Raw genomic sequence first — 71,467 nt, 5'->3', positions numbered from 1 at the left:
GATCTGTGAGTGGGGAAGGTGCCAGGCCCTGGACAGGTGGTGTTCTGAGAGGGGAAGGTGCAGGATCCAAAGAAGCAATGGATAGAGAGGAAGGTGTGCAGAAGGTGATAGGTGTCTGGGAATGAAGCGGAAGGAGCAAGGGACTAGGTTGGCCTGAGACCCACAGTAAGGGGAAAGACTCTGGACTGGGGAGAGCCAGGGGATTTGGGGCCAGAGAGAGGAGAAGGCAGTGATGAACAGGTGTCCCCATGAGTGACAGCGAAGCCATGAAGTCAGCTGGGATCCAGAAGGGAGAGCCAGGGCCCTGGTGAGTGGACAAGGAGGTCATCCAAGCCTTCCCCTGTATTCCTGACCCTGGTATTCTGTTCCCTTCCCTCTTTCTCCTGGACACCTTCTGAACTGGTCCCTTGCTTCTTCCTCTCTTATGGAAGTCCACCAACTGGGCTCTCTATCCTTCACCTCTGATCAACCCCCTAAAACCACGTGCCTTCACCTCTCTCTTGGGCACCAGACTACAGGGTCTCATGCCACTTCACCTCTCTCCCAGTACTCCATTGTCCATGCACATTCCACTCTCTCATGGACCCCAAATGGCTCTATGCCCAGTTCTCTCTCCTGACCACCACTATCCTTGTGCCTTCCCTTGTTTCTTGGACCCACCCCAACCAGGGCCTGTGCTCCTTCCTTACTCTCCAGGACCCCTGCCTTCAAAACGTCTTCCACTCTCTCCTAGACAACTTTGTACACCAGCAGTAAGGCACTGGGTTTTCTAACGCAATGTGGGTCCTGCTCCTTGAGGTCCAGAACAGAGGGGAAGGCGCCAGGACAGTGCAAGTCAGGGTCTAGGGGAAGGCACAAGGTGGCAGCTTGGCTGGATTCCTGGAGCCAAAGAAAGGCCCAGGATCCAGGTTGGCAGGAGACTGGGAGAGAGGGGAAGGCATGGGGGTCCTTGTGGAGGGGAAGGCAGCTGTCCTCTAGGTTCCAGGAGAGAGGGGAGAAACGCAGTTGGCGAGGGTCCTTAAGAGAGGGCAAGGCCCCCATCAGTGGGGGTTGGTGAGACAGCAGAGGGTGCACAGTATTCTGCTCCCTTTCATCTTTCTCCTGGGCTCTGACTGGTCACTGACAGCTGCCAAATGCGTGCCTGCCCTCTCTTCCTGCCCCTGGCAGACTGTGCACTTTCCTGTCTCTCACGGAGCCCTCTGATGGGGCCATGCACTCTCATAAGGACCTTAGCCAAGTGCGTGCCTCCCCTCCATCCTGGACACCAGAGGACAGGTGCCTGGACCCCAGAACAGGTGCCTTCCCCTCCACAAGGATCTGCGCCTTCCCTTCTCTCCCAGTTTCCCTCCAACCTGGCTCATGGGCATTCCTTTCTTCCTGGACTCCCACTTATCTGGTACCTTCTCCCTTGGACTCCCCACATCCCCATTTCCACTGTTCACAGAGGGGCAGGCCCTGGGATTGCTGATCTACTGAGAGAGAGGAAAGCTGGTGGATGGCTGGGATAGGGATAGAGGGGAAGGTGCAGATTGTGGGGGTGGGGTGTGGTCTGCAGAGGGGGACACACAGTAGGTTGTCCAGGAGAGAGAGGGAAAGCTATAGATCTATCTTTTTTGGGAGAGATGAAGTAGGCACTATGTTGGCTGTGGAAGCGGGTTTAAATGTGAGAGGGGAAGGCGCCACAGCCTTGGTAGGTGGTGTTCTCAGAGGGGAAGGTGCAGGATCCAAAGAGGCATAGAAGAAAGGGAAAGCAGTGCAGAAAGTGATAGGTGTCTAGGAGCGAAGGGGAATGAGCAAGGGAAAAGATTGGCCTGAGGCCCACAGAGAGGGGAAAGAGCTCTGGACTGTGGGAGGGGCAGGGGATGTAGGGGCAGAGAGAGAGGAAGGTTGTGATGAGCAGGTATCCCTGTGAGTAAGAAAAGCCATGAAATCAGCTGGGGTCCAGAGGGGAGAGTGGGGGCCCTGGCAATTGGCCAACCAGATCATGCAAGCCTTCCCCTCAATCCCTGAATCTGTTATTCTGCTCCCTTTCCTCTTTCTCCTGGACACCCTCTGAGCTGGGCACTTGCTTTTTCCCCTCTCATGGAACCCCACCAACTTATCCCTCAATACTTCACCTCTGATTGACCCCCTAAAGTCAAGTGCCTTCTCCTCTCTCTTGGGCACTAGACTACAGTGTCTCATGCCATTTCACCTCTCTCCCATACTCCAGCTCCCATGAGCATTCCCCCCTATCAGGGACCCCCGCTGACTCTGTACCCATTTCTCCCTGCAGACCACCACTGTACATGTGCCTTCCCTTCTCTCTAGGACCCACTGCAACCTAAGCCTGTGCTCCTTCCCTACTCTCCAGGTCCCCTGCCCTCAATGCACCTCCCCTATCTCCTGCACCACTCTGTAGACCAGCAGGAAGGGTACAGGGGTTTCTAATGGAATGTGGGTCATGCTTACTTGGGTTCCAGAAGAGAGGTATAGGCATCTGGACAGTGGAAGTCAGCGGGGAGGGGAAGGCACATGGTGCCAGCTTGGTGGGAGTCCCGGATGCAATTAAAGGCCCATGACCCAGGTTGGCGGGAGACTGGTAGAGAGGGGAGGCGTGGAGGTCCTTGTAAAGGGGAGGGAACCTGTCCACTAGTGTCCAGGAGATAGGGAAGCATGTAGTTGGTGAGGGTCATTAAGTGGGTAAGGCCTCTGTCAGTCGGAGTCCGCTTTATATGGGAAGGTGCCCAATGTGCCAGGGATAGGAAGAGAGGGCAGGCACGCAGTTGGCAGCTGTCAGTGAGCAGACAAAGTAAGCAGGAGAAAGTGAAAGAGAGCAGAATACCAGGGTCAGGGATAGAGGGGAAAGCTTGCATGACCTGGTTGGCCACTGGCCAGGGCCCTTATGCCTTCTCTTCTTGACCTCAGCCAACTTCCTGGCTTCCCCTCTCACTAAGCAGGAAACCTGCACATCACAGCCTTCCCCTCTCTCCTGCAATCCCCATTCCCTCAATTTGCCTTCCCCTCTGTCCTGTACAACTTTGTAGACCAGCACTAAGGGTGCTGGGTTTTCTAATGGGATGTGGTCCTGCTCCCCTGAGGTCCAGAAGAGAGGGGAAGGCGCTTGGGCAGTGGAAGTGAGGGGCAAGGTGAAGATGCCAGCTTGGTAGAGTCCTGGAACCAAGGAAATGCCCATGATCCAGGTTGGCAGGAGACTGGGAAAGAGGGGAAAGCACGGGGGTCATTTTAGAGGGGAAGGAACCTGTCCTCTAGGGTCCAGGAGTGAGGGGAGCCAAGTAGTTAACAAGGGTTTTTAAGAGAGGGAAGGCTCCCATCAGCAGGTTTGCACCAGAGAGAAGAGGGTGCACAGTATTCTGCTCCCTTTCATCTTTCTATTGGATTCTGACTGCCCACTGACAGCTGCCAACTGCGTGCCTGCCCTCTCTTCCTGACCCTGGCAGACTGTGCACCTTCCCATCTCTCACGGACCCCCTCTGATGGGTCCTTGCCCATCAGACCCTAGCCAACTGCGTGCATCCCATCTCTTCTGGACCCTAGAAAAGGTGCCTTCCACTCCACAAGGACTTTGTCCCTTCCCTCTCTCCCAGTCTCCCTCCAACATGGGTCGTGGGCATTCCCTTTTTTCCAGGACTCCAACTTACCTGTCACCTTCTGCCTTTACCTCCTCCCCCCCCCCCCGCCCACCAGATATGCACTGCTCAGAGAGGGCAAAGCCCTGTAATTGCTGATCTACTGAGAGAGAGGAAAGCTGGTGGATGGCTCAGATAGGGAGAGAGGGGAAAGCACAGACTGTGGGGGTGGATTGGTGTCTGCAGAGAGGAACACACAGTAGGTGGTCCAGGAGAGAGGGAAGGCTATACACCTTCCTTTTCTGGCAGAGATGGAAGGAGGTACTATGTTGGCTGTGGAGGTGTGTGTGTGTGATGGGGGGGGGGAACTGTGAGAGGGTTAGGTACCCTGGCCTTGGTATTTGCTGTTCTGAGAGGGGAAGGTTCAGGTTCCAAAGAGGCATAGAATAGAGAGGAAGGTGTGCAGAAGGTGATAGGTGTCTGGGAGCAAAGGGGAAGGAACAAGAGACTAGGTAGGTCTGAGGCCCACAGAGAAGGGAAAGAGCACTGCAGTGTGGGAGGGCCTGGGATGTGGGGGCAGAGAGAGGGGAAGGCTGTGATTAGCACTTTTCTCTGTGAGTGAGAGGAAAGCCATGAAATCAGCTGGGGTCCAGAAGGGAGAGCCAGGGCCCTAATGAATGGCCAAGGAGGTCATGTAAGCCTTCCTCTATATCCCTGACCCTGGTATTCTGCTCCCTTTCCTCTTTCTCCTGGACACCCTCTGAACTGTTCCCTTCCTTCGTCCCCTGTCATGGAAGGGGACCACCAACTGGTCTCTCAATCCTTCACCTCTGATCAACCCCCTAAAACCGCGTGCCTTCCCCTCTCTCTTGGGCACCAGACTACAGGGTCTCATGCCACTTCCCCTCTCTCCCAGTACTCCAGTGTCCATGAGCATTCCACTCTATCACAACCCCCACTGTGTGCCCAGTTCTCTATCCTGACCCCCACTGTCCATGTGACTTCCCTTGTCTCTTGGACCCACCCCAACCAGGTCCCATGTTCCTTCCTTACTCTCCAGGACCCATGCCATCAATGCGCCTTCCCCTCTCTTCTGGACAATTTTGTACACCAGCAGTAAGGTACTGGGTTTTCTAATGGAATGTGGGTTTTCCACCCCTGAGGTCCAGAAGAGAGGGGAAGGCACCTGGACAGAGCAAGTCAGGGGCTAAGGGAAGGCACAAGGTGCCAGCTTGGAGGGAGTCCTGGAGCCAAGGAAAGGCTCATGACCCAGGTTGGCAGGAGACTGGGAGAGAGGGGAAGGTGCAGGGTCCTTGTGGAAGGGAAGGCACCTGTCCACTAGGGTCCACGAGGAGGGGAGGCAGGCAGTTTGCGTGGGTCTTTAAGGCCCCTGTTAGCTGAAGTCCTTATAGAGGGGAAGGTGCACAGTCTGCTGGGTCAGGAAGAGAGGGCAGTCACGCAGAAGGCAGTGGTTAGTGAGCAGTCAGAGTCCAGGAGAAAGATGAAAGGGGGCAGAATATGAGGGATAGAGGGGAAAGCTTGAATGACCTGGTTGACCATTGCTCAGGGCCCTCACGCCTTCTCCTCTGGACCTCAGTCTACTTCTTGGCTTCCCCTCCCACTAGCCAGGATACCTTCCCATCACGGCTTCCCCTCTCTCCTGCAACCCCCATTTCCTCCCCAGTTCCCACGTTCCAATCACTGCTCTTTACCCTTTCTGTGATACTGTAGCCAATCCAGTCCCTTCCACCTTCCACCTCCCTCCCAGACCCTATCACCTTCTGCACACCTTCCCCACTGTTGTAGGCCTCTTTGGTTCCTCCACCTTCCTCTCTCTCCCAGAACACAAACTACCAAGGCCCTGGACCTTCCCCTCTCACAGGTCCGTGCCTCAACCCCAGCCAACTTAGTGCCTCCCTCCATCTCTCCCAGACCAAGGAAGAACTATAGCTTCCCTCTCTCCTGGACCACCTACTGTGTGCCTTCCCCACTCTCCAGACCCCATTCCACATGCCTGTGGTTCTCTCAGTACATCAGCAATCCAGGGCCTAACCCAGTCACTGCCCACCACCTACTGAGTGCCTGAACTCTTTCTCTGACCCAGGCAGATGGTGCACCTTCCCATCTCACCTGGACTCCTGTTGCTGGTGGACTTGCCCTTTCTTAAGGACCCTCTCCAAATTAGTACCTCTCATTCTTCCTGGACCCTAGGGGACAGGTGATTTCCCCTCCACAAGGAACCCCGTGCCTTCCTCTCTCTCCCAATCTCCTGCTAACCTGGGTCGTGGGCATTCCCTTTTTTCAAGAACTCCCACTTACCTGGCACCTTCTACACTCCCCTTCCTCCCTAGCCTCCACTGTTCAGAGAGGGGAAGGTGCTGGTATTGCTGATGTACAGACACAAGGGAAAGCTGTTAGAATGCTGGGATAGGGAGAGACTGGAAAGTGCTGAGTGTGGGGTTGAAGTCGGTCTGGAGAGAGGAGGAGGCACACAGTGGGTAGTCCAGGAAAGAGGGAAGGCTATACTTCTTCCTTTTCTGGGAGAGATGGAAAGAGGCACTATGTTGGCTGTCAATGGGCGGGGGGGGGGAGGGGAGAAATCTCTGAGTGGGGAAGACACTAGGCCCTTTGTAGTTGGTATTTTGAGGGGGGAAGATTCAGGATCCAAAGAGGCCTAGAATAGAGGGAAGGTGTACAGAAGGTGATAGGTGTCTGGGAATGAAGGGAATGGGGTAAGGGACTAGGTTGGCATGAGGCCCACAGAGAGGGGAAAGAGCACTGGAGTCTGGGAGGGCCAGGGAGTATGGGAACAGACAGAGGGGAAGGAAGTGATGAGCAGGTGTCCCTGTGAGTGAGAGAAAAGCCATGAAGTCAGCTGAGGTCAAGAAGGGAGAGCCAGGGCCCTGATGAGTGGACAAGGAGGTCATGTAAGCCTTCCTCTATATCCCTGACCCTCGTATTCTGTTCCCTTTTCTGTTTCTCCTGGACACCCTCTGAACTGGTCCCTTCCTTCTTCCCCTCTCATGGAAGCCCATCAACTGGTCTCTCAATCCTTCACCTCTGATCAACCCCCTAAAACCGCGTGCCCCCCCTCTCTCTTGGGCACCAGACTACAGGGTCTCATGCCACTTCACCTCTCTCCCAGTACTCCAACATCCATGCGCATTCCACTCTATCAAGGACCACTGCTGACTGTGTGTCCAGTTCTCTATCCTGACCACCACTGTCCATGTGCCTTCCCTTCCCTTGTCTCTTGGACCCCCCCAACCAGGACCTGTGCTCCTTCCTTACACTCCAGGACCCCTGCCTTCAATGCATTCCAGCAGTAAGGATACAGGGTTTTCTAGTGGAATGTGGGTCCTTCTCACCTGGGTTCCAGAAGAGAGGGAAGGCCTTGAGATTGCTGATGTGTTGAGAGAAGGGAAAGCTGATGGATTGCTGGGATAGAGAGAGAGGGGAAGGCACTGAATGTGGGGTGGGCTGTGGTGTGGAGAGAGGGGAAGGTACACAGTAGGTGGTCCAGGTGAGAGGGAAGGCTATATGTCTTTCTTTTCTGGGAGAGGTAGAAGGAGGCACTATGTAGGCTGTGGAAGGAGGGGGGGAATCTGTGAGAGGGGTAGACACCAGGGCCTTGGTATGTGGTATTCTAAGAGGGGAAGTTGCATGATCTAAAGAGGCATTAATAGAGAGGAAGATGTGCAGAAGGTGATAGATGTCTGTGAGCAAAGAGGAAGGAGCAAGGGAATAGGTTGGCCTGAGGCCCACAGACAGGGGAAAATCTCTGGACTGATTGAGGGCCAGGGGTGTTGGGGGCAGAGAGAGGGGAAGGCTGTGGTGAGCAGGTGTCCCTGTGAGTGAGAGGAAAGCCATGACATCAGTTGTGGTCCAGAGGGGAGAGCTGGGGCTCTGGCGAGTGGCCAACCAGGTCATGTAAGCCTTCCCCATCTATCCCTGACCCTGGTATTCTGCTCCCTTTCCTTTCTCCTAGACTCCCTTTGAACTGGGTACTTGCTTCTTCCCCTCTCATGAAACCCCACCATCAAATCTCTCAATCCCTCATGTCTGAATGACCCCACTCAAACCAAGTGCCTTCCCCTCATCTTGGGTACCAGACTCTAGTGTCTCATGCAACTTCACCTCTCTCTCAGTACTCAGCATCCATGATCATTCTCCTCTGTCAGGGACCCCCACTGACTCTGGGCCCAGTTCTCCCTCCAGACCACCACTGTCCATGTGCCTTCCCTTCGCTCTTGGACCCACCTCTACCAAACCCTGTGCTCCTTCCCTACTCTGCAGGTCCCCTGCCTTCAATGCATCTTCCCCTCTCTCCTGGACCACTTTTTAGACCAGCAGTAAGGATACAGGGTTTTCTAATGGAATGTGGGTCCTGCTCACCTGGGCTTCAGAAGAGAGGGGTAGGCACTTGGCCAGTGGAAGTCAGTGGTGAGGGGAAGGCACAAGGTGCCAGCTTGACGAGAGTCCTAAATCCAAGTAAAGGTCTATGACTCAGGTTTGCGGAAGACTGGGAGAGAAAGTAAGGTGCAGGTGAACTTGAAGAGGGGAAGGACCTGTCCACTACGGTCCAGTAGAGAGGGGAGGCATGCAATTAGTGAGGGTCCTTAAGAGAATGTAAGGGCCCTGTTAGTTGCAGTCTGTGAGAGACGGGATGATGCACAATTTGCTAGGGTCAGGAAGAGAGGGCCAGTACATAGTTGGCAGCTATCAGTGAGCAGTCAAAGTCCAGGAGAAAGATGAAAGGGAGCCGAATACCAGCCAGGGATCGAGGGCATAGTTTCCATGACCTGGTTGGCCATTTGCCAGGGCCCTCATGCCTTCTCTTCTTCAGGGCAGCCAACTTATTGGATTCCCCTCTCACTAGTTAGGATCCCCGCCCATTACAGACTTCCCCTCTCCTGCAACCCCCATCCCCTCATCCCCTTCCCACCATCCCACAGTCCCCGCTTTTCCCCTCTCTGTGATCCTCCAGGCAATCTAGTCTCTTCCAGGTTCCACCTCCCTCCTAGACCCCCATCACCTTCTGCACACCTTCCCCTCTGTTCTAGGCCTCCCTGGTTCCTGCAGCTTCACATCTTTCCCAGAACACATCCCACCATGGCCCTGGTCCTTGCTCTCTCACAGACTGCCCCCTTCCTTAGCCATCTGAGTTCCTCCTTCTCTCTCTCCGAGACCAAGGGGCAACTATTGGCTTCCTTATCTCCTAGAATACCTACTATATGTCCGCCCCACTCTCCAGTCCCCATTGCACCCCCACAAGTCTCGCCTTCCTCTCTCCCCATATTCAAGCCATCCACAGGCTTTCCCCTCTCTCATACATCGCATTCCAGGAGCCTTCCCCTCTCACGGACCTCCCCTACTAGTGCCTGCCCTCTCTCCCTGACCCTGGCATGCTGTGCACGTCCCTTCTCCCTCAGACCCTCGTGCGGGGCCTTTGTCCTCTCGTAAGGACCCTCGCCGACTGCGTGCCTCTCATGCTTCCTGGACCTCAGTAGAAATGTGCCTTCCCTTCCACAAGGAGCCCCGTGCCTTCCCCTCTCTCCCAGTCTCCCCCCAACCTTGGTCCTGGGCATTCCCTTTATTCCAGGACTCCCACTTACCTGGCACCTTCTACCTTCGCCTCCCCACCCCTTACTTCCACTGTTCATAGATGGGAAGGCCCTGGGATTGCTGATGTACTGAGAGAGGGGAAGCTGGTGGATGGCTGGGATAGAGAGAGAGGGGAAGGCGCTGATTGTGGGGGGAAGAGTCGGGTCTGGGGAGAGGGGAAGGCACACAATATGTGGTCTGGGAGAGAGCGAAGGCTCTATATTGGCCTTTTCTGGACGAGATGGAAGGAGGAACAAAGTTGGCTTTGGAAGTGGGGGGAGATCTGTGAGAGGTGAGGGTGCCAGGTCCTTGGTATTTGGTGTTCTGAGAGGGGAACATGCAGGATTCAAAGAGGCATAGAACAGAGGGGAAGGTGTGCAGAAGGTGATAGGGGTGTGGGAGCAAAATGGAAGGAGCAAGGGACTAGGTTGTCCTGAGGCCCACAGAGAGGGAAACGAGCTGGACTGCAGGAGGGCCAGGGAATGTGGTGGCAGAGAGAGGGGAAGGCTGTGATGAGCAGGTATCCCCCTGAGTGAGAAGGAAAGCCATGAAGTCAGTTGGGATACAGACAAAAGGCGGGGGGGAGGGGGCTTTCCAGTGGACATGCAAGCCTTCCCCTCTAATCTTGACCCTAGTATTCTGCTCTCTTTCCTCTTTCTACTGGACACCCTATGAACTGGTTCCTTGCTTCTTCCTCTCTCATGCAAGCCCACCAACTGGTCTCTCAATCCTTCCCGCCGGATCAACCCCCTAAAACCACGTGCCTTCCCCTCTCTCTTGGGCTCAAGAATACAGGGTGTCATGCCACTTCACCTCTCTCTCAGTACTCCAGTGTCCACAAACATTCCCCACTATCAGTGACCCCCGCTGACTCTGTGCCCAGTTCTCTCTGCTGACCACCACTGTCCTTGTGCCTTCCCTTCATTCTTGGCCCCACCTCAATCAAGGCCTGTGCTTCTTCCCTACTGTACAGAAACCCTGCCTTCAATGCCCCTTCCCCTCTCTCCTGGACCACTTTGTAGACCAGCAGTAAGGGTACAGGGTTTTCTAATGGCATGTGGGTCCTGGTGCCTGGATTCCAGAAGAGAGGGGAAGGTGCCTGGAGGGTGTAAGTCGTGGGGGAGGGGAAGGCACAAGGTGCCAGGATGGAGGGAGCCTGGGAGCTAAGGATAGACCCATGACCCAAGTTGGCGGGAGCCTGGGAGACAAGGGAAGGAGCAGGGGTCCTTGTGGAGGGGAAGGCACCTATCCACTAGGGTCCAGATGAGAGGGGAGGCACGCAGTTGGTGAGGGTCCTTAATACAGGGCAAAGCCCCTGTCAGTGTGGGTCCTCAAGAGAAGGGAAGGTGCACAGTAGCCAGGGTCTAGAAGAGAGGGCAGGCACACAGTTGGCTGTGGTTAGTGAGCTGCTGAGGTCCAGGAGAAAGTGGAAAGGGAGCAGAATACCAGGGTGAGGAATAGAGGGCCTTCCCTCCTCATAGAACCCAGCCCCTTCCCCAGCCAACTTAGCTCCTCCTTCCATCTCTCCCAGACCAAGGAAGAAGTATAGCCTTCCCTTTCTCCTGGACCACCTACCGTGTGCCTTCCCCACTCCTCAGACCCCATTCCACATGCCTTTGGTTCTCTCAGTACATCAGCAATCCAGGGCCTAACCCAGTCACTGCCCACCACCTACTGAGTGCCTGCCCTCTCTCCCTGATGCTGGCAGACTGTGCACCTTTGCATCTCTCTTGGACTCCTGCTGCTCGTGGACTTGCCCTCTCTTAAGGACCCTCGCAAACTAAGTGCCTCTCACTCTTCCTGGACCCCAGTGGACAGGGTCTTTCCCCTCCACAAGGAACTCCGCGCCTTCCCCACTCTCCCAGTCTGCTGCCAACCTGGATCATGGGCATTCCCTTTTATGCAAGACTCCCACTAACTGGCACCTTCTCCGTTCCCCTTCCACCCTGGCATCCACTGTCCAGAGAGGGGAAGGCCCTGGGATTGCTGTTGTACAGACATAGGGGAAAGCTGAAGGAAGGCTGGGATAGGGAGAGACTGGAAACTCCTGATTGTGGGTTGGAGTGTTGTCTGGAGAGAGGGGAAGGCACACAGCGTGTGGCCTAGGAGAGATGGAGGTTATACATCTTCTTTTTCTCGGAGAGATGGAAGGAGGCACAATGTTGGCTGTGGAAGGGGCAAGAGCATCTGTGAGTGGAGAAGGTGCCAGGCCCTTGGTAGGTGGTGTTCTGAGAGGGGAAGGTGCAGGATCCAAAGAGGCATAGAACAGGGGGGAAGGTGTGCAGAAGGTGACAGCTGTCAGGTAGCGAAGGGGAAGGAGCAAGGGAATAGGTTGTCCTGAGGACCACAAAAAGGAGAAAGACTCTGGACTGAGGGAGGGCCAGGGGATTTGGGGACAGAGAGAAGAGAAGGCTGTGATGAGCAGGTATTTCTGTGAGTGAGAGGGAATGTATGAAGTCAGCTGAGATCCAGAGGAGAAGCTGGGGTCCTGGGAAGGCTAACCTGGTCATGTAATCCTTCCCCATCTATCCCTGACCCTGGTATTCTTCTTCCTTTCCAATTCTCCTGGACACACTCTGAACTGGGCCCTTCCTTCTTCCCCTGTCATAGAACGCCACCATCTGGTTTCTCAATCCTTCACCACTGAATGACCCCCTCAAACCAAGTGCCTTCCCTGTCTCTTGGGCACCAGACTACAGTGTCTCATGCAAAGTCACCTTCTCCCAGAACTCCAACGTCCAAGATCATTCCCCTTGATCAGGGATCCTGCTGACTCTGTGCCCTGTTCTCACTCCAGACCACCACTATCTATGAGCCTTCCCTTCGCTCTTGGACCCACCTGTACCAAAGCCTGTGCTCATCTCTACTCTCCAGGGCCCCTGCCTTCAATGCACCTGCCCCTCTCTCCTGGACTACTTTGTAGACCAGCAGTAAAGACACAGGGTTTCTAATGCAATGTGGGTCCTGCTCCCCTGGAGTCAAGAAGAGAGGAGAGGCACCTGGACAGTGGAAGTCAGGGGGGAGGGGAAGGCACAAGGTGCCAGCTTAGCAGGAGGCCTGTATCCAAGTAAAGGCCCATGACCCAGGTTGGCAGGAGACAGGAAGTGAGGGGAAGGCACTGGGGTCTATGTAGAGGGGAATGCACCTGTCTACTACGGTCCAGGAGAGAGGGGAGGCATGCAGTTTGTGAGGGTCATTAAGAGAGGGTAAGGCCCCTGTCAGTCGGGGTCTGTGAGAGATGGGAAGGTGCCCAGTCTGCCAGGGATAGGAAGAGAGGGCAGGCACGCAGTTGGCAGCTGTCAGTGAGCAGACAAGGTCCAGGAGAATGATGAAAAAGAGCAGAATACCAGTGTGAGGGATAGAGGGGATAGTTTGCATGATCTGGTTGGCCATTTGCCTGTGCTCTCCATCCTTCTCTTCTTGATTCCAGCCAAGTTCCTGGCTTCCCCTCACTAACCAGGATACCCACCCATCACAGCCTTCCACTCTCTCCTGCAACCTCCATTCCCTCACCCCAACACACTACCCACAGTTCCCACATTTTCCCCGTTCTGTGCTCCTCCAGCCAATCTAGTCTCTTCCATGTTTCACCTTGCTCCTAGACCCCTAAACCTTCTGCACACCTTCCCCTCTGTTCTAAGCCCCCTTGGTTCCTGCATCTTCAACTCTTTCCCAGAACACAACCCACCAAGGCCCTGGGCTTTTCCCTCTCCATGATCCCCACCCCTTTCCCAGGCAACTGAGCCTCCTTCCATCTCTCCCAGACCAAGGAAGAACTATAGCCTTCCCTCTGTCCTGGACCACCTGCTGTGTGCCTTTTCCATTCTCCAGACCCCATTCCACCCCCACTATCCTCGCCTTCCCATTATCCATTACTCAGCCATCCACATGCCTTCCAATCTCTCAGTACATCAGTAATCCAGGAGACTTCCCCTCTCACTGACCACCACCTACTGAGTGCCTGCCCACACTCCCTGACCCTGGAACACTGTGCATTTTCACATCTCTCATGGGCCCCTGCTGCTGGTGGCCTTGTCCTCTCTTGAGGACCCTCACCTACTGAGTGCCTCCCATCTTTCCTGGACACTGATGGACAGGTGCCTTCACCTCCACAGGGAACCCATGCCTTTCTCTATCTCCTAGTCTGCTGCCAACCTGGGTCGTGGGCATTTCCTTTATTCCAGGACTGCCACTTACCTGGCACCTTCTCCCTTCTCCTCCCCCACCCTCTTTTTCCACTGTCCAGAAAGGGAAGGCCTTGGTATTGCTGATGTACGAAGAGAAGTGACTCTGGTGGATGGCTGGGATAGGGAGAGAGGGGAAGGCTCTGTTGTGGGGGTTGAGTGGGATCTGGAGAGAGGGGAAGGCACACATTAGGTGGTCCAGGAGAGGGGGGAGGCTATGGATGTGCCTTTTCTGGGAGAGGATGAAGGAGGCACTATGTGGGCTGTGGAGAGGGGGAATCTGTGAGTGGAGAAGGTGCCAGGGCCTTGGTAGAGAGTATTCTGAGAGGGGAAGGTGCAGGATTCAAAGAGGCATAGAACAGAGGGGAAGATGTGCAGAAGGTGATTGGGTCTGGGACCAAAGGGTAAGGAGCAAGTGATTAGGTTCACTCAAGGCCCACAGAGATGTGAAATAGAGCTGGACTTTGGGAGGGCCAGGGGATGTGGGGGCAGAGAGAGGGGAAGGCTGTGATGAGCAGGTATCCCTGTGAGTGAGAGGGAAGCCATGACGTCAGCTGGGGTCCAGAGGGGAGTGCCAAGGCCCTGATGAGTGGCCAACCAGGTCATGCAAGCCTCTCCTCTATCACTGACCCTGGTGTTCTGCTCCCTTTCCTCTTTCTCAGGACACCCTCTGAACTGGCCCCTTGCTTCTTCCTCTCTCATGAAATCCCACTAATTGGTCTCTCAATCCTTCACCTCTGATTGAACCCCTCAATCCATGTGCTTACCCTCTCTCTGGCACCATATTACAGGATCTCAAGCTACTTCACCTCTCTCCTGTACTCCAGTGTCCATGTGCATTCCTCTCTATCAGGGACCTCCACTGACTGTGTGCCCAATTCTCTATCCTGACCACCACTGTCCTGTGCCTTCCCTTCTCCCTTGGCTGCACCCCAAGCAAGGCTCGAGCTCCTTCCCTACTCTCCAGGACCCCTGCCTTCAATGCGGCTTCCCCTCTTTCCTGGACCACTTTGTAAACCAGCAGTAAGGGTACAGGGCTTTCTAATGGAATGTGTGTCCTGCTCCCCTGAGGTCCAGAAGAGAGGGGAAGGCACCTGGACAGTGGAAGTCAGGGGAAAGGGAAGGTACAAGGTGCCAGATTGGCAAGAGTCCTAGAGCCAAAGAAAGGGCCATGAGCCAGGTCAGCTGGAGACCTGGAGAGAGAGGAAGGCCCGGGGGTTCTTGTGGAGGGAAAGGCACCTGTCCTCTAGGGTCCAGGATAGAGGGGAGGCACACATTGGCGAGGGTCCTTAAGAGAGGGCAAGGCCCCCATCAGCAGGGGTCGGCGAGAGAGCAGAGGGTGCACAATATTCTGCTCCCTCCCATCTTTCTCCTGGCCTCTAACTGCTCACTGACAGTTGCCCACTGCTGCCTGCCCTCTCTTCCTGTCCCTGGCAGACTGTGCACTTCCCCATCTCTTGCGGACCCCTCTGATGGTGTCATGCCCTCTCATAAGGACCCTAGCCAACTGTGTGCCTCTCCTGTCTCCTGGACCCTAGAACAGGTGCCTTCTCCTCCACAAGGATCCCGTGCCTTCCCTTCTCTCCCAGTCTCCCTCCAACCTGGCTCGTGGACATTTCCTTTCTTTCAGGACTCCCACTTACCTGGCACCTTCTGCCTTTACCTCCCCCCACCCCCATTTCCACTGTTCACAGAGGGGAAGGCCCTGGGATTCCTGATGTACAGGGAGAAAGGAAAGCTGGTGGATGGCTGGGATAGGGAGAGAGGGGAAGGCGCAGATTGTGTGGTGGAGTGGGGTCTGCAGAGAGGGACACACAGTAGGTTGTCCAGGAGAGAGGGGGAAAGCTATAGATCTATCTTTTTTGGGAGAGATGGAAGGAGGCACTATGTTACCTGTGGAAGCGGGGGTTAACTGTGAGAGGGGAAGGCTCCAGGGCCTTTGTAGGTGGTGGTCTCACAGGGGAAGGTGAAGGATCCAAACAGGCATGGAAGAAAGGGAAAGTTGTGCAGAAGGTGATAGGTGTTTGGGAGCGAAGGGGAATGAGCAAGGGAAAAGATTGGCCTGAGGCCCACAGAGAGGGGAAAGACTTCTGGACTGTGGGAGGGGCAGGGGATGTGGGGGCAGAGAGAGAGGAAGGCTGTGATGAGCAGGTATCCCTGTGAGTAAGGAAAGCCATGAAATCAGCTGGGGTCCAGTGGGGAGAGTGGGGCCCCTGGCAATTGGCCAACCAGATCATGCAAGCATTCCCCTCTCTCCCTGACCCTGGTATTCTGCTCCCTTTCCTCTTTCTCCTGGACACCCTCTGACTGGGCCCTTGCTTCTTCCCCTTGCATGGAACCCCACCAACTCTTCTCTCAATCCTTCACCTCTGACTGACCCCCTCAAGTCAAGTACCTTCTCTTCTCTCTTGGGCACTAGACTACAGTGTCTCATGCCATTTCACCTCTCTCCCAGTACTCCCACTTCCATGAGCATTCCCCTCTATCAGGGACCCCGCTGACTCTGTGCCCATTTCTCCCTCCAGACCACCACTGTCCATGCACCTTCCCTTCTCTCTAGGACCCACCGCAACCTAAGCCTGTGCTCCTTCCCTACTCTCAGGGCCCCTGCCTTCAATGCACCTCCCCTCTCTCCTGGACCACTTTGTAGACCAGCAGTAAGGGTACAGGGTTTCCTAATGGAATGTGGGTCATGCTCACTTGGGTTCCAGAAGAGAGGTATAGGCATCTGGACAGTGGAAGTCAGCGGGGAGGGGAAGGCACATGGTGCCTGCTTGGTGGGAGTCCTGGATGCAAGTAAAGGCCCATGACCCAGGTTGGCTGGAGCCTGGGAGAGAGGGGAGGCGTGGAGGTCCTTGTAAAGGGGAAGGCACCTGTCCACTAGCTTCCGGGAGATAGCGGAAGCATCTACTTAGCAAGGGTCCTTAAGAGAGGGTAAGGCCCCTGTCAGTCGGGGCCCACGAGAGATGGGAAGGTGTACCTTCTGCCAGGGACAGGAAGAGAGGGCAGGCACGCAGTTGGCACCTGTCAGTGAGCAGTGAAAGTCCAGGAGAAAGATGAAAGGGAGCTGAATACCAGGGTCAGGGATAGAGGGATAGTTTGCATGACCTGGTTGGCCATTGGCCAGGGCCCTCATGCCTTCTCTTCTTGACCCCAGCCAACTTCCTGGCTTCCCCTCTCACTAAGCAGGATACGTGCACATCACAGCCTTCCCCTCTCTCCTGCAAACTCATTTCCTCCCCAGCTCCCACATCCCAATCCCTGCTCTTTACCCTTCTGTGATACTGTAGCCAATCTAGTCCCTTCCACCTTCCACCACGCTCCCAGTCCCCCATCACATTCTGCACACCTTCACCTCTGTTGTAGGCCTCTTTGGTTCCTGCACCCACTAACCTGGGTCGTGGGCATTCCCTTTTTTCAACAACTCCCACTTACTGGCACCTTCTGCATTCCCCTTCCTCCCTGGCCTCCACTGGCAGGGAGGTGAAGATCCTGGGATTGCTGATGTACAGACATAGGGGAAAGCTGTTGGAATGCTGGGATAGGGAGAGACTGGAAAGTGATGATTGTGGGTTGGAGTGGGGTCTGGAGAGAGGGGGAGGCACACAGTGGGTGGTCCAGGAGAGAGGGAAGGCTGTACATCTTCCTTTTCTGGGAGAGATGGAAAGAGGCACTATGTTGCCTGTGGAAGGGCCGGGGTGGGGGAGAATCTCTGAGTGGGGAAGACACCAGGCCCTTTGTAGGTGGTGTTCTGAGAGGGGAAGATGCAGGATCCAAAGAGGCATAGGATAGAGAGGAAGGTGTACAGAAGGTGAAAGGTGTCTGGGAGCGAAGGGGAAGGAGCAAGGGACTAGGTTGGCATGAGGCCCACAGAGAGGGGAAAGAGCACTGGAGTGTGGGAGGGCCACTTAGCATGGGAGCAGAGAGAGGGGAAGGCAGTGATGAGCAGGTGTCCCTGTGAGTGAGAGGAAAGCCATGACGTCAGCTGGGGTCCAGAAGGGAGAGCCAGGGCCCTGATGAGTGGACAAGGAGGTCATGTAAGCCTTCCTCTATATCCCTGACCCTGGTATTCTGTTCCCTTTCCTCTTTCTCCCAGACACACTCTGAACTGGTGCTTTCCTTCCTTCCCCTCTCATGGAAGCCCACCAACTGGTCTCTTAATCCTTCACCTCTGATCAACCCCCTAAAACCACATGCTCTCCTCTCTCTTTGACACCAGACTACAGGGTCTCATGCCACTTCACCTCTCTCCCAGTATTCCAGCATCCATGCGCATTCCACTCTATCAAGGTCCACTGCTGACTGCATGTCCAGTTCTCTATCCTGACCACCACTGCCCATGTGCCTTCCCTTCCTTTGTCTCTTGGACCCCCCACAACCAGGACCTGTGCTCCTACCTTACTCTCCAGGACCTCTGCCTTCAATGCACCTTCCACTCACTCCTGGACAACTTTGTACACCAGCAGTAAGGTAGCTGGTTTTCTAATGGTATGTGGGTCCTGTTCCCCTGGGGTCCAGAAGAGAGGGTAAAGCGGCTGGACAGTGTAAGTCAGGGGCAAGAGGAAGGCACAAGGTGGCAGCTTGGAAGGAGTCCTGGAGCCAAAGAAAGGCAACTGACCCAGGTTGGCAGTAGACAGGGAGAGAAGGGAAGTGGCGGGGGTCTTTGTGGAGGGGAAGGCACCTGTCCTCTAGGATCCAGGATAGAGGGGAGGCACGCAGTTGGCAAGGTTCCTTAAGAGAGGAAAAGGCCCCTGACAGTGGGGGTCCTGGAGACAGCTAGGGTGCACAGTATTCTGCCCCTTTTCATCTTTCTCCTTGACTCTGACTGCTCACTGACAGTTGCCAACTGCATGCCTCCCCTGTCTTCCTGACCTTGGCAGACTGTGCACCTTCCCAGCTTTCGTGGACCCCCGCTGATGGGGACCTTGCCTTCTCACAAGGCCCCTAGCCAACTGTGTGCCTCTCCTGTTTCCTGGATGCTGGTACACAGGTGCTTTCCCCTCTCTCCCAGTCTCCCTCCAACCTGAGTCTTGGGATTCCCTTTTTCCCAGAACTCCCACTTACCTGGCACCTTCTGCCTTCGCCTCCCTGCTCCATTTCCACTGTTCAGAGAGTGGAAGGCTCTGGGATTGCTGATGCACTGAGAGAGGGGAAGCTGGTGGATGGCTGGGATAAGGAGAGATGGGAAAGCGCTGATTGTGGGGGTGGAGTGGGGTCTGGAGAGTGGGGAAGACACACAGTAGGTGGTCCAGGAGAGAGGGAAGGCTATATATCTTCCTTTACTGGGGGAGATGGAAAGAGGCACTATGTTGGCTGTGGAAGGGGGGGAATCTTTGAGAGTGGTAGGCGCCAGAGGCTTGGTAGGTGGTGTTCTGAGATGAGAGGATCCAGGATCCAAAGAGGCATAGATTAGAGAGGAAGGCGTGCAGAAGGTGATAGGTGTCTGGGAGCAAAGGGGAAGGAGCAAGGTCATAGTTTGGCCTGAGGCCCACAGAGAGGGGAAAGACTCTGGGCTGAGGGTGGGCCAGGGGATGTGGGGGCAGAGACAGGGGAAGGCTGTGATGAACAGGTATCCATGTGAGTGAGAGAGAAGCCATGAAGTCAGCTGTGGTCCATAGGGGAGAGCTGGGGTTCCTGGTGAGTGGCCCACCAGGTCATTCAAGCCTTCCCCTCTATCCATGACCCTGGTATTCTGCTCTCTTTCCTCTTTCTTCTGGACACCTTCTGATCTGTTTCCTTGTTTCTTCCCCTCTCATGAAACCCCACCAACTGGTCTCTCAATCCTTAACAGGATTAAGTTTGACACCCTCAAACTAAGTGCCTTCCCCTCTGTCTTGGGCACCAGATTTTAGTGTCTTATGCCACTTCACCTCTCTCCAAGTAATCCAGCGTCCATGAGCATTTCCTTGTATCAGGGACCCCTGCTGACTCTGTGACCAGTTCTCCATCCAGACCACCACTGTCCATATGCCTTCCCTTCTGTCTTGGAGCCACACCAACCAAGGCCTGCGCTCTTTCCCTACTTTCCAGGACAGCTGCCTTCAATGCACCTTCCCCTCTCTCGTGTGCCAGTTTGTAGACCAGCAGTCACGATACAGGGTTTTCTAATAATATGTGGCTCCCTCTCACCTGAGTTCCAGAAGAGAGGGGTAGGCACCTGGACAGTAGAAATTGGGGGGGGGGGGTGGATGGCACAAGGTGACATCTTGTTGGGAATCCTGGATCCAAGTAAAGGCCCATGTACCAGGTTGGCAGGAGACTGGGAAAGAATGGAAGGCACGGGGGTCCTTATAGAGGGGAAGGCACCTGTCCTCTAGTGTCCAGGAGAGAGGGGAGGCATGCAGTTGGCGAGGGTCCTTAAGAGAGGGTAAGGCCCCTGTCACTCGGTGTCCACAAGAGACGAAAAGGTGCACAGTCTGCCAGGGTCAGGAAGAGAGGGCAGGCAAGCAGTTGGCAGGTGTCAGTGAGCAGTCAAAGTCCAGGAGAAAGATGAAAGGGAGCAGAATACCAGGGTCAGGATAGAGGGGACAGTTTGCATGACCTGGTTGGCCATTGGTCAGGGCCCTCAAGCCTTCTCTACCTGACCCCAGCCAACTTCCTGTCTTCCCGTCTCACTAAGCAGGATACCTGCCCATCACAGCCTTCCCCTCTCTCCTGCAACCCCCATTCCCTCCCCCCTTCTGCACCCCAATATCTGCTCTTTCCCCTTTCTGTGATACTCCAGTTAATCTAGTCCCTTGCACCTTCCACCTCGCTCCCAGACCCTATCACCTCTGCACACCTACCCCTCTGTTCTGGGCCTCCTTGGTTCCTGCACCTTCCCCTCTCTCCTAGAACACCACCTACCAAGTCCCTGGGCCTTCCCCTCTCACAGAGCCCTGCCCTTTCCCCAGCCAACTGAGTGTCTCTTTCCATCTCTCTCAGACCAAGGAGGAACTATAGCCTTCTCTCTGTCCTGGACCACCTACTGTGTGCCTTCCCCTCTCTCCAGTACCCATTCCACACCCACAATCCTCACCTTCCCATCTTTCCATATCCCAGTCATCCACATGCCTTCCCCTTACTCAGTACATTAGCAATCCAGGAGCCTTCCCTCTCACTGACCACCAACCACTGAGTGCCTGCCTTCTCTCCCTGACCCTGGCAGAATGTTCACTTTCCCATGTCTCCTGGACCCCCACTGCTGGGGGTCTTGCCCTCTTTTAAGGACTCTCTCCAGCTGCGTGCCTCTCACCTATCCTAGACCCCAGTGGACAGGTGCTATCCCCTCCATAAGGAACCCCGCACCTTCCCCTCTCTCCCAGTCTGCCACCAGCCTGGGTTGTGGGCATTCCCTTTTTTTTCAAGCACTCCCACATACTTGGCACCTTCTACCTTACTGCACCCCCCCCCCCCCCCGCCTCTGACTTCCACTGTTGGAGAGGGAAAGGCCCTGGGATTGCTGATGTACTGAGAGAGGGAAAAGCTGGTGGATGGTTGGGGTAGAGAGGGGAAGATGCTGATTGTGGTGATGGAGTGGGGTCTGCAGAGAGGGGAAGGCACACAGTAGTGGCCCTAGAGAGAGAGAAGGCTATAGATCTGCCTTTGCTGGGAGAGATGGAAGGAGGCACTACATTGGCTGAGGAAGGGGCAGGGATCTGTGAGAGGGGAAGGCACCAGGGCCTTGGTAGGTGGTGTTCTGAGAGGGGAAGGTGCAGGATCCAAAGAGACATAGCACAGAGGGGAAGGTGTGCAGAAGGTGATAGGGGTTTGGGAGCGAAGGGGAAGGAAAAAGGGACTATGTTGGCTGAGGCCTGCAGAGAGGGAAAAGAGCTCTGGACTTAGGGAGGGCCAAGGGATTTGGAGGCAGAGAGAAGGGAAGGCTGTGATGAGCAGGCATCCCTGTGAGTGAGAGGGGAAGCCATGAAGTTGGCTGGGGTCCAGAGGGAAAGAAAGGGCCTTGGGATTGGCCAACCAAATCATGCAAGCCTTCCCCTCTATCCCTGACCCTGGTATTCTGCTCCCTTTCCTCTTTCACTGGACACACTCTGAACTTGTCCCTTGCTTCTTCCCCTCTCATGGAGGCCCACCAACAGGCCTCCCAATCCTTCACTTCTGAATGTACCCCTCAAACCACATGCCTTCCCCTCTCTCTTGGGCACCAGACTATAGGATCTCATGCTAGTTCACCTCTCTCCCAGTACTCCACTGTCCACGCGCCTTCCCCTCTAGCAGGGACCCCCGCTGACTGTGTGCCAAGTTCTCTCTTCTGACCACCACTGTCCATGTGCCTTCCCTTTTCTCTTGGACCCACCACAACTGAGGCCTGAGCTCCTTCCTTACTCTCCGGGACCCTGCCTTCAGTGAGCCTTCCCCTCTCTCCTGGACAACTTTGTAGACCAGCATTAAGGGTACTGGGTTTTCTAATAGCATGTGGGTCCTGCTCCCCTAAGATCCAGAAGAGAGGGGAAGGCGCCTGGACAATGGAAGTCAGGGGCAAGGCGAAGGCACAAGGTGCCAGCTTGATGGGAGTCCTGGAGCTAAGGAAAGGCCCATGACCCAGGTTGGCAGGAGACTGGGAGAGAGGGGAAGGTGCGGGGGTCCTTTTGCAGGGGAAGGCACCTGTCCTCTAGGGTCCAAGAGAGAGGGGAGGCACGCAGTTGGGGAGGGTCCTTAAGAGAGGGTAAGGCCCCCCATCAGTGGGGGTCCCTGAGAGAGGAGGGTGCACAGTATTCTTCTCCCTTTCATCTTTCTTCTGGACTCTGACTGCTCACTGACAGCTGCCAACTGCATGCCTGCCCTCTCTTCCGGACCCTGGCAGACTGCGCACCTTCCCCTCTCTTTGGACATCCACTGATGGGGGCCTTGCCCTCTTATAAGGACTCTTGCTAACTGTGTGCCTCATTCATGGACCCCAGTGCACAGGTGCCTTCCCCTCCACAAGGTCCCCCGCGCCTTCCCCTCTCTCCCAGTCTCCTGCCAACCTGTGTTGTGGGCATTCCCTTGCCTCCAGGACTCCCACTCACCAGGCCACCTGGCTCCTTGTGCCTTCCTCTCCCCGTCCCCCGCCCCTCCAGACTTCCATTGTTCAGAGAGGGGGAGGTGCTGGGATTGCTGATTTACTGAGCCAGGGGAAAGCTTGTGGTGGCTGGGATATGGAGAGGGGAAGTCGCTGATCATGGGGATGGAGTGGGGTTTGGAGAGAGGGGAAGACACACAGTAGGTGGTCCAGGAGAGAGGGAATGCCATAGTTCTTCCTTGGTCTGGAAGAGATGGAAGGAGGCAGTGAGTTGCCTGGGGATCGAGGGTGGAATCTGTGGAAAGGGAAGAAGCCAAAGCTTTGGTTGGTCATGTTCTGGGAGAGAGGGGAAGGTGCAGCAACCAGTGAGTCCTAGAACAGAGGGGAAGGTGTGCAGAAGGTGGTAGGGGTCTGGGAGCCAGGGGAAAGGAGCAAGGGACTAGGGTGGTTGCAGTCCCTCAGAGAGGGTGAAGAGCGCAGACTGAGGGGTGGGGGGTTGTTGTCCAGGACAGAGGAGGAGGCTATGATGGGCGGGTGTCTGGTGAGTGAGAGGAGAAGCCATGAAGTCTGCAGGGGTCCAGAGGGGAAGGCTCAAGGACCCTGGCCAGTGGCCAATCAGGTCATGCAAGCCTTCCCCTCTATTCCTGACCCTGATGTTCTGCTCCCTTTTCTCTTTCTCCAGGGTTTCTGCATGGGGTCCCAGTCAAGGGGGATCTGGGAGAGAGGGGAATGTGCTGGGACAGAGGAGGCCCTGGAGAGAGGGAAAGGGAAGAGGAGGGGTCCAGGATAGAGGGGAAAGAGCAAGGGACCAGCTTGGTGGGAGTCCTGCAGAGCTGGGAAAGTGTGTGGACTGTGGGGGTAGGGGAGGGAGGAGAGAGGGGCAGGCTTGGATGGGTGGGCATCTGGCAGTGAGAGGGAAAGGCAGGAAGTAGGTGGTGGTTCTTGACAGTGGGGAGGGCATGAGGGCCCAGGCCAACCTGGTCATGCTCCTCTTCCCCTCTCTCCTAGGGTGGTGCATGCATGTAGAGTTCATTTGTAGTGGCTAGAGGCTCTGGCATGCCCGTTCTCTCTGTTCTTCCTCTCTCTCTCTCTCTCTCTCTCTCTCTCTCTCTCTCTCCCTGCAAATAAATAAAAATATTAAAATTTCTCAGTGGTTAAGGTGCTTGCCTGTAAAGCCAGAAGTTCAAAGTGGTACATGCATTTGGAGTCCATCTGCAGTGGCTAGAGACCCTGAAATGCCCATTCATTCTCTCTCTCTCTCTCTCCTTTCACTGTGTTTTTCTAAGTCTTTGCTTACCAATAAAATATTTTTAAATATTAAGAGAATAAATAGGAGTGTGGGTGGATAGCTCTGTAGTAGTCCACGTGCCACCAGTGAGGGTCTAGGGACATGTGTGATCAGTAGAGCACTTGCTGGAATCTAGCAGTGAGGGCGTGGGGATATGGCTCAGCAGGAAAGAGGGAGGAAGAGTAAGAGAGAGAGAGAGGGAGGGAGTGAGCAAGAGCATGCCAAGGCTTCTATCCACTGCAAACAAACTCCAGATGTGTGCATCCCTTTGTGCATCTGGCTAATGTGGGTACTGGGGAATCAAACATGAGTCCTTTGGCTTTGCAGGCAAATACCTTAGCCACTAAGCAATCCTTCCAGCTCTTTTTTTTTTTTTTTTTTTTTTTTTTTGGAGGTAAGGTCTCACTCTTGCTCAGGCTGACCTGGATTTCCCTATGGAGTCTCAGGGTGGCCTTGAACTCATGGTGATCCTCTTACCTCTGCCTCCTAAGTGCTGGCTGAGATTAAAGGCGTGCACCACTACACCCACAACATGTGACACTTTGTGCAACTGGGTTTATGTGGGTACTGGGGACTCAAACCAGGGTGTATAGGCTTTGTAGGCAAGCACCTTATCTGCTGAGCCAACTCTCTAAACCTCCCCTAATTTACTCATTTTTATTTTTATATATTTATTTGAGAGTGACAGAGAGGGAAAGAGGCAGAGAGAGAGAGAGAGAGAGAGAGAGAGAGAGAGAATGCATGTGCCAGGACCTCCAGGCCCCGGAAAAGGAACTCCAGATGCACGTGCCCCCTTGTGTATCTGGCTAATGTGGGTTCTGGGGAATCAAGTCTCAGACCAGGGTCCTTAGACTTCACAGGCAATCGCTTAACCACTAAGCTATCTCTCCATCCCTATTTATTTATTTTTGAGGTAGGGTTTGACTCCAGTCCAGGTTGACTTGGAAAATCACTATGTAGTCTCAGAGTGACCTTGAACACACAGTGGTCCTCCTACCTCTGCCTCCCGATTATTGGGATTAAAGGCATGCACCATCATGGCTGGCCTCCCATTTCTTTTTTTTTTTTAAATGTTTTATTTATTTATTTGGAGAGAAAGAGAGAGAGAGAACATGTCAGCCTTTAGCCACTACAAACAAACTCCAGATGTATGCTCCGCCTTGGGCATCTGGCTTACATGGGTACTAGGGAACCGAACCTGGGTCCTTAGGTTTCATAGGCAAGCGCTTTAACTGCTAAGCCATCTCTCCAGGCCCTCCCATTTATTTCTTACTTTGAGACAGAGTCTCATTAAGTTGTCCAGGCTGACTGCCTCAGCCTACAGAAACTGGAGGTATTATAGCTGGCTCCTGCATGTGTTTTCATAGAAACTCCTATCTTTCATTTGGAAATAGAGCACTCATGTACCTCTGAGTCTGTTCCACCACATATTTGCCCAAGCTCAGCATGAACTATTTTAATTCTTTCTAATCCAACAGGCAAAATAATCTTGGCATTTCTCTTGTTTTTGATGGCTACAATGAAGGTTAAGCAACATTTTCTCTCTCAATGCTTTAGTCATTTGGACTTCCTTATTTACAAATTGCCTAATTCACATTTAGCCCAAAGTTTACCTAAGTTGGTTGATTTTTGTTAGTTTCATTTGTTGAAACCACATCTCACTCTATAGCTCAGGTACTCTGTAGCTAGGGTTTTGTGGGAAGCTTATGCTGGGGTCAAATTCATGACAATCTTCCTGCCACAGCCACCTAAGTGCCAGGATTACAGGTATTATAGGTGTGAATCACAATCTTGGGATCTTTCTATCCTTTTCTTTTTCCTTAGCTAGGGTCTTGACTCTAGCCCAGGCTGACCTGGAATTCACTCTGTAGTCTCATTGTGGCCTCAAACTCACAGTTTTCCTACCTTAGCCTCCCAAATGCTGGAATTAAACAAAGGCATGTGCCACCATGCTTGACATCTATTTGAAACAATTATTTTATCCGGGTGTGGGGGCACATGCCTTTAATCCCTGCACTTGGTAGGCAGAGGTAGGAGGATTGATGGGAGTTCCAGGCCACTCTGAGACTATACAGTGATTTCCAAGTCCATGTGGACTAGCGTGGACCCTACCTTGAAAAAACAAAAAAAATTTATTTGAGGGGGGGCAGATACACACACAAACACACACACACACAGAGTGTGTGTGTGAGAGAGAGAGAGGGAAGGGGAGGGAGAGGGGGAGGAGGAGGAGAGGGGACGGAGGACAGAATGAGCACATCAGGGCCTCTAGCTACTGCAAATGGACTCCAGACCATGTGCCACCTTGTGCATCTTGCTTTACATGGATACTGGGGAATGGAACCTGGGTCCTTTGGCTTTATGGGCAAGTGCCTTAGAATAAGCCATCTCTCCAGCTCCCCCCTTTTTTGAGGTAGGGTCTCCCTCTAGCCTAGGCTGACCTGGAATTCACTATGTATCTCAGTCTGGCCTTGAACTCATGGTGATTCTCCTACCTTGCCTCCTGAGAGCTAGGATTGGAGCAGTTTTGACAAACTTTGCAGTCCTGGCACTCCTATCCTTTACAGAGCATGGAGGTCTAGAAAGACTTCTGTTTGTCCTCCTCCAATTTCCCCTTGTCTTCTGGGGCACCCAGTGGGGTCTCTGAGCACCCAACCACCCTCCTTTATTAAGTTCCCCCAGCCTCATACTCCCATCTGTGGCTGGAGGCTCAACCTGCTGCAATTGTGACCCCTGTGGTCAATGTGACCTTGAGGTGCTATGCACCCCAACCTGCCTGGAGATTTGCACTGTTCAAAAGCAGAGACAAGAGGCCCCTCTTCTTCAGGGAAGTGTCCACAGAGCTGGCTGAGTTCTTCCTGGAAGAGGTGACTCCAGCCCAGGGGGGCACTTACCACTGCAGCTACCAGAGGACAGACTGGAGACCAGGTGTCTGGTCCCAGCCCAGCGACGCCCTAGAACTGTTGGTGACAGGTGAGGTCCCGGATGTGCGGGAGGACATGAGGCCCAGGGGCAGGACAAGGGAGGGGACAGGAAGGATACACGAAGATGGCTCCTTAGGCAGGTGGGTAGATTGGAAGAGTCAACACAGAAACTGAATCGGGACCCTTCCTGTGTCCCCACAGACCATCTGCCCAGGCCATCGCTGGTGGCACTGCCTGGGCCGGTGGTGGCTCCTGGCATCAACGTGAGCCTGCGCTGCATGGGCTGCTTGCCAGGTATGAGCTCTGCACTGTACCGCACAGGCCTGGCGACCCCACTGCAGTACCGCGACTCTGCGCAGCCCTGGGCCGACTTCCCTCTGCTTGGTGCCAGGTCCCCAGGCACCTACAGCTGCTTCTACCACATGCCCTCTGCCCGCTACGTGCTGTCGCTGCACAGCCAGCTGCTGGTCATCAGCTTGGAAGGTGAGGGGCTCCAGATCTCCTTAAATCACAGGGATCCAGGCCCCAGGCCTCCTCCCTCAGACCCAGGAACCCCAGCATCGCTTCCTCCCTCAGACCTAGGGGTCCAGGTCCATTGTCTCACTGACTGTTGACCTTAGACTTGGGAATTGAGTCCCTAACTTTACTCTGGGTTTAGAATATCCAAAAAGCATCAAGATTTTTATGGTCCAGGGACTAATAGACTGTCTCTCTCCTTGGTCTGCAGATTTGGGCTCTTTGGACTACATCCAGGAGAACCTCGTTCTTTTGGGACTGGCTGGCCTGGTTCTCATTTCCCTGGGCATATTGGTTGCTTTTGACTGGCCACTGGGAGCTGCCTGTAGACACCTGGGGCAGTGAAGACGCTGCCTGAAGAGAGGCAGAGTTGCTGGAATTCCTAGGCTGACTGGCCCTTCTGTAACCCTCTATCCCTCCAGGCTCAGCTTGCTGAACTTGTCCTTCACCTCTTTGTGCCCATAGCTTCCATCTGGATCCTTCTCCCCATGCCTCCACCTCCAGCTGAGCAGATGGAGCTATGGGTGGTTAATACTTCTAACTCAGAAGATGGAAATGGCCATGGGCAGTGTGAAGCAGGTTTTCTCGATGGCTGCATAGAGACCCCATGGGGCCATGAGGTTGAACTGTGAGTTGCAGTGGAGACCCATTGGAGATTGGGGACCATGAGATGACTGCCCAGGAGAGCTGGTGGCCCCAGATGAAGTTTTTCAGGACTGTGAGTAGCCTAGCTGGAGGAGCGGAATTGGCACTCTGGAGAATTGCTGTTGATTAGAATGATTAGTCTTGGAGACTTGTCACTGACTAGAGTTGTTGGAGTTGGAACTAGAGAGTTTGATGTTTACTCTGTTTAAATTTTATATTGATTGAATATTTCTTTGCTATGCCCAGTGCCACCTTTTACAACGTGAATGCTTATTGTGTGCCATTGTGGTTTCTTTTGGAATTTTTGGTATTTTGCCTCAGTTCAAAGATCTTGGATTTTGGAAATGTTTGAATATAGGATTGATAAAATCTATGGGTACTTTTTATTCTTTTTATTTTATTTATTTATTTTTATTAACAACTTCCATGATTGTAAACAACATCCCATGGTAATGCCCTCTGCCTCATACTTTTCCCTTTGAAACTCCATTCTCCATCATCTCCCCTCCTCCTCTCAGCCTGTCTTTTATTTTGATATCATTATCTTTTCCTCCTATTATGATGGTCTTGTGTAGGTGGTGTCAGGCACTGTGAGGCCATGGATACCTAGACCATTTTGTGTCTGGAGTAGCACACTGTAAGGAGTGCTACCCTTCCTTTGGCTCTTACATTCTTTCCGCCACCTCTTCCACAATGGACCCTGAGCCTTGGAAGCTGTGATAGAGATATTGCAGTGCTGAACACTCCTCTGTCACTTCTTCCCAGCACCACGATGCCTTCTGAGTCATCCCAAGGTCACTGCCATCTGAAAAGAGAAAGTTCTCTACCAAAAATGAAAGTAGCATTGAAATAATGGTATGAACATTAAGAGAAGTGCTTACTGGGCAGTTTGATGAGCATAGTGTATACATTTAACCAGACAGCAGCAGATGTTACACCCCAAGGGCTCATGACTACCCCTTTTATAGGTTTTCAGTATCAGGGATGTATTCCCTCCCACGGAGCTGGCCTCCAGTCCAATCAGAGGGCAGTTGGTTTCCATCATGACAGATGTGCCGCTATTGCACCCCTTGGCTCATTTGGCCTGGATGGCCAAGTATAATGCTTGCAGTGTTCACTGTTGAGTATCTTCACTGGTGATTTCTCTCTCTCCCATTGAACTGCATGCAGAATGGCTTCTTCCAGCTTTCTGTCAGCTGGTCCACATGGAGGAGGTTACCAGCTCAGCTCCAGCAGGATTTCTCGGTGGCCTTGCAGCCCAAGTATGTAGACGAGTCTTCAGCAGCAGGGTCGTACCATCCATTCCTGGTGGGAAACCAAGGGCCTTGGCAGTGGCCTGTAATATTTGGGGGGCATCAGGGACCTTCCTGGCCCATAATTCACTAGACAGTATCCCATCCCTGGCTCTGAAAATTTTCTAGTAACAATCTACAGCTCCTGAGTGCTCCATTGTCCAAAAAAGTATGTTTCAAGCCAGGCATGGTGGCACACGCCTTTAATCCCAGCACTTGGGAGGCTGAGGTAGGAGGATTGCTGTGAGTTTGAGGTCACCCTGAGAGTCCACAGTGACTCCCAGGTCAGCCTGGGCTAGAGTGAGACCCTACCTCGAAAAACCAAAAAGTAAAAAAAAGTAGGTTTCCATATGACTGATTTATATCCTCTTAGATTTTGATTACTCCTCCCTCCACATTTCCTTTACTCAATTTCTTTCCCTGACAACACTTGGGCCATTTTACCCCCATTAATCTATTTTTCTATTTACATATATACAATACCATCCTATTAAGTACTCCCTTCCATTCCTTTCTCTTCCCTTTATATATCTTTTCTAGCTTATTGGCCTTGGCTACTGAGTTTTCTTTTTATTCACACAGAAGTCCAATAATTTGTAGCTAGGATCCACATATGAGAGAGAATATGCAACGTTTGGCTTTCTGGGCCTGGGTTACCTCACTTAATATAATCCTTTCCAGATCCATCCATTTTCCTGAAAATTTCATAGCTTCATTTTTCTTTACTGCTGAGTAGAACTCCATTGTGTAAATGTGCCATATCTTTATTATCCACTCATCAGTTGAGGGACATCTAGGCTGGTTCCATTTCCCAGCTATTGTGAACTCAGTAGCAGCAATAAACATGGTTAAGCAAGTATCTCTAAGGTAATAGGATGAGTCTTTAGGGTATATGCCTAGGAGTGCTATAGCTGGGTCTTATGGTAAATCTATTATTAGCTGTCTTAGGAACCTCAACACTGATTTCCACAATGGCTGGACCAGATTACATTCCCACTAACAGTGTAGAAGGGTTCTTCTTTTTCCATATCCTCTTCAGCATTTGTGGTTATTTGTTTTCATGATGGTAGCCAATCTGATAGGAGTGAGATGGAATCTCAACATAGTTTTAATCTGCATTTCCCTGATGACTGGGGATGTAGAACATTTTTTTTAGATGCTTATATGCCATCTGTATTTCTTCTTTTGAGAACTCTGTTTAGTTCCATAGCCCATTTTTAACTGGTTTGTTTGATTTCTTATTGTTTAATTTTTTGAGTTCTTTATATATCCTAGATACTAACTCTCTATAGATGTATAGCTGGCAAAGATTTTTTTCCCATTCTGTAGGTTGCCTCTCTGCTTTATTCACAGTGTCCTTTGATAGACAAAATCTTTGCAATTTCATGAGGTCCCAGAGGTTAATCTGTGGTTTTATTGCCTGAACAATTGGGTTTATATTCAGAAAGTCTTTTCCTAGACCGATATGTTGAAGGGTTTCCCCTACTTTTTCCTCTAGCAGTTTCAGAGTTTCCGGTCTGACGTTAAGGTCTTTAACCCATTTGGATTTAAGTCTTGTGCATAAAGAGAGAGAGAGAGTAGGTTCTATTGTCATCCTTCGACAGATACATATGCAGTTTTCCCAACACAATTTACTGAAGAGGCTGTCTTTTCTCTAATGAGTACTTTTGGCATTTTTGTCAAGTATTAGGTGGCTATAGATTCCCAGACTTACATCTGGGTCCTCTATTCTGTTCTATTGATCTACATGTTTGCTTTTGTGCAAGTACCGTGCTGTTTTTGTCACTATGACTCTATAGTGTAGGTTAAAATCAGTTATGGTGATACCACCAGCCTTATTTTTGTTGCTCAGTATTATTTTATATACTTGAGATTGTTTGTGCTTCTAAATGAATGTTTGGATTGTTTTTCCATTTCTGTGAAGAATTCAATTGTAATTTTGATGGGGATTGCATTAAATGTGTAGATTGCTTTTAGTAAGATTGCCATTTTCACAATATTGATTCTTCAGATCCAAGAACAAGGGATGTCTTTCCATTTTCTAGTGTCTTCTGCAATTTCTCGCTAGAGTGATTTAAAGTTTTCACTGTAGAGATCCTTCACTTCCCTGGTTAGGTTAATTTCATGGTACTTTTTTTAATGCAATTGTGAATGGGAGTGATTCACTGATTTCATCCTCTGTGTTTGTTGTTAGCATATAGGAAGGCTACTGATTTCTGTGTATTTGTTGTGTATACTGCAACATGGCTGTATGTGCTTATCAACTCTAACAGTTTGCTGGTAGAGACTTTAGGGTTCTTTATGTATAGAATCATGTCATCTGCAGATAATGATAACTTGATCTCTTCCTTTACAAATTGTATCCCTTTTATGTGTGCCTCTTGCCTTATTGCTATGGCTAAGACTTTCAGTACTATGTTAAATAAAAGTGGGGACAGTGGACACCCTTGTCTTGTTCCTGATTTTAGTGGAAAGGCTTCCAGTTTTTCCCCATTAATAGCATGTTGGCTGTAGGCTTGTCATAGCCTTTATTATGTTGAAATATGTTCCTTCTATTCCCAGTCTCTGCAAGACTTTTTTCATGAAGGGATGTTGGATTTTGTCAAATGCTTTCTCTGCAACTAATGAGATGACCGTGTGTGACTTTTGTCCTTCAGTCCATTTATATAATATATTACACATATCAATTTGTGTATGTTGAACCATCCCTGCATCTCTGGGATAAAGCCTACTTGGTTGGGGTTAATGATTCTGATATATTCTGGTATTCTATCTGCCAATATTTTGTTGAGAATTTTTGCATCTGTGCTCATGAGGGAGATTGGTCTGTAATTTTCTTTCTTTGTTCTATCTTTCTCTGGTTTTTGTATCAGGGTGATGCTGGCTTCATAGAAGGAGTTTGGTAGGATTCCTTATTTTTCTATTTAATGGAAATTTTAAGAAGCAATGGTGTGGGCTTGAGCAATGGCTTTGCAGTTAAGATGCATGCCTGTGAAGCCTAAGGACCCAGGTTCAATTCTCCAGGTCCCACATAAGCCAGATACACATGGTGGCACATGCATCTGGTGTTCATTTGCAGTGGCTAGAGGCCCTGGCATGCTCATTCTCTGTCTCTCTCTTCCTCTCTGTGTCTCTAATAAATAAGTAAATGAAAATCAAAAAGAAGAAGCAATGGTGTTAGTTCTTCCATGAAGGTCTGGTGAAATTCATCAGGGAATCCATCTGTTACTTGTTATAGGTCTATTCAAGTGACTTATGTCATCTTGATTTAATTTAGGTAGGTCATACAAATCAAGAAAATCATTTCTTTCAGACTTTCATACTTAGTGGAGTATGTTTTTATTATATGTCCCTATAATTTTTTGAATTTCTCTGGTATCTGTTGGAATGCTGTCTTTTTCATCTCAGTTTTATTGATTTGTGTCTCTTCTTCCTTTTGGTCAGATTTGCTAAGGGATTTTTTTCTTTTCCTTTTTGGTTTCTATTTCACTAATTTCCTTCCTAATATTTATTATTCCTTCCTGTCTACTGATATTTCGCCTTGTTCTTCTCTTTCAAAAGCTATAAGGTGAAGCACTAGGTCATTTACTTGAGACCTTTCTAATTTCTTAATACAGGCACTTAAAGCTATAAATTTCCCTCTTAGCACTACCTTCATTGTGTCCCAAGGTTTTTGTATGTTGTGTTCTCACTGTCATCTGACTCTGAAGGTTTTGATTTCCTTCTTGATTTCTTCATTGACCCATTCATCATTTAGTGTGTGTAGTTTAGTTTCCATGATTTTGTGTATCCTTTATAGCTTTTCTTGCTGTTGAGTTGTAGTTTGATTTCCATTGTGGTCAGATAGAATGCAAGGAATTATTTCAGTTTTCCTGTATTTGTTAAGATTTATTATTTCCTAATATATGTTATATTTTAGAGAATGTTCCATGTGCTGCTGAAAAGAATGTGTATTCTGCAGCATTTGGATGAATTGTCCTGTATATATATGTGTGTTAGGTCCATTTGTTCTGTGACCTCATTTAATCCAGATGCCTCTGTTTATTTTTTGCTGGGAAGACCTGTCCATTGATGAGAGTGGCATGTTGAAGTCACCCACTACCACTGTGTTTTGTATTATCTGTGACCTTAATTCTAATAGCATTTGTTTGATGAAGATGGGAGCCCCCATGTTAAGTGCATATATGTTTAGGATTGTAATATTCTCCTGTTGGAGTGTGCCTTTAAGCAATATAAATTGATCTTATCCTTCATAACCAATGTTGGCTGAAGTCTACCTTGTCAGGTATTAGGATAGAAACCCCTGCTTGTTTTCTAGGCCCATTTGCTTAAAACACTGTTTTCCAACCTTTCACCCTAAGATAGTGTCCATCCTTTGTAGAAAAGTGAGTTTCTTGGAGGTAACAAATTGAAGAATCCTGCTGTTTAACCCAGTCTGTAAACCTCTGACTTTTGGTTTAGGCATTGAGGCCTTTGATATTAAGAGATATTATTGAAAGGTGTGTATTTATTTTTGCCATTTTTTGTAGTTCTTCTGGTTTTACCTTTGCTCTCTTGTATTAAATAGTATTTGAGCATTGTTTGTTTTTTTTCCAGGTTCCTTATATGTGTGCTTTTCTTCCTCTTCAGCATGGAGGATTCTTTCAAGTATTTTCTGTGGAACTTGTTTTTTCTTCAAACATTCCTTTAGCCTGCTTTTGTTATGTAATGTCCTTATTTCTCTGTCTATTTGTATGGATAGATTTGCAGGATAAAGTAACCTTGGTTGACAGCTGTTATCTTTCAGAACTTGGAATACATCCCTGCAAGCCCTTCTGGATTTTAAAGTTTGTGTTGAGTAATCTGCTGTGATCTTGATGGTCTTGCCTTTGTATATAAGTTGATTTTTCTCTCTAACTGCTTTCAATATATTTTCTTTGTATGTTTGGTAGGTTAATTATAATATGACGAGGAGAGGTTCTTTCCAAATTTTTTCTGGTTTGTGTTCTAAAGGATTCCTGTATCTGCATTGACACCTCTTTCCCAATTTGGGGGAAGTTTTCTTCTATGATTTTGCTGAAAATGCCTACTATGCCTTTGGAGTGAAATTCTTCTTCTTCTATTATAGCCTGAATTCTTATGTTTGATCTTTTTATAGTGTCCCAAATATCTTGAAATTTCCATTCATTCTTTCCTATTATTTTGTCTTTCTCTTATTTGGACTATATTAGATCTACCACCTGGTGTTCTAGTTTAGATATTCTGTCCTCTCGTTCATCCATTCTGCTGATGAGATTTTCTACAGTGTTTTTATTTAAAATTATTTCAGTGACTGTTTTTTATTGCTAGTAATTCTGACTGGTGTTTCTTTATTATTTCGATTTCCTTATTTATGTCTTGTGTTGACCTCTTTAGTTCATTAAATTGGTTTCTTGTGTCTTCTTTGATTCCTTTGCTTTACTCTTTGACTTCCTTGAGCATATTGATAATCACTGTTTTGAAATTTTTCTCAGGCATTTCCTCTAACTCATTCTCACTGGGAGGTCATTTCTGATGCATTAATACTTTTTGGTGGATTTATATTGTCTTGATTTTTGTTTTTTCTTGTGTTATAATGTATATATTTTTGCATCTTGGATTAATTTAATGCTTGGATTTTCTAGTTAGGTGCAGTATTATTAGATATATCAATCAACCTGATGTTATATATCTTCAGGGTATGAGCTTAAGGTGCTATGTGTGGCTCTTAAGACTCTCAGAGTATCTACATAAGAGACCCTTGATGTTGAGTTTGCCTGCTACGAGAGTATTCAAGTAGACTTAGTGGAACTAAATACAGGCATATTCTAAAATTTAACTAAAGAATGTACACATTCAGTGAAAAATAGCACAGAGTATTTGTGCAGGAGTAAGTATTATGACAACCAGATCCTCTAACAAAATCACAGTCCCTTAGGGTATGTGCTGCCCCACACCCTTAATCCTGTCCACTAGGAGGTTAAGATTTCTGGACTGTTGAGCATTCCAAAACAGTTTGTGACCAAGTGAGACCCTTCCCTAATGAACAACAGAAGAGGAAACAAAGCCACTATAAATCAGGAAGCAACAAATAACAAGCCCAAAATATAGTTTTTTTTTAAGAATGGCAAATCTGACCATCGATCAGATTTAACGTATAATTTATCCTGATATGGAAGGTGCAATTATCACTTCCGATTCAAGCCTATATACCAGGCTTATTTGGTGGGTACTGACCTGGTGTAATCCCAGTTACCTTTGGGGATGATTTTGGCCTCAGTTATACCAGGCTTATTTGGCAGGTACTGACCTGGTGTAAGCCCAGTTACCTTTTGGGATAATTTTGGTCTCAGTTACTCTGAGCTCATGCTTGGGTTTCTCTTTGGTGTGCTGTGGGCTCAGGTAGGGTTGCTGGGTCGCTGGATTGCTGCTCTGGTCAGCAGTGCTGGGTGCTGTGATCTCCCTTCTCTGGTGTTTGCTGGCACTTGTGCAGGTGGTGGGGTAGCAGAGACTGTGGATGGTGGCTGTAGTTCTGCTGGTCCATGTAATACTCTACCTCATGATCTGTTCCTCTGCTGGTCGCTGCAGAGGTTTCCTTCACGTTTCTTGAGTTTGCCAGGAGCGCTGGTGTGAGTGGAAAATCCCCTCACCTGGCTTTTCCTGTGGCTCAAGTCCAGCCTGGCAGCTGTGGCCCCACTGACCTGCTGTCACTGCGGGCCTCCTGCCGCTGCTGCTGGAGCCGCTTCTGCCTGCGTGTGTGGGCTCTAGATGCTCTGGATCTGCACTACTTCTCTGCTACAGTTGGTAATTTCTTACACCTGGGTACTTTTAATGTTACACTGATTGCACTGTATTTTAAATTATGGATGGTTATCAGTTTATGGGGGCCAGTGGCAAAATGTGATGGTTTGATTCAGGTGTCCCCCATAAACCTAGGTGTTCTGAAATCTAGGTTCCTAGCTGATGGGAGATTTGGGAGTTAATGCCTCCTGGATGCTGTGTACTGTTAGGGGTGCAATTATGGCTGTTATCGCTGCTTCCCCTTGCCAGTGTTTGGCACACTCTCCTGTTCCTGTTGTCTACCTGGTGTTGGTCAGGAGGTGATGTCCCCTCTCTGCTCATGCTATCATTTTTTCCTTGCCATCATGGAGCTTCCTCTAGAGTTTGTAAGCCAGAATAAACCCTCTTTTCCCCCCAAAATCTGCTCTTGGCCAGATGATTTCTGCCAGCAATGTGAACCTGACTGCAACAGTCTCCCTTCCCACCCGAGTCAGCATGCTGACCTCTTCCTGAGACAGTGCCTTGAACCAATCAGCTTTCTCTCAGGCTCACCTTAGCCTGAAGGTAAGGTCCACCGCAATAAGATTATAAACAGGGACTGGAGAGATGGCTTATCAGTTAAGAGGCATTGGTCTTGGAAACATAAGGAACATTGCTCTGACTCTCCAGATCCCACATGAGGCAGACACACAGTGATGCAAGAATGGAAGGTTGCACATGCACACAAGGGGGCTTTCAGGTCTGGAGCTCCATTGCAGGGGCTGGAGGCCTGGTGCTCCAATTCTCTCTCTCTCTTTCTATTTTGTGCCCACACACGCATGCTCACGCTTACATAAAAAAATACTGTAAGTACATGCTTACCAGGTGGACTGGTCTCTTTTTTGGCTTTTCGCCTCTCCTGAACCTCTGAGTGGAAATGGGGTGGGGAACCTCTGCTCCCACGTGGGCTCTCTACCTCCTCCTGGCTTCCACATGGAAGGACCTCTCTGTACCTCTCTTAATCTAATAAAGCCTCTCCACGTCTTACTGTCCAGTCTATTGGCTTATTGGTATATTGTATTATTGTAAAGGAACCCCAACATTCCTATTACAATAATACCTGATTGTAAGATTGATGTAGGATTAAGTCATTAATACACAAGTATTTAAAAGCAGTGACTGGCCTATAATAAGTTATGCTCAATTAATGTTAGTGGTTACTACAGTGAGTTCTACCAGACTCACAGGTCAGGGGGCCTGAATGAATCCCTCACTGTTTTTGTTTTTTTTTTTCTTTTTAAAATATTTTAAAATAGAGATAGAGAAAGAGAAACACATAGAGAGAGAATGACAATGGATGTGCCAGGGCCTCCAGCCACTGTAAATCAACTCCAGATGCATGCATGCATGCACTACCTTGTGTATCTGGCTTATGTGGATCCTGGGGAATTGAACCTAGGTCCTTTTATGTGGGACCTGGAGGGCTGAACATGGTTCCTTAGGCTTCACAGTCAAGCGCTTTAACTGCTGAGCCATCTCTCCAGCCCCTTCACCCTTAAAGAAATGTTGTGAGTACTAAGTTGGCAGGGTAGTTTTCCCAGGGTGAGGCATATCCACTGCATTCCAGATTTGTTGATGCTGAGAGTGCCACTCTTCATCACATCCCCTCCCCCACTCAATCAGTCTCTCTTTTATTTTGATGTCATGATCTTTTCCTCCTATTATGGTGGTCTTGTGTAGGTAGTGTCAGGCACTGTGAGGTCATGGATATCCAGGCCATTTTGTGTCTGGAGGAGCATGTGTAAGGAGTCCTACCCTTCCTTTGGCTAGAGCTGATTTTCAAGAGGAATGTGAGACAAGTTTGAAATCCTGGCTTAAGAAATATCTGGCAGTGCTGTAAGTACAGCTTGATGGACCATTCTGGTCAGAGTTGAAAGACCTGAATGTAGTATGAACAATGGTCTGTGAGGTTTGGCTTGTGAAGGTGAGAAAGAGCTTTGCCTGGACTGGAATAGAAGGAGTTTGTGTGAGAGATTTGCTGTTATAGTTATAGCCATGTCCTCAGGATAAAAGAAAAGAACCAACAGGACACTTATCTTCCTTAGTGGATTTGGGATACCTGGCAAGACTCCAGCTCTCTAGAGAGGTTTTTGAAACCCAGAGAGAATCTTTGAGCATGAATCCAAGAATACACAAGACTCTGATTATTTGAACCATCATCCTGGTATGGAACTTCCACTTGGTGACAATGTTGTCATCTCACTGTCCTTCCTCATGGCTGACCCTCACCTCAGCTCTCCACTCCCACTGGGACAGGAAGCAGGATCTGGACTATCCCATGATCAAGCCAGTGGTCTCCAAGCTTCTCAAGTGTATCCTTGCATAATAAATATTTAGACTGGAAGAAGTAAAATAATAATGAAAAAACTTTGTGGGGTCTGGAGAGATGACTTAGGGGTTAAGGCACTTGTCTGCAAAGCCTAAGGATTCTTGTTCAACTGTCCAGATTTCACATAAACCAGATGCACAAGGTGACTCAAGCATGAAAGTTCGCACATATACACAAGCAGGTGCCATGTGTCTGGAGTTCAATTGCAGTGGCTGGAGGCCATAACAGGCCACCTCTCCCTCCCTCCCTTTCTCTCTCTCTCTCTCTCTGTCTCTTTCTCTCCCATAAAAAAGGGGGGAAAAAATTAAAAAAACTTTTGTGATACAGGCATTGTGGTGCATGCCTTAATCCCAGCACACAGGAGGCAGAGGTAGGAAGGTTGCTGTGAGTTTAAGGTCACCCTAAGACAACGTAGTAAATTCCAGGTCAGCCTGAGGTAGAGTGAGACCCTACCTTGAACAAACAAAACAACAACAACAAAAACTTTGTGAGGCTGGAGAGGTGGTTCAGCATTTACGGCACTTGCCTACAAAGCCTAGGCACCCAGGTTCGATTCCCCACTTCCTACATAAAGCCAGATACACAAAGTGGCACTTGTGTGAGGAGTTCATTTGCAGTGGTTGGAGACCTTGTCATGGCCATTCTCTCTATCTCCTCTCTATCTCTCTCTGTTAGAAAATAAATATCTTTTTAAAAATGTGTTAAAAGTTGTGTGTAAAAAATGCTGTCTTCTGGCCAGGACATGGCCCCTACACTCATAATTTCATAGCAGCTCCTCTGTCTCGCACCAGGTGGAGTGACCATACGGATGGTGGAAGGGCTTTGGAGAGCTAACTCTTCTTAAGGAACTAGTAGCAGTTGATGGTTGCTGGGTGGGGGAGTCATGTTCTGCAGTGCTGCAGCCGCTGGTCGTTTACCCGCACTGTTGTAAACAATCCCTACCCCACATACCCACACTCATGCAAGCAACTCTAATTAAGCTCAGTGGACACCCGCACACACAAAAGTAGGAGGACTCATTGGAATGACTGCAGTGGGAGTGAGAGAAGGGTAAGAGGATAATGGGGGTGAATATGATCAAAATACATACTACACATGTATGAAATTGTCAAAATCAAAATCTCATTTAACACTGGAAATCATCCCAGTAAAGTGGTTCTAAAAGTGACAATTTTTAAAAGATATTATTTATTACCGGGCGTGCGTGGTGGCGCACACCTTTAATCCCAGCACTTGAGAGGAAGAAGTAGGTGGACTGCTGTGAGTTTAAGGCCACCCTGAAATGACATAGTAAATTCCAGGTCAGCCTGGACTAGAGCAAGACCCTACCTGGAAAAAACAAAAACACAAACAAATAAATAAATAAAGGATGCCATGGACCAAATGGACTTAACAGACATCTACAGAACATCCCATCCACATGCTGCAGAATATACATTTTTTCTCAACAGCACATGGAACATTCTCTAAAATAGACCATGTATTAGGACACAAAACAAATCTTAATAAATACAGGAAAACTGAAATAATCCCTTGTTCTCTATCTGATCACTGCAGGATTAAACTACTAATCAGCAACAAGAAAAACTACAGAGCATACAGAAATTCATAGAGACTAAACAGCACACTATTGAATGATGGTCATTGAAGAAATCAAAAAGAAAATCAATAGAAAATTCATACAATCAAATGATGATGAGAATACAACATATCAAAACCTTTGGGACACAATAAAGGCAGTCCTAAGATGGAAATTTGTAGCTCTAAGTGCCTATATTAAAAAATTAGGGAGTTCACAAGTAAAAAATTTAATGCTTCATCTTAAGGCCTTTGGAAAAAGAAGAACAAAGCAAACCAAAAATCAGTAGATGGGAAGAAATAATAAAGATTAGGGAAGAAATTAATGAAATAGAAAGAACAAAGTCCAAAGAATAAATGAAACAAAGAGTTGGCTCTTTGAAAAGATAAACAAGATTGATAAACCCTTAACAAAGCTAACCAAAGAGAAAGAGAGAAAAGATATAAATTAATAAAATTAGAGATGAAAAAGACACCATTACAAGAGATACCAAAGGAATTCAGAAAATCGTAAGGACATACCTTAAGAATATATATGCCTCTAAGTTTGAAAATCTGAATGAAATGGATGATTTCCTTGATTCACATGACCTACCAAAATTAAATCAAGATAAGATAAACCATTTAAATAGACCTATAACAAGTATGGAGATCCACATATTAATAAAAAGTCTCTCAACTAAAAAAAGTCTAGGCCTAGATGGATTCACTGGTGAATTTTACCAAACCTTCATGGAAGAACTAATACCTCTGCTTCTAAAACTTTTCCACAAAATAGAAAAGGAAGGAATTCTATCCAACTCCTTCTACAAAGCCAGCATCACTCTGATACCAAAACTAGGCAAAGACAGAACAAAAAAAGAAAAGAAAATTATAGACCAATTTCCCTCATGAACATAGATGCAAAAATTCTCAACAAAATATTGGCAAACAGAATACAAGAATATATCAAGAAGGTCATTCTCCTTGACCAAGTAGGCTTATTCCCACAGATGCACAGATGGTTCAACATATGCAACTTGAGAAATTTAATATACTACATAAATGGGCTGAAGGACAAAAATCACATGGCCATCTCTCTAGATGCAGAAAAGGCATTTGACAAAATCCAACATCCCTTTATGGTAAAAGTCCTACAGAAACTATGAATAGAAGGAAAATATCTCAACATGGTAAAGGCTATTTATGACAAATCTACTGCCAACATTATACTAAATCAAGAAAAACTTGAAGCTTTTCCACTAAAATTAGGAATAAGACAAGGGTGTCCACGGCCCCCACTCTTATTTAATATAGTACTGGAAATCTTAGCTATAGCAATAAGACAAGAGACACCCGTGATATGGATACAAACTGGAATAAAAGAGATCAAACTATTATTTGCAGATGATATGATTCTATACATAAAGGACCCTAAGTATTCTACCAACAAGCTGTCAGGGCTTATAGACACTTTTAGTGATGTAGCAGGATTCAAAATAAATACATAGAAATCAGCAGCTTTTCTATAAACTAACAACAAACATGTGGAGGGTGAAATCTGGGAATCACTCCCACTCACAATTGCCTCAAAATAAATAAATAAATAAAGTACCTTGGAATAAGTCTAACCAAGGAAGTGAAAGACCTCTACAATGAAGACCTTAAAACACTCAAGCAAGATAGTGCAGAACACATTAGGAAATGGAAAGAATCCCATGTTCTTGGGTTGGAAGAACCAATATGGCGACAATGTCAATCTTACCAAAAGCAATCTACACATTTTATGCAATCCCATTAAAATTCCAATGGCATTCTTCATGGAAATAGAAGACACAATCCTAAAATTCATTTGGAAGCACAAAAACCTAGAATATCCAAAACAAGTTTGAAAACAAACCTAAGTCTGGCAGTATCACCATACCCGATTTTAAGCTATATTATAAAGCCATTGTAACAAAAGCAGCATGGAACTGGCACAAAGACAGACACATAGACCAATGGAACAGAATAGAGGACCCAGGTGTAAATATAGGCTGCTACAGCCATTTTACTTTTGACAGAAATGCAAAAAAACATGCATTGGAGAAAAAACAGCCCCTTTAACAATGGTGCTGGGAAAACTGGACATGTATCTGTATGACAAAAATAGATCCTTAAGCCAGGTGTAGTGGTGCATGCCTTTAATTCCAGAAATGGGAGGCAGAGGCAGGAGGATCACCATGAGTTCAAGTCCACTCTGAGACTCCATAGTGAATTCCAGGTCAGCCAGGGGTAGAGTGAGACCCTACTTTGAAAAAAAAAAAAAAAAAAACCCTTATCTTTTTCCATGCATAAGAATCGAGTCCAAATGGATCAAAGACATTAATATCAGACCTAAAATTCTGTAACTGCTAGAGGAAAAGCAAGGGAAAACCCTTCACATATTGGCATAGGCAATGACTTTTTGAATATAACCCCAGTTGATCAGGACATTAAACCACTAATCAACCAATGGGACCTCAGGAAATTACAAAGCTTTTGTACAGCTAAGGACACTGTAAATAGGGCCAAAAGGCAACTTATAGAAAGCTGGGGAAAGCTGCACTTGATGCAGACTTATGGGAGACAGAAGTCATCAGTGGCGAAAATAGTGGACAATGCAAGCCTCAAATTTGGCCAGACAAGCCAAATGAGCCAATGGGTGCAATAGTGGCATGTCTGTTATGGGGAAACCAACTGCTCTCTAATTGGATTGGAGACCTGCTCTATGGGAAGGAATACATGGCTGGTACTGAAAACCTAATTAAAAGCTTATGGTGGGGGAGGTCATGAGCCTTAGAGGTATAAAGCCTGCTCTTGTCTGGCTAAATGCATATATTATGCCCATCAAACTGTCCAGTGAGCACTTTACTTACTGTTCATACCCATCTATTAATGATACTCTCACTTTTGGTTAGAGAAGCTTCTCTCTTTATATGGAGGTAACCACTGGGATGACCCAAAAGACACCACAGTGCTGAAAGACGTGATGAAGGAATGTTCAGCACTAAAACATCTCTATCACACCTTCCAAGGCTCAGAGTCCATTGTGGAAGAGGTGGTGGAAGGAATGTAAAAGCCAAAAGAAGGGTAGGACTGCTTACAATGCAACTGTCCAGATAGAAATTGGCCTTGACACCCATGACCTCACAGTTGCCTAGCAATACCTTCACAAGACCTTCATAATAGGAGGAAAAGATGATGACATCAAAGTAGAAAAGAGACTAATGAAGAGGGAGGGGTTATGATGGAGTGTGGGTTTATGATGGGGAAAGTGGGGGGAGCTGTCATGATTTATTGTCTGTAAGTATGGAAGTTGACAATAAATAGGAAAAAAAAATTAAAGTGCTTACAGGGCAGTTTGGTTGGCATAATATATGCATTTTCCCAAACACCAGCAGGCATTACTCTCCTAGGGCTCATAACATCTCCAGCCATAGCCTTCTGACTAGCCTTTCAGTACCAGGCATGTATTCCCTTCCATAGAGTGGGCTTCCAATCTAAGTAATGAGTGGTTGTTTTCCCCAGTAACACACTTGCCACTATTGCACCAGTTGGCACATTTGGCCTGGCTGTCCAATCTTAAGGCTTGCAATGTCCACTGCTGTTGACCGCTGTAGATGACTTCCCTCTCCCATAGGGCTGCTAGCAGCATAGCTCTTTCAAGCTTTCTATCAGCTGGTTAACAGGGACGAGGTTTCTAGCTCAGCTCCAGCTTGATTTCTCAGTGATCTGCAGGCCAAGAGTCTTACATTCTTTCCACCAGCTCTTCTTCAATAGCCTCTGAGCATTGGAGGTGTGATAGAGAGGTTTCATTTAGTTATGCTACTTTTTACATCTGGCTAATGTGGATGGCTGGGGAATTGAACCTGGTGCCAACAGGCTTTGTAATCAAGTAACCATTTATGTTTTTTGTTTTTGTTTTTTTGTTTTTTTTTTTTGACATAGGGTCTCACTCTAGCCCAGGCTGACCTGAAATTCACTATGTAGTCTCAGGATGGTCTCAAACTCACAGTAATTCTCCTACCTCTGCCTCTCAAGTGATGGAACTGAAGGTGTGTGCCACCATGTTGGGCTAAACAGAATTTTGTTTCTTTTTTACTTTATTTTATTTTCTAACTCAGGCTGACCTGGAATTCACTAAGTAGTCTCAGGCTGGACTTGTACTCACAGTGATCCTCCTACCTTTACCTGCCAAATGCTGGGATTCAAAATGTGAGCTGCTATATCATGCAGAAAATATCTTTTAAAGCTAAGCCATCTCCCCAGCCTGCCTGTCCACCAAGTCTTTTTTGGCTTTCTGAGATAGGACCTTGCTATGTAACCCAGGCTGGCTCAAAGTTTCAGCAATCCTCCTGCCTCAGTGCTTGAGCACTGGGGTTACAGGAGTGAGCAACTATACCTTATTAAGATTCTTAGCACTGGGCATGGAGGTATACACCTTTAATCTCAGCACTTGGGAGGCAGAGGTAGAATGATTGCTGTGAGTTTGAGGCCACTCTGAGACTACATAGTGAATTCCAGGTTAGCCGGGGCTAAAGTGAGACCTTACTTAAAAACAAACAAACAAACAAACAAACAAACAAAACAAACCCAAAACAAACCCAAAAACCAGGTGTGGTGGTGCATGCCTTTAATCCCAGAACTCAGGAAGCAGTGGTAGGAAGATATCCTTGGGTTCAAGGGCACCCTGAGAGTATAGAGTGAATTCCAGGTCAGCAAGGGCTTGAGTGAGATCCTACCTTGAAAAAACAAACACACAAAAGAAGATTCTTATCAATCCTCCCACAGGTAAAGGTTTTAGTGTAATTGTCTGGACACTGACAGGCCTAACAAGCCAGGCTCAGCCACCCATCCTCAACAGGCCAATTAAAGAGACAGTGAAGGTGACTAGAGTTAACCCAGCAAGGGAGATAGGAGATAGCCTTGATGCAAACATCTCGCATCCACTGAGCACTTATTGGTGACAAATACAAGACAACCGCCTCAAGACCACATTGTTTTGCAGGTCTTACATGGATGCTGTTCCCCTTCTCTTCCTAATGTAACAGTGAACGTCAGAAAGGAGACTCTTATGATTTTGGGTTTTTTAAATTTTTTTGAGAGAGAGAATTGGTGTGCCAGGGCCTCTACCACTGCAATCGGACTCCAGACACTTTCTCCACCTAGTGGGCATGTGCAACCTTGCATTTGCTTCACCTTTGTGTATCTGCCTTACATGGGATCTGGAGAGTCAAACCTGGGTCCTTAGGCTTCACAGGCAAGTGCCTTAACCACTGAGCAATCTCTCCAGCCCTTTTTTAAAAAATTTGCAAGCATAGAGATATATGGAAGAGAGACAGAGAGAATGAACACACCAGGACCTCCAGCTACTGCAAACTTGAGTTCTTCCAGACACACATGCCACTCTGCATCTGGCTCTACATAGGCACTGGGGAATCGAACCCTGGTTGTCAAGCATTGAAGGCAAGCACTCTAACTAATTAGTAATTTCTCCATCCCTCTTTATGTTATTATTTTTCATTATTTATGTGCTAGAGAGACTGAGAGAGAGAGAGAATTAGCGCACCAGGGCCATAGCCACCGCAATTGAACTCCAGAAACATGCCATCTTGTGGGCATGTGCAACTTTGTGTGCATTCATCACTTTGTGCTCATGTTGGTTTTGGGGAGCCAAACCTGGGTCCTCAAGTTTCATAGGCAAACACCTTAACCACTAAGCCATCTCTCCAGCCTGTTTATGCTTTTCATATAAAATGTCTCCCACACAGATTTCTGAAAGCTAAAAATTGCACGATCTTATGACCCATCTAGACCACACCTGAGCATCTACCCTAAGAACTCGACATTTTACTGTAGAGATGCTTACACACCCATGTTCATTACTGTTCTATTCACAATACTTAGGATATGTACTCAGTGTCCAATAGTTGAAGTCTATTTATTTAATTTATTTATATATTTATGGTAGAGAGAGGCAGATAGAGAAATAATGGTATGCCAGAGCCTCCAACCACTACAATCAAACTCCAGATGCATGCACCACCTTATGCATCTAGCTTATGTGGGTTCTGGGGAATTGAACCTGGGTCCTTAGCCCTTACAGGCAACTTAACTGTGAAGCTATCTCTCCAATCCAAGTTGATTTGATGATGAAGATGTGATACATACACAATGGAATTGTACTGAAAGGAAAAATAAAGTCATGAAATATACAGAAAAATAGATGGGATTGGAAAATATAATTATACTGAGAGAGGTAAACTAGGCTCCAAAACCAAAAATAGCATGTTCTCATTTATAAATGGATCCTGTGTTTTAAATTTTTTTTTTTAGGGCTGGAGAGATTGCTAGGCAGTTAATGCAATTGCCTGCAAAGCCTAATGACCTGGGTTTGATGCCCCAGTACTCACGTAAAGCCACGTGCACAATGTGGCATATGCATCTGCAGTTTGTTTGCAGTGGCTGGAGGCCCTGGTGCACCCATTCTCTCTGTCTATGTCTATCTCTCTCTACTTGCAAATAAATAAATAAAAATATTTTAATTCAGGTGTGGTGGTACAAGACTTTAATCCAAGCACTTGAGGTAGGAGGATTTCTATGACTTCACGCCCAGCCTAAGACTAATTACAGGTCAGCCTGGAACAGAGCAAGACCTTACCTTGAAAAGCCACTATGTATATGGTTGCAGTCAGGTTCAGCATTGCTGGTAGATGTCGCCCAACCAACAGCAGCTTATGGTAAAAAGATAGTTATTTTGGCTTACAGGCTTGAGGGGGAAGTTCCACAATGGCAGGGAAAATGATGGCATGAGGAGAAGGTGGACCTCACCTCCTGGCCAACATCAGGTGGACAACAGGTTCAGGAGAGTGTGCCAAACACTGGCATGGGGAAGCTGGCTATAACCCCCATAAACCTGCCCCCAACAATCCACTCCCTTCAGGAGTCATTAATTCCCAAATCTCCATCAGCTGGGAATCTAGTATTCAGAACACCTAAGTTTATGGGGGACCTGAATCAAACCAACACACACACACACACATATATACATATACATACATACATACATACATACATACATATATATATATATATATATATATATATACACACATACATACATACACATATGTGTACATATATGTACACACGTATATGTGTATATATAGTGTTTATTCATTTTTATTCAAATTTTATTTTATAGCTGGAAGTAGTGGCATATGCCTTTAATACCAGCATTTGGGAGGCAGAGGTAGGATGATCATTGAATTCCATGCCAGTCTGAGACTAATTCAAGGTCAGCCTGGGCTAGAGTGAGATCCTATCTCGAAAAAACAGAAATTTAAGGTAGGGTCTCACTCTGGTTCAGGTTGGCCTCAAAAACACAGCAATCCTCCTAAATCAGCCTCTCCAGTGCTGGGAGTGAAGGCATGTGTCACCAGGTTGGGTCAAAACTTAACCCTTTGTATGCAAACACAAGAAGACAGGTGAGTATGGAGAGGCAAGATGGAGGCAGCTTCTCATGGAGGGAGCGTAGAATTTGCATGTCAGGTACCCCGGATGAAGGAAGCAGTCACGACACACTGATCAACCTGAGATTTCAGCATCTTCAGCGGGAGCTTCGTGTGGTGATCACAAGGCGTCCTCCTTGCTCGGCGGGACTCTGCTCTGCCGTCAACCAGTCCTTTCCCTGTGACACTCCTGCTCCACATCCCTGCCTTAGATTCTCCATCGTACTTACTTGGGTTGTACCCTTGCTTAACTCAGCCACTTTAGACAGTTTCAGCTGCTTGAAGACAAGGGCTCTTCTCTGTCTGCTGACCCTCACTCATGTTGTCGCACACACTCGTGAGCCAGTGACAAACAAGTAACCTGTCAACCTTGGCCTCTCCTCCCATTGGCTTGTTCCATCACAAGCTACACACGAGTGTGACTCCTCGGAGGGTGGCTTTTGGGAAACTCATTTGCAGACTGGATGCACAATAGCACCAAACAGTCCCATGTCTCCAGACGTACCACAGGCCGCTGGAAAGACCACAAAGTAGCAGCACAAACAGGCACGCAGAGGCCAGTCACTGCGCAGTGCTGAGAATGTATGACTGAATGGGTGAAGGGATGGACAGCATGTGGCCAAGAGCAGGGATGGCTGTATGCAACAGTCCAGAGGGGGTTCTCTGAAGAATATGTGAGCAGAGGAATAACATGGGGCAACATGCTGTGGGCATCTCTGGCAAGAGCACTCTCAGCCAAGGAACAGCCAGGTCAGGGTCAGGCAGGCAGAGCACCCCTGGTCCGGGAGCAGCATTCCATTGTCATTGCAAGTGATGGCGGGGGGGGGGGGGCGCAGACCCATTAGTGATCAGGTGCAGAGCTTGAGTCCTGAGTGTCCCTTAAACTCTGATGGAGCCTGCGAAACTGCTGGAAGTTTTGCTGATGGGGGACAGTGAGCCAACTGTGTTGCAATGCTTGCTCTGGTATTCATGTGGGAACTGAATGATGCCCACCTGAGTAGAAGTGAGAAGCTTCTCCACCATCTCCCTCCACCAGAGTCCTGAGGATGAAGACCTCCAGAGAGTCACCTATGCCCAGGGGAACTCTCCAAACAGGCATAAAGAGGCCTCCTTTCCATCGAGGCAAATCATAATTGTAAACGTCAGACAAGAAGGAGAGGGCAGGGCTGGAGAGATGGCTTAGTGGTTAAAGTGCTTGCCTGCAAAGCCAAAGGACCCAGGTTCAATTCCCCAGTAATCGGGCAAGCCATATGCACAAGGTGACACATGCATCTGGAGCTCTTTTGCAGTGGCTGGAGGCCTTGGTGTGTCTCTTCTCTCTCCCTCTCTCCCCCCTTCTCTCAAATAAATAAATAAAATATTTTATTTTTTACAAAAGGAGAGGGCAAGCAGAAGGATGGTCAGGTGGGTCTTGTGTTCTCGCAGCCTCGGATTCTTTGTTCCCCAACCTTACAAATCTGTCCCCATTCCCCCTGTGACAGTTTGAACATATGGCCCCCAATATATTCAGAGTTTTATTTGTAGTTTGCATCTGCAGCCTCCTAGCTGGAGGTGGTTTCATTGGGCAACCTTAAAGGGTGGTGGTGGGTTGCAGATTTCAATCTACAGATATGCAAAGTGTGCTGTGTGGCTTTTGGCTTTTTAGCCCATGCTTCTCTCTCTGGGTTTGCTCCTAAGAAAGCAGGCCAGCTTCTTCTGCCATTATGGAACTTCCCCTAGACCTGTAAGCCTCAATAAATATCTTTCCTCCATAACTGTGCCTGGTCTGGAGGTTCATCTCAGTGAACCTGAAGCTGTCTGCTACACCCCGTATTCTTGGATGCTGCATCTGAAGGCACCCAGAGACTACACCCAGCTGAGTATCTATGAACTTAGCGGGGGCCCAAGTTCTCCTTCTTTTCCCAGGAAGATGGGTCCCACAGCCTAGTCCAGCATGCGCACTGCCCTGAACCCTCATTAGAACTGCACAAACCTCTCAGATCCCACACTTCAAGGAACAGGACTGCAGGACCTCAAGAGGGAACAGGGCTGTCACCATGAACACTCCTCTTGTGCCCTTTAGCCAGGATAGAACCAAACATGAAACTCCAGGAGGTTGTGAGAGGCTTTGGAAGTCATGTGACCCCACAGTGAGACACAATCTATACCAGTCCATTTAGGAAAAAGAGCAAGTTCCTCTTCTACAAGAGAATAAGTTAGAGAAGTCAGTCATGCAGTGATCAAATGCATCCTAAGATTATAATTGCACACGGAACTGACAGAAAAAGGAAAATGAAAGCTTTATGTTAAAATATTGGCAACTGGGGCTGGAGAGATAATTCAGGGGTTAAAGGCACTTGCTTGCAAAGCCTGACCGCTGGGGTCCTATTGCCCAGCACCCATGAAAAGTCAGATGCACAAAGTGGCGCGTGTGTTCAGAGTTCATTTGCAGCAACTAGAGAACCTCACCCCTTATTCATTCTCATTCTCCCTCTCCCTGGTCCTTGCAGATAAATATTTAAAAAATTATCAGTCTTTCTCCTGGCTTGCAGCACACAGGCTGCAGGATACCTGGAGTTACTGTAAAAGATTTTAACCAACAGGAGTCCATCAGAGCTCTGACAGCCTACCTCAAAAAGTCCGGGAAGTTGAGAGCTCTTCAATGGATGGACACAGCCAAGTTGGCCAAACACGAAGAGCTCGCCCCCTCTGATGAGAGCTGGTTTACACGCAAGCTGCTTCCACAGCGCGGAGAGGGAGGTAGTGGGGGGGGGGGGGCGGGCTCCATAATGAAGATCTATGAGGACATCAGAGTCACACCCGCCACTTCAGCCAAGGCACCAGGAGTGTGGCCCACTAGTCCTCCAAGCCCTTGGAGGGCTGAAAAGGGTGGAAAAGGACCAAGATGAGGGTTACAAGCAGACACCTCAGGGACAGAGAGATCTGGACCAAGTTGCCAGACAGGAGGCCACTGTCAACAAGAAACATTAAAACAAGGAAGTTAGGTCAATAAATTGCCTCATTTGTAATAAAAAAAAAAGGCAACAGAACAATGTACGAAAATCAATTATTTAAAACTGTAGCACAGGGTTTGAGAGATGGCTTAGTGGTTAAGGCATTTGTCTATGAAGCCAAAGGACCCAGGTTCAATTCCCCAGGACCCACATAAACCAGATGCACAAGAGGCACATGTGTCTGGAATTTGTTTGCAGTGGCTAGAGGCCCTGGCATGCCAATTATCTCTCTGTCTCTCTTTAGTCTCTCTCTCTCTATGCTTGCAAATAAATAAATTAAAAAATACTGTAGCACAAACAATAGAAAATAGGTCAAAGTTCGAAGAATAGGTGACTTCTGAGTAAGACGTCAGACTAGACACAGCCTCCGTATAAGCCAGCGAAGATGATCATTAAAATAAGAATGAAAAAGACTCCATCTTCAAAGAGGGAAACTGAAGATGAGCCTCATAAAACCAGGAAGAAGTAATAGACACCCCTCCCCTAAAAAGACAGCAGAAGTGCAGAGATCAGTGGCAATGGGTCACAGCTGTGAGAAGATCCACATCTAGCCTCCTATCACACCCACAGGCCAGACGTTCAGTCACTGCACTGGTGACATTGTCCCTGGTAGAAAAGCAATTCAGGAGGCAACCAAGGAAGGAAGGGGCTAGGAAGCATGTATGAATAACTTCTCACTGAGCGATTTCCTGCAGCTACTTCTCTCATCCTGAAGTGTCCATCAGCACCTCTACAAACAGCGCCACCAACTGGACATCAAGCACTCAACATGCGAGGCTGTGGCAGGCATTTCAGATCCAAACCCTAACATTTCTGTGGATTTGCCTTTGGTGGCAATGGCGTGTGAATGGAATTATACAATACATGTCCTTTTGTCATTGTGCATACTAGCCAGAATGTGCAGGCAATTCAAAGGTCCAGCACCTGCTGCATGTATGAACAAAACGTGTTTTGTCCACATGATAGATTATTATTCAACAACAAAAACAGAGTAAGATCCAACCATGTGCTATAACATAGATGGACCATGGAAACCTTATTGGACATTTTTTTTTCATGTAGCTCAGGATCACATTAGACTCCATATGCAGCCAAAGAAGACCTCGAACTTCTGATCTTGGTGCTTCCGTTTCCCAAATGCTGGAATTACAGGTGCACACCACCATGCCTGGTTTCACGTGGTCCTGAGGATCGAACCCCCAGCGACATGATGCTAGGCAAGTGTTCTATCACCTGAGCTATGTACTCAGCCCATCCCCTGAATAATAAAAGAAAAAATGATGTGCATCTTGTTGTACAGTCAGAAATGACTGGGTGGATGGTGGATCCTGGTAAGCCTAAGGTAAGGAGTCAAGCTGGTATGGATTCTGTGGTCTACACAGCCTCTGCTGAAGTTTTCCACCCCTGGAAGCCCCCTGGACATCTTGATCACTGGGGAGAAGTGCCATAGATCCAGTCATGGATCCAAACTCTGCATTGGTGCTTCAAGGGAGCCCAGGAGGTGACAGCCAGGATGAGACATGGAGGTCTTAGGGAAGGGCAGACATGGAGGCAGGGAGACAGGGGAGGTTCAGAGTCAGAGAAAACAGACAGAGACCTAGACCTCAGAGACAGGCTCAGAACAAGGTGGGCGGCCCTTCACCCTGTTCCTTCTGTTCTCTAGGAAAGTCCCCTGTTACACCCTCCCTCTCTGTGCAGCCAGGTCCCACAATGTCCTCAGCAGAGAATGTGACATCCAGATGGACACTTTCCTTCTGTATAAAGAGCAGGCAGTCAGTCCCTACCTATGTCTAAGGTCAATGTTCCAAGCTCGGCAATAACAGGCAAACTTCTCCATGAGTGCGGTGACATTGGCCCTTGGGGGAATTGATAGGTGCTATGATTCTCAAGGCTCGCTTCCTACCTGTTGTCATTCTTCAATGTCTCTATGAAGCTAGTAGTCTCAGGTGAGGAATACCTGACCTGTCTTCTCTGAGCTCCAAACATTCACATTGCTTTGTCCGTAGAAGAACTTTTGGTCTGGATTGGAGAGAAGGGATTTTGGGAGGGCCAGTCACAGGCAGATTCACTTCTCAGAGAGAGACAGACCTTCAGGAGTTCCTCAAGTAATGTCCATACCACCTTCATTTGAATCCAGAAGGTTCCAGGTAGGCAGCAGATGAGTCATGTTAGGTCACAGGGTAGGTGTAGGAGAGTGTGAACATAAAGGGGATTCTAGGGCTGGCCTCTGCCCCCACTGTCCTCTGTTCTCTTTCCCAAGATCCCTGTTACTATCCCCCCAAGCCTCTCTCTCTCTCTCTCTGTGTGTGTGTGTGTAGGCAGGCTCCAGTGTCTCCAGGAGAGGAGGTAACCCTGCTGTGTTCATCACAGAGCCATAATGGGGTGTTAGGGGTTTAGCAAAGTCCTTGAACCACAAACCCTAGGTTTGTGTCAACTTTTAAGGAATTGAATAAAATAAATGATTGTATTTATAGAGAGAAGTCTGGAGCCAAGGAAAGGAGAATGAACACACCCATATGGCTTCAGAGCACACGTGGAAGGCCTGGGAAGAACAGGAGAGAAAAAGAAGTTTGAAGAGCTCCTGCCTTGTGGGGAGCTGGAGGGAGTATAAGAGCCCTTGTGGAGAGTAAGGGCTGGGTAAGGTGATTGCCACAAGTTCAAGGCCACCCTGACACTACATAGGGACTTCCAGGTCAGTCTGGGCTAGAGTGAGACCCTACCATAAAAAAATGATTTACTGTTGGTGTGTGTGTGTGTGTTTGCGTAGGTGTGTGTGTGTAGAGTACTGTGGTGTAGTGGGTGTGTGGAGTATGTATGGGGTAGTATGTGATGTGACATGTGTGTAGTGTGTGCGCATGTGTGTCACTGCATGTACCCTGTGCACACGGCTGCAGAGGCCAAAGCAGAGCATCAGTCCTTCCTCTTCTTGTTCATCTGCCTGTTTCCTTGAAATGGAGTCTCTCATTCAACCCAGAGCTGCTGCTTTTTTGATCAGTAAGGCCTAGCAATTCTCCAGTGTCCCTCCCCTCACCACAGGGCTGAGGTTACCACCACGTGGCCATGGCCAGCTGTTTATGTGGGAATCAACTTCAGGCAATTACAGCCCCTCATGCTTGCACAGTAAGAGCACTTAAGCACCAAGCCATCTCAACTCCTTGTTATATACTCTTATTTTTCTAAATAACTTTTGAGAGAGAAATACGGAGGGGGGAGAGGGAGGGGGAGGGGGGGAGGGAGAGAGAGGGGAAGAGAGACAGAATGGGTATGCCAGGGCCCTTAGCCGCTGTAAACAAACTCCAGAGGTATGAGCCACCTTGAGCATCTAGCCTACATGGGTACTGGGGAATTGAACCTGTGTCCTTAGGCTTTGCAGGCAAGTACCTTACTGCTAACCCATCTCTGCAGCTACTATTTATATTTTTAAATATTTTTATTCATTTGAGAGAGAGGCAGAGGCAGAGAGACAAAGAATGGGCACACCAGGCCTCTAGCCACTGCAAACAAACTCCAACACATGCACCACCTTGTGCATCTAGCTTACATGGGTACCGGGGAATTGAACCTGGGTCCTTAGGCTTCACAGGCAAGTGCCTTAACACATGATTGCATTTTTTAAGTCACTGTGGATGGTTCCCACACCTGGTTCCCACCAGCAGTGCTCAGCAAGCATGCCATACATGAGCTGTTCGCCAAGCCCCATCTAGCTTTGTGTCTTTTTCCTTTTCACTGAATAATTCATGAAATTGTGTCATCCCTGCACATGAGCTGGGCTTGTCTTCTCTGCACTGTTCCAGTTTTATTCTTTGTTTCCAAAGGGGGTGCCATCTCTTTTATACCTGTTTAATGTTTGTCATCTTCCTCTGTTTCTTGTCTGTCTAGCTCGCCTCTGGAATCTGTGCCATCCCCGGCATATCTCCATCTTTGTCTGCGTGTGTTCCCTTTGGGGTTTTAACTCTCAGGTTTTTTTCTCACCTACTACCTCCATTCTCCCCACTTTCTTTCTCTGAGTTTCTCATTTCTCGTTTTCAGGATTGCTCTCTCCATCTCTCCTCCTCCCTCTCCTTTCCCTCTTCTTTTCTTCCTCCCTCTCCCTCCCTCCCTCCATCTCTCCCTCTCCTCTGCATTTCTATGACTCACTGATTGTTCTCTGAGTATGTCTGACAGGGTCTCCTGTGCTTTCTCCTCAGTCTTCCTGTAACATCTGTGAGTCTTTGGGAACACAGGCTTGGGAAACAAGATTGAGATGCAAAGAACACAAGCACGTGGGGAGTGGCGTTCTGCCACTTCACACAGGACCACGATCTTCTGAGAGGAGCAAGCCTCAGCTCTAGGGAAGAAGTGCAAAGCTGCATTTAGAATCCACAGTTCCCATGCAGCGAGGCCTCAGCACCTATGAACCTCCTGACACAGCCCAGCTTATCCCTGCAAATCATTCAGAAATCTGCCCCTTTGGGTTTTCTTCATGGAGGGAAGAAACAGGGTTAAAGCAGAAAAACAACTTCTAAAGCATGTGGCCCTCTCCGATCCATGTGTGTCTTAACTGCCTGTCTCCCTCTGCTTTTTAAGTCCATTTATTTCTTCTCCTGACTGCTGCATGGGCGCATTACATAATCCTGTAGCATGTCTCCTTTCTCATTCTCTCTGGCACTGAAACTCTCACCTAAGCTGTCTCCACACAGACCCCACTGGCATCACCCTGCTGACCTCCAGGGCTTCCACACTGCAGGATACCTGATCTGTAAGCCAAAGACTGTGGGGAGGATCAGGTTTCAACAGTCTCACCTGAGATCTGGACATTTAGGTCACTGGGGTCTCATCACTCACGAGGGTGGTAATGGAAAGGGCCCTAGCACTTAGAAATCCGGGTGCACACAGGTGTCATGGAAGCTATGGGGATGCTGGCCTGACGCCCCCATCCTAAGACTCCCCGTATCCTCTCTGTGCAGAATCAGAGTGCAGGTCTCACAGTGACACTGCAGCGTCACCTTCTCTCCTCACTTCACCAGGGGAGCTGGCGGGACCAAGAGGGAGGCTTTCTGCAGACTCCAGCAGCAAGAGGACAGGAGTTCAGAGTCGTCCTCCGTCTCCCCATTCCCTGGCTCCTGGAGTGAACAGGCTCCCCAAGCCCGCGCTGTCCTCCCTCTCACTCTCTTCATGCTCCTGCCCTCTCTCCTGCCACACCCCTCCATTTCTCGGGGTCCTTTCCTGTGTCTGTCTCTATTAGAGCCCGACTTGAGTTCCACCTGCCTTGCGCTGGGCGGGTGTCTGATGTACTCCTCCATCCCAGACCCCGCGAGAAACGAGAGGGAGCACGGCCGACTTTGCTCTCTCTGTGACAAAACCAGAGAGGAAAGTTTAGTCATCAACAATTAAAATGGACATTTGACTATGTCAAAAAAAGAGGAATATATATTTTGTTAAGAGAATAGCAATCAACTGCTTTATTTATTGGTCTCAAAATTCTGAAAGAATTGCAGCTAAGCACTTCAAATTTCAGTCATTTAAAATAAAATGAATTTTTCTCATTAAGTGGCAGCTTTGTATGGATACATCACGTTTGGGCACCGTCACCCCCTCCGCCCTGTCCCCGGTCCACTGAGGACTCCCAGCTGGACTGCTGGTGGCCGCGGGTCCTGGGCTGTGAGCGCGAGGGCAGCAGTCGGTCACTGTGGGGGAGGGGCCGTGCCTCTGGACGTTTCCTCCCACCCTGTGGCTCTAATAATCAACCCCTGACAGGAGGTGAGAATGAGTAAGATAGGAGGTGGGGAAGTTTCTAGTTTCCACTAGGTCCAATCCTGGGGAGGTCTCCTGCTGTGCCTGGGCCTTCACTGAGGTCCCAGGTCCCACAGGGGTCCAGCGGCCCTGGGCTGTCTCAGCTGGGTGGTGACCTCAGCGTCCTCACTTCCTGATCTTGGCACTGCTTCCCATCCCCCTCTGGCTTCTTAATGTGTCCTTGACCTGGGTGCCTGCATTAGATCCCGGTTGTCATAAGAAATGACCACAGGGCTGGAGAGATGGCTTAGCAGTTAAGGCGGTGGCCTGTGAAACCTAGGGATCTAGGTTCAACTCCCCAGAACCTACATAAGCCAGGCACACAAGGTCACACATGCACACAAGGTGGGCACGAGTCTGGAGTTCACTTGCAGTGGTTAGAGGCCTTTGCATGCCAGTTCTATCTATAGCTATCTTGCTTGCTCTCTCTCATAAAAATAATAAAAAAATGACCACATATGTGATCTTAAATTGAATACAGGTATACTATTCTTTGATTCTGGAGGTCAAAAGTCTATAATTAGTCCCCCTGACATGAATTAGGAGTCATCAGGGCTATATTTATTCACAGGGTTCTACAAAAGAACCCATTTCTTTTCCTCTTTCAGATTCTAGGGGCCTCGCTCATTCCTTTCCTCATGAGCCCTTCATTTATATTCTGAGCCAGCCCTGTCTAATCTACCTCACCATACTTTGCCTTCCAGGCGTAAATTACAATCTGGAGCCTGCCTATTGGCTATTTGTATGCATTAGTCACTGGTAAACAAGTTTGTTCTTCACTGACATTCTATGAATAATGCCCAATAGATGAAAGATTTTTAGCCTGAGATTTTTTTTTCCCCTTGAAATTATTTGAATAAATTTGCTTTATTTCCCTTAAAAAAAAAAAAAAAGCCAGGCATGATGGCACATGATTTTAATTCCAGCATTTGGGAGGCAAAAGTGATCCACTGTGAGTTTGAGGCACCATGAGACTACATAGTGAATTCTAGGTCAGCCTGAGCTAGAGTGAGGACCTACACTGAAAAACCAATAATAATAATAATAACAGTAATAGTAATAAATAATTAAAAAAAATAGCTGGGCATGGTGACACATGCCTTTAATCCCAGCACTTGGGAGGCAAAGGTAAAATTGTCTTGAGTTTGAGGCCACCTTGAGACTACATAGTGAATTTCAGGTCAGCCTGGGCTAGAGTAAAACTTTACCTGGAAAAACAAAAACAAAAGCAAATTAAAAAAAATCAGTTAAAACAATAAATATATATGTTGGTTTTCCAAGATAGGGTCTCGCTGTAGCCCAGGTTGACCTGAAATTTACTATGAGTGTCAGGGTGGCCTTGAACTCACTGTAATCCTCTGCCTCCTGAGTGCTGGGATTAAAGGCGTGCACCACCATACACGGATTTTTTTTTTTAAAATTATTAATGTAACAAAGGAATTTCCCCAATGTAGGCCAGGCATGGTGATGCACGCCTTTAATCCCAGCACTCAGGAAGGCACAGGTAGGAGGATTGCTGTGAATTTGAGGCTACTCTGAGACTACACAGTGAATTCTAGGTCAGCCTGTGCTAGAGTGAGACTTTATCTCAAAAAAACAAAAAAACAAACAAACAAAAAAATTTCCACAATGACAACTGTGGTGCGAAATCCAGTAACATGAGCCAGCCTGTTGGCATATCATAGATCTTCTAATTAATACAGCGCACTGACGTTGATCAATTACACAGCCACTCCAGTTAGAAGCTACTAATAAAGTTTGCAATGTCAGGAATATAATGAAGTTTGCTTTCCCTTTTCCTTATATTATTTTTGTATTCATGCATCTCAGTCATTGGTTTTCTAAACTCTGGGATTTACTATGCAATCTCAGGCTGTCCTTGAACTCACAGAGATCCTTCCACCTCTGCCTCCTGAGACTGGGATTAAAAGTGTGTGCTACCACACTGGGCCTAAACACAGCTGCTATCTCCATAGCCCGATAGCTAAGAAGAAAATACAGTAGAGATGGGTGTTGATACAAAGCTAAGGTTTCTTTCTTTCTTTTCTTTGAGGCAGTGTCTCACTCTAGCCCAGGCTGACCTTAAACTCACAGCAACCCTCCTGCCTCAGCCACTTGGTTCTGGGGTTAGAGGAGTGTGTCACCATGCGCAGCATGATAGCTAAATTGTATCAGTGCCTTAAACAACCATGGAGAAAGCTCCATTTGACTTATAGATTCTTCACAGTTTGACCCATCAAGTCCACAGGAACATCCATGGCCCAGACTCTGAATGTCTACGGGCCATAAAGTTAATTGTATCATCGGTGAAATGCCCAGTAGTTGAAAAAAGACTCCTAGGATGTTCAGTTTCACAAGATGGGGGGTTTGGAGTGGTATGCAACCAGATGAACAAGGTTTTAAGAATTTGTCAGATAAAATAACACTATACATAAATACTAATCTGCAAGAAACTTTCAGTTTTAGTCATATTGTCCATCACTATGTACTCTCAGGGTGGCCTCGAAATCACAGCAATCCTCCTACCTCTGCCTCAAGAGAGCTGGGATTAAAGGTGTGTGCCGCCATGCTCAGCTACCTTCTTTTAAAACTTTTTTTTTTTGAGTTTTAAAATTTATTTTATTTTTACTTATTTATTTGAGAGAGAGAATGAGAGAGGCAGATAGAGAGAGTGGATGCACCAGGGCCTCCAGCCCCTGTAAACTAACTCCAGGCACATGTGCCACCTTGTGCATCTGGCTTATGTGAGCACTGGGGAATCAAGCCTGGGTCCTGAGGCTTCACAGGCAAGTGCCTTAACCTCTAAGCCATCTCTCCAGCCCTTTTGTAAAATATTTATTTATTTATTTACACTTGTGTATGGGGGGGGGTAGAGCTCATGGCCTCTTGCCCCTATAAATAAACAATGGATGCTTGCACTACTTTTTATTTATTTATTATTAATTAATTTACTTATGTTCATTTGGTTATTCGAGGTAGGGTCTTGCTCTAGCCAAGACTGACCTGGAATTCACTATGTAGTCTCAAGGTGGCCTCAGACTCATGGCTATCCTCCTACCTCTGCCTCTTGAGTGCTAGATTTAAAAGCGTTCACCACCATGCCCAGCTGTTTTTATGTTTTTAACCTTTTATTGACAACCTCCATACATACATGTCATGATCATATTCTCCCACCACCTTCCAGATACATGTGCCACCATGTGCATCTGTCTTATGTGGGTACTGGGGAATTGAACCTGAGTTCTTAGGCTTCACAGGCAAATGTCTTAACAGCTAAGGCATTTCTCTAGCCCAGCCCTCTTTTTTAATATTCATTTAAGAGGTAGGAGGATTGCTCTGAGTTTAAGGCCACCCTGAGACTACATAGTGAATTCCAGTTTAGCCTGGGCTAGAGTAAGACCCTACCTCAAAAAAAAAAAAAAAACCCACAAAAAATAATTTATTTACACGTGTGTGGGGGTGAGGGGATCAGAGCCTCTTGCCCCTCCAAATGGACAACAGATGCTTGCACTATTTTTTATTTTTATTTTTTAATCATTTGAAGCGAGGCATGATGGCGCATGCTTTTCTAAATATTTTATTTTTACTTATTTGAGGGAGAGGGAGGGACAGAAAGAGGAATATAAGAGAGAATGGGCATGCCAGGGACTCTTACCACTGCAAACAAACCCCAGATGCATCTGGCTTATGTGGGTACTGGGGAACCAAACCTGGATCTGTAGGCTTTGCAGGCAAGTGCCTTAACTGCTAAGCCATCTCTCCAGCCCTACTTTTTTTTTTTTTAAAGACTTTTTGTTGACAACCTCTGTACATACTATATACCATAATCATATTCTCCCACCACCTTCCCTTTTTTTCCCTTCCTTTCACTGGGTCCCTTTTGTCTTTCCAACTAGGCTCCCTCATTTTTTTTTTTTTTTTTTGAGTCAGGGTCTCACTCTAGCTCAGGCTTACCTGGAACTCACTCTGTAGCCCCAGACTAGCCTCAAATTTACAGTGATCCTCCTATATCAGCTTCCCACATGCTGGGAATAAAGGTGTGAGGCACCACACATGGCTTCTCTTCTAGATTTTTATGTCATCACCCCCTGCCCCTGCCCCCATTACACAGGTTTTGTGTATATAGTCTGCCAAGATGAGGTCATGAATACCAAGATAATTTTATGTATGGAAGACAATACTGCAAAACACTCCTCCCCTTCCTTGGCCCTTACATTATTATTGTTTTTGCTTTTTCATTGATTTATTTGAGAGAGAGAAAGAAAGCGGAAGCTATATATACAGAGAGAATAGGCAGCCAGGGCCTCTAGCTGTTGTAAAACTCCAGGCACATGTGCCACCTTGTGCATCTGGTTTACATGGGTCCTTGGGACTCAAACCCAGGTCCTTTGGCTTTGAAGGCAAGCACCTTAATGGCTGAGTCATCTCTCCAGCCCAAATAAATACTTTTCTTTAAACTATTTTACTAAGAGCTTCCATAATTATATACAACAAACCATGATAATTCCCTCCCCACCTCTACTTTCCCCCTCTCAAATCCACCCTCCATCATAACTCCATCTCAAATATTTATTTATTTATTTATTTATCTTTATTATTTTTTGGGAGGGGATTTTCAAGGTAGGGTCTTGCTCTAGCCAGGTTGACCTGGAATTCACTATGTAGTCTCAGACTGGCCTCAAACTCACAGTGACCCAGTAATTCTCGTACCTCTGGCTCGCAAGTGCTGGGATTAAAGGCATGCACCATCACATCCAGCTCTCTTTTATTTTGATGTCATTATCTTTTCCTCCTATTATGAGGAGCTTGTATAGGTAGCATCAGGTACTGCAAGGTCATGAATATCCAGGTCAGTTTGTGTCTGGAATATTGCATTGTAAGGAATTATACCCCTCTTATGGCTCTTACATTTTTTCTGCCCCCTCTTCCACAATGGATCCTGAGCCTTGAAAACTGTGATAGAGATGTCTCAGGGCTGAACACTCCACCGTCATTTCATCCATTGAATCATCCCAGTGGTCACCACCATCTGAAAAGGAAGCTTCTCTAACCCAAAGTAAGAGTAGCATTAATATATAGGTATTAACATTAAGAAAAGTGCTTATGACTTCCAGGTAAGATGGCGGCATAGGAGTCATGCGAAACTACCCTAGGGAGGAATTTAAGCAAAACCACAGCAAAATACACTCTTCTTCCAAAAAGTGAAGGTGTGTAGGTTATTATTGGCCTCAGTAGAGAAGTGGGAGAGACCAAGACCTACCAGAACAGAGGAAACTGACCAGAATTTTGCCAAGGCACTTGAGGCCCAGATTTGAATCCTTATGCCAGCCTGACCTGGCACCAATCTGAAGGAGCAGAGAACAAACAAGAGGATTTTCCAATTTCATCAGCCTCCTTGCAAAGTAAAGAAACATGAAGGGGCGACAGCAAAGGCCAGCTGAGGAGCTGCTGAAGGGGACACAGGTGGGAGCTCAGCTGAGCAATTCCAGTGCAACTCTAGGCTTTCTGCACTCTCCCATCCTCCAACTGTCAGAAGCGCAAACTTCCAGAGAAATCATTGAGGGTCCAGTGGCAGGGCATCTAGCACAGATGATCAGAACACCATATCCACAACACAACACGGAGGGATTGAGATGGGCACTCAGCATTGGTGAGATTTGAGGCCACCTTTGGCTGTAATAAACTATTTTCTGGTTTTTGTTGAGCTAGAGCAGTCTCTGCTTCATTATTTGCGTGACTCCTGAACCAACATTTTGGAGGTCCCACCAAGATTGTGCAGCTTGAGGCTCGAGACTCCTGGTTCCAGGCCAGCTGTTGAGTTTATTTTGGTTTTGATTTTCTGGTTTTTATATGTCTAGACAATCTGGGGCTCAAAGGAGAACAGGTGGAAGCACTACTGCTGTCAGAGCTGGAGGGGACCAGGGGACACCTTGGCACCTCCACTGGCCACTGAGTCATCCACTTGTGACCCTTTGGATCTGGTTTAGGGTCCTCAATTAATGGTGCCACTGTGTAGCAATCTCCCTTCTGTTATGTCTGGCTTGTCTTTTCATTACTTTCATTTAGTCACTGTAATTTTTGTCATTGTCCTTTGTTTTTCTGTCTCCAACAACATTATTTTAACCATGGGACATTCTCTCTCTTGTTATTCCCAGTTCTTGGCACCCCCAGTGACCACCAAGGAGAACCAAACACATATGCAAAGGCAATAAGCTTTATTTCAGGCTTAAGCTCGGACTCTTGACTTCATCAATGCAGTGGATCCGTACAAGAGCCCTGAGCAGCAGGGGGGCAGGTTTTTTTTAATAGGGATTTGAACAAAAAAGTAGGGGAATAGTTACATGATTGATAGATTTAAGTAGTAACTGCACTTGTATTTTTTTTGATAGGCTTAGGATGCTGGGGGGCAAAGCTGGTGGGCAGGGGGCAAAGGGAATTTCAAGATGATTAGGTAACCTTTATTGTGATTGGTTATGTGTGTTTGAGGAACTTAAGCAACTTATCTTATGACTATAGAAATGTATGACATAAGCAGTTTGTGATCTTTTTTTTCAGTAACTGTTAAATTCTTATTTAAACCTTGCTGGGAAACAGAACCCTTGACAGGAAACAGAAACTTAGGCCTACTAGTGACTCTCAAGCCTGTCATGGCATCCCTCTGGTTCCTGAGTCCTTCATTCCCCCCTCTACTTGTAACTTAAGAGGACCCAATCTTGGGTCTTTATTAGGGAAGAGGTTGTAAAGGATGGTACTGGGTTCTCAGCACCATGAGTTGTACTGCATTAATTCATTCCCTGACAAAAGAGATTAGTTCATTGATTATGCAGGGTCCAAGTGTTAGTAAAAACAATAATAGAATCAGGGGTCCAGCTAGGGCTGAAAGCAAGGGCATTAGCCATGGAGACCAATCAAACATGGATTAATACCAATTTTGATTCTGTTGTCTAGCATTAGCCCTTTTCTCTAGTTTCTTGCAGACTATGGCTAAACTATCTCTAACGATACTGAATTGTTGACATAAAAACAAAGTTGCTCTACCAGGGCTTGGCATAGTTATTCTTGTTGTAGGAAGAGCAGATTTAATCCCCTTTTATTTCTCCTTCTCATGAGAAGACACTCTAACTGCTTTAGGGGACTGGGACGAAGACATCAGATCATTTACTACTTCCTGCTGAATGGGACACGAAGTGGGGATTTGTTGCAGTTAGAGTCTCTCTCCCAGAGAAGGGAACTATTTTAATGGACCCCAGAGTGTAGGAGGATAGTCTTGGAAGAGAACACTGGGGAGAAAGAAAAAAAAACATAAGGAATTAATGACAAGTGAGCACACAGCAAGCTGGTCCTTTCTGAGGTCCAGGGAATTCAAGTAGACAAGCTTGTATTATCTCAGGACCATTTGAGGATAAGCTGGCTGAGATTTTCTTCCAGAACTGTTCATTAAACGGCACAGTACCATGGCTTGTGAAACAGATGAAATATTAGCAGAGTTATCAGAAACACATACACAACATTTAACTTTGCTAATAGAGCTATTGGGTGCCATTAATGGCTGTACAAATATATTGTTTTGGTCTCAGAACTTATTTACATATTTTAGATTTGAAAATAACCGTTTGAGCATCAATAGTTGTTTTTCTTTATTATAGAATTAGAACTGTGGGAAAAAGATGTCTTCATGTTTGTTTCCCCTTTTAGAAAGCTCTTGTGTTACTTAATAGGCCATTCATATATGTAAGGTATTTTAAAAAATCTTTGGCTATACATTTCTCTCTGAGTGTTTAAGACCATGCAGATAGCCAAATTTAATTAAGGATTAATTTTGGAGGTCATTAATGGCTCTCCAAAGAGACCTTAGGGACACAGGAGTAGCCCCATAGCTTACTTACTGGTGTCTTTTGCCTGTTAGGATGAGTCAGAGCCATGCTGGCCAAGTAGTTTTCCCTTCTTTGGGAAGTCAGGAGGACTGATTGCTCCTCAGTTGTGACTCTCCTATTTCACATTGTACACCACTTTTGTTTGGGTCTCCATATCCTCCCTGCTCAGGAAGACAGGTGACTTGCCAGGGGGCCAGTGTACAAGTGTCCCATCATCTCCAGTAGCCTCATGACCTGGGAGCACAGGCCAAAATATTGTCAACCTTTTGCTCTGATGATTCCAATTGGCTTTGGCTTCTACATAGGTAATTAACACACTTAGAAAGGAAGTTACAGAAGCCTGGATGTATGTACATATAGAGCACATTTAATTACTGAAATAGATTTAGTTAAAGAATGGTACAAGAACTTCTAGAATCATTTTGTCCTATCTTTAAAATTTCTGTTGTACTGTGGCAGCATAAGCCTTATATATGAGGTATAGAAAGTAGGCACATCTCACATTTTAAATATCTAACATTTATAAATATAGGCAGATCCTGTTACCAGTCTTGAAAACAGTACCAATTGATTTACAAATTAACTAATTTAACCGAGAAATTGTCAGAAAAGGACAAGTAAGACAGTATAAAGTCAGCACCTGTGTTTGAAAACATCTTTGATTAGTTCAGATACATATGTGGGTACAAATTATCCAGAGAACATTGAAAACAGAACCACAGAGATTGAATATTTTGTTTTCTCTCAGATGAGGACCATTGTTTGAGCATAAGGCTGTACCCTAAAGTAGGGAATATGTCATAAGAGTTAATTTTGTTATAAGCACTGGACTTACGTACAATACAGCAGAATCTGATCTTCTTTTTTAAACAAGAACAGCTAGCTAAATTCTAATATAACCCTCGATAAATCTTTTTGAAAGAAAAAAAACATTATTTGACAACCAATTTGACTTAAACTTGATAGCTATTAATTTTATGTACCACAGAAATTTTTATTAACATAAAACAATTTTATGTTTTACCCATGACTTAAATTTGATAAAGCTTAAGCAAGCTACCCAACATATTTTAGTCTGAAAATTAATACTTTTTTCCTTAAGAGTTTACAAACAGTTGAGAAATCTCTAACTTTAGGCATGGTGTTTAGGTTTAGCCTGAAAATTCTTTCCTACATATGCACATCATTATCCACGTACTTTAACATTTGCATTTAAGTACCTCTCAGAAAGCATTTTTAACAAGTATTCTATGTCCCAACATTGAAAAATTTCTTCCCAGTTCCTTCAATTCATCTTACCCCATTATTAACTATCTTTCTTATAAGGCTATTATGAAAACTACATTAAATTAATTAATCTTATTAAGTGAATAGTCTAAAGACAATTTTATGTCATTAATAACAATAAGACACTTGGAAATGATTTTATTAGGAGTAACTAAGGCAAATCTTGTTGCTATCTTGAGGAAGGCGGGCCTAGAAGTCAGGTCAGTTGCCTCCTTTTTTTTTTTTTTTAATAAATTTTTTATTTACTTATTTGAGAGCGACAGACACAGAGAGAAAGACAGAGGGAGAGAGAGAGAATGGGCACGCCAGGGCTTCCAGCCTCTGCAAACGAACTCCAGACACGTGTGCCCCCTTGTGCATCTGGCCAACGTGGGACCTGGGGAACCAAGCCTCAAACTGGGGTCCTTAGGCTTCACAGGCAAGCGCTTAACTGCTAAGCCATCTCTCCAGCCCAAATTCATGATTTTTATTAGCTCCTATTGTTTCTCTTTTCATAATATAGTGTTCATTTTAATCACTATTTATCATTCTGACTTAAATTCTATTTTGACTGAGAGTAGTTTTCTTTTAGTTGCTATCTTCTTGGTAAATCTTCTTATTCTTTTTGTAATTTATTTTATTTGTATAGATGAATCATTTTAGATAGTAAATATTGACTTTTTTTGGTAAGGTCTCACTCTAGCCCAGGCTGACCAGGAATTTCCTATGTAGTCTCAGGCTAGCCTAGAATTCACAGCAATCCTTCTACCTCAGCCTCCTGAGTGCTGTGAATAAAAGCATGCACTACCATGCCTGGCAGGACTGGCTTTTTATTTATTTATTTATTTTTTTAAATTTAATTTATTAGTTTTCATTTCAGTGAATACAGGCAGTTTGGTACCATTATTTAGGCTCATCTGTGATCTACCCCCTCCCATTAGACCCTCCTTGTTAATGAAAATGGGTCGTGCATTGTGGAGTTAGCCCCCAGTTATTAGTATGATAAATGTCTCTGCAAATCATGACCCAACATGTAACTCTGACATTCTTTCCGCCCCCTCTTCCGCAAGATTTCCCTGAGCCATGTTGGGTTCATTTTTGGTCTGCTTCAGTGATGAGGTGTTGGGGGCCTCTGAGGCTCTGGCTCTCTGATTTGGTAGGAGTTGATTTTTCTCTGTGTTGGTCTCCTTCACCCTTGTACTGGCATCCGATTCACAGGAAAACATCACCCTTGCTTATTTTGCCAGTTGTCCTTAGTTTCAGTTGGGCCCCTTTTGAGGTATGTTGGGGCAGCTCTCTTCTTAGGATCTGCATCTATCTTTTTTACCCTTGTTGTTTGTAGTGCAGCTAGGCGGTCGCCATCTTGACCGGAAGTCCCCCAGTTGCCTCCTTTTAAGAATATTAAGGACATTACAACCTGTTTTGTTACCACTTTACAGAGAATTCTGTTGCTTTTAATAATCCTCTATGTAAGTTGAAGTTGACCTAGAACATAAACTTAGTAATTATATTTATGATATCATGTAACAAAAGGGGAGGAGTGTCTTTGACCGTTAGGGAAAGAGGGGGCCTCCAGGACTGCCAGAAGGCCTCTGAAGAAGGTAGCCCACTGGGAGGCCACTGTAAAAAAGGGGGAGCCTGCTCGGGGCCACTGGGAGAGGAGGCGGAGACATGGCACCTGCACAGGCAGAGGCACCATGGTCTGTCTGCCATCTGACTCTGACGCAAGCTGCTTTGGAGCAATTGCAAAGCTGGCTTGTAGTTTTGCTGCCTAAAGGGAGTGAGGCGAAAGTTCCTTCCTGAACTTTTCATTTCCTAGCCAGATAAGCTATGTAGGTATAGAAATCCAGAAATGACCTGGAGGACTTCTTCCCAAAATTAGCTGGCCTCCCTCTGGGAGAGCTTAATTTCTTTAACTTTCAGAAGAGCTCTTACTCCATGAATCTGAGATTTCTTCTGGTGGGAAGCAATGTTCCCCATAACAGAGCAAGATTAGAAATGCCAAGACCAGAGGGCAACGTTCCTGAGGGCTGATCAGCACACGGGGGATTCCCCAGAGCTCCGGGCATGAGCCTGTCCACAGGTTTAAGAGGCCGGTGACCTGCCCTACAGGCTTTTAAGAGGTCATTGTGTCACCGGGTTTTTTTTTTTTTTTTTTTTTTGGTGTGTGTCAGAGAGAAATAGATAGAGGGTTTTTGCCAATACCCAACAGGCTGTCGGGGTCCAGGCAGAGGACGGCTGGCCTTCAGTCAATACTGAAGAGTGGCCTCAGCCAAGAGACTTCAGTTGCCAGTCTGTGGTGTCTGGTCTCGTGTGATGGCACACACCAAAAATAAAGGAGGAGAAAGAGAAACCTGCCAGCCCTCAAAACATGAAGAAAGGTCGCATGGGCCGATGTCTCACAGTCCCTCTGGGAGAGCACTCACCCACTCTGTCCATCTCATAAGGTTCCTGTTCAGGCACCAGCTGTGGGTTTTTGGACTTTTGCTGGGTGGGGGGGAGGCAGCCGTGGTTCACCCTGAAGGCATCCAGGCAACCGGGAGTGGGTGAGCATGTGCAGAGAGAAAGACACTCCCAGGAAAGTTGAGCAGCTCTCTCCTTACCTGCTGCCTGTTGAAATCCCAGTCTAGTCTGGTCTAATCAAAGGGAAGAAGGCATCAATAATAGCCTGAATATTGGTGGGATTCCCATCAGTGCCCGGAACCAATTTCTGGGCTTCATTCTAATTATCATTTCTATAAGTAATAAAGTGTTAGCTCATGTTACAATCTTTATTTTCAGAAGATGCTGGGTTTAGAGAATTCAGTAGCTCCCATATAACTTTTAGGTTCTTCTTTTTTTTAACTTTTAAAATTTTTTTCAAGGTAGGGTCTCACTCTAGCTCACTGACCTGGAATTCACTATGCAGTCTCAGGGTAGCCTTGAACTCACGGCGATCCTCCTACCTCTGCCTCCCAAGTGCTGGGATTAAAGGCAGGCACCACCACGCCTGGCTCAAGTTCTTTAACTTTAAATTCAATTCAACCATAAAATTTTAGTGTATCTTCTGCAGCTAAGATGTTAAGTTACACACTTAACCGAGGGTTAAAATCAGAATAACACTGAAATAATGCATAATTGGAGTGGAAAATGCTACTAGTTTATTGGCCAAAAGTATCTCAGGTAAATAACATTTAAAAATTGTTACCAGTTGCCTTGAAGGAGTGGTTATAAACCAAAGCAGCATCAACATGTCAAATATACCTGAAAGGAATATTTTCTTATTCCCAGGGCTTATATTTTCCACAGAACAGAGGAAACTATGTACACAAATCCTTACACTATTAAAGCCTGTCTTTCCCCCCAAATAAACAACCTCTAACTCCCCAAGCACATGTAAGGTTGTAACTTAAATTTCTAGTACTTGATTTTACATGTAACAGTGAGAATGGATTTACAAGCACTCACTAAACTCAATTACAGTGCATAAAAATTATTTTACATATAACTACCTTAGAGAGCATCATAAAATTATGAGAAAAAGGCATGAGTGTTTCAATAGACTACTGCTTCCATGTTAACCCTATCAATAGAAGACAGGATAATTGTTCAAAAAATAATGAAGAGGAAGTTTAATATACCCAAAATGTTTTCAAATATTTCCTACACACTGGTTAGTAAGCTACTCTAAAATTCCTTGAAATATGCAGGACATATCTTGCTTTATTATTTTCTTTGCCCTACGTAAAAGAATGGGCTGGGCATGGCAGTGCATACATTTAATCCCAGCACTTGGGAGGCAGAGGTAGGAAGCCCATTTTTTTTCTCTCTCTCTCCTTTTCCCTCTCATTTCCCCCCCCCATCTGTCTCTCAAATAAATAAGTAGATACAGGTAAAATATGTAAATAAATTGGTATAGGTGTTTATTGGTAGAAAGAAAATGGTATTGATTATTCAATAAACATTCATTGAACATTTGTTCTTTACAAACCCTTTTGATACTCTCTGTGTAAGTTACTATGAGGTTATTTATTTACTTTCATGGTACTAGCAAATTGAATGCAGGGCCTTGTACATGTGAAGCAAGCACTCTACCACTGAGCAGCAAGCCTAACCTTTGGATAAATTGCTACAGAGAAATCTCCAAAGCCAGGTATGGAGATTGCCTCATGCTTAACCTCCCAGCACTTGGAAGGCTGAGACAGGAAGACTGCTGCAAGTTTGATGAAAACATGCGCAACAAAAAGATGTCAAAGACAAGCTAGGCCACATAGAAAGTCTGTCACAAAAAAGGAAAAAAGCTGAGTGTGGTGAGCTCTTAGAGGATAGAGGCAGGAAGATAAGGAGTTCAAGGTCATCATTGGTTATGTAGCAAGTTCAAACACACACTGGGCTACATATAAGCCACCCTGTCACAAGAAAAAGAAGAAAGAAGAAAGGAAGGAATGGACAGAAAGAAGCCAGGAATGGTGGTGCACGCCTTTAATCCCAGCACTCAGGAGGCAGAGGTAGGAGAACCACTGTGAGTTCGAGGCCACCCTGAGAATACAGAGTGAATTCCAGGTTGGCCTGTGGTAGAGTGAGACCCTACCTCAAAAAACAAAACAAAACAGATCAAATAGTTATCCTTTTTTAAAAAAAAGTTTTATTAACTTTTTAAAATTTATTTATTTGGGAGAGGAAAAAGGCTGAGACAGAAGCAAACAAAGAATGGGAGCACCAGGGCCTCCAGACACATGCACCACCTTATGCATCCAGCCTACATGGGTCCTGGGGAACCAAACCTGGGTCCACTGTCTTTGCAGGCATGTGCCTTAAGGCCTAAGCCATCTCTCCAGCCATGGTTACCCTTTTAATTAAGATTGTAGTACTATTAGCCCAAATTTTTTTCATAGTGAATTCTAGGTCAGTCTGGGCTAGAGTGAGACCTATCTTGTGGGGCGGGGGTGTGGAGGAAGGAAGGAAGGATGGAAGGGACTGATGTGGAAAGATAATGATTGTCGGATGACTTTTTCTGGGGAGATATAAAATGCAGGAGGTTGACTGCAGGAAGGATTAACTTTCAAAGTAGTGTCTTGCTCTAGCCCAGGCTGACCTGGAATTCACTATGTAGTCTCAGGGTGGCCTCAGACTCTCAGTGATCCTCCTACTTCAGTCTCCCGAGTGCTGGAATTACAGGTGTGTGCCACCATGCCCCAGCACACAGAGGGAGAGAGAAAGAGAGAGCGAGTGAGAGAGAGAGAGTGAGCACTATGGCCTTTGCCACTACAAATGAATGCCAGATGCATGCACCACTTTTTGCATCTTGATTTATGTGGGTATTGGAGAATCAAATTTGGGTCTTCAGGCTTTATGGGCAAGCACCTTAGCCACTGAGTTCTCTCTCCAGCCCTTAGTTGGTCTTTTTTCAAGGCAAAGTTTCACTCTTGCCCAGGCTGACCTGAAACTGAGAGTGTAGCTTTAGTCTCTGGCCTCAAACTCAATCTGCCTCCTGAGTGCTGGGATTGAAGGTGTGCATCACCATGCCTGGCTGTTTTTATTTTCAAACTTAATTTTTTTATTATGTGAGAGAGCAAGAGTGAGAGTTAGAGCAAGAGAGAGGGAATGGGCATGCCAGGGCCTCCAGCTACTGCAATCAACATGTGTGACCTTGAGTGTTGCATCTTGGTGTGCATCTGGTTTTAACCGCTCAACCATCTCTCCAGCCCTACTTTTGACCCATTTGTCTCTACAATAAGATTATATTGCCAGGCGGGGTGACACACACCTTTAATTCCAGCACTTGGGAGGCAGAGGTAGGAGGATGGCTGTGAGTTTTAGGCTACCCTGAGACTACATAGTGAATTCCAGGTCAGCCTGGACTAGAGAGAAACCCTACTTCAAAAACAAAACAAACAAACAAAACAAAACAAAAGGGTCGGAGAGATGGCTTAGTGGCTAAGTGCTTGCCTGTGAAACCTGAGGACCCCTGTTTGAGGCTCGATTTCCCAGGACCCATGTTAGCCAGATGCACAAGGAGGCGCATGCATCTGGAGTTCGTTTGCAGTGAATGGAGGCCCTGGCATGCCCATTCTCTCTTTTGATCTGCCTCTTTCTCTCTCTCTCTGTCACTCTCAGATAAATAAATAAAAATAATCAAAAGAATTTTAACAACAACAACAACAACTTGGGAGGCAGAGGTAGGAGGATCACTGTGAGTTTGAGGCCACCCTGAAACTACATAGTGAATTGTAGGTCAGCCTGGACTAGTGACCCTACATCAAAAAACCACAAATAAATATACATATCTAGCATAGGAGATAAAGAACAAGAACATACTGTTGTCACCT

At 47.2% G+C, this 71,467-nt stretch overlaps 1 protein-coding gene and 1 pseudogene across 1 annotated transcript; both read left to right on the top strand.

Moving 5' to 3' along the window:
• The first annotated feature begins 23,590 nt into the window (after positions 1-23,590).
• Positions 23,591-27,428, top strand: Oscar (osteoclast associated Ig-like receptor). The gene is made up of 4 exons (XM_045133325.1): positions 23,591-23,630; positions 26,317-26,616; positions 26,769-27,050; positions 27,295-27,428. Exons 1-4 carry the CDS (start codon positions 23,591-23,593, stop codon positions 27,426-27,428), a joined length of 756 nt encoding a protein of 251 aa, XP_044989260.1.
• Positions 27,429-46,456: 19,028 nt separating this feature from the next.
• On the top strand, positions 46,457-50,224 carry LOC123454617 (annotated as a pseudogene).
• Positions 50,225-71,467: the final 21,243 nt, after the last annotated feature.

The sequence above is a fragment of the Jaculus jaculus genome, chromosome 14 (assembly GCF_020740685.1).
Source record: "Jaculus jaculus isolate mJacJac1 chromosome 14, mJacJac1.mat.Y.cur, whole genome shotgun sequence".
Taxonomy (NCBI): domain Eukaryota; kingdom Metazoa; phylum Chordata; class Mammalia; order Rodentia; family Dipodidae; genus Jaculus; species Jaculus jaculus.
The sequence above is the reverse complement of the archived record's forward strand: the minus strand, read 5'-3'. Positions and strand labels throughout refer to the sequence as shown.

What these genes read in the sequence shown, in the direction of transcription:
- Oscar (XM_045133325.1), top strand. Translation starts at nt 23,591, where the DNA reads ATGCCCATTCATTCTCTCTCTCTCTCTCTCCTTTCACTGT. An exon ending in CCTAGAACTGTTGGTGACAG is followed by an intron (nt 26,617 to 26,768) that starts GTGAGGTCCCGG and finishes GTGTCCCCACAG; the next exon opens with ACCATCTGCCCAGGCCATCG. An exon ending in GCTGGTCATCAGCTTGGAAG is followed by an intron (nt 27,051 to 27,294) that starts GTGAGGGGCTCC and finishes CTTGGTCTGCAG; the next exon opens with ATTTGGGCTCTTTGGACTAC.